At 43.2% G+C, this 71,280-nt stretch overlaps 4 protein-coding genes, 2 non-coding genes and 2 pseudogenes across 8 annotated transcripts in view; 2 read left to right on the plus strand and 6 right to left on the minus strand.

Annotated features, from left to right (window-relative positions):
• The window catches only part of LOC145467355 (mucosal pentraxin-like), a 9,097-nt gene extending 2,300 nt beyond the window's left edge, over positions 1–6,797 (minus strand). Inside the window, exons 1-4 of one of the 2 annotated variants that reach the window (XM_081450943.1) lie at positions 6,456–6,797; positions 4,380–4,497; positions 2,601–2,738; positions 2,088–2,310 (exon numbers count right to left, since the gene is read on the minus strand). In XM_081450943.1, coding sequence (XP_081307069.1) covers positions 2,088–2,310; positions 2,601–2,738; positions 4,380–4,497; positions 6,456–6,797 — 821 coding nt within the window. Of the gene's footprint in view, positions 1–2,087; positions 2,311–2,600; positions 2,739–4,379; positions 4,498–5,233; positions 5,298–6,455 lie in introns of those variants that run through there. The other variant, XM_081451004.1, reaches the window with a different exon arrangement.
• Positions 6,798–8,791: 1,994 nt separating this feature from the next.
• LOC145500791 (uncharacterized) lies at positions 8,792–14,410 on the plus strand. Its single transcript, XM_081480643.1, has one exon. It carries the CDS (start codon positions 8,792–8,794, stop codon positions 14,408–14,410), a length of 5,619 nt encoding a protein of 1,872 aa, XP_081336769.1.
• An 11,985-nt stretch (positions 14,411–26,395) lies between these two features.
• On the minus strand, positions 26,396–27,093 carry LOC145487070 (uncharacterized). Its single transcript, XM_081465786.1, has one exon. The coding sequence runs from the start codon at positions 27,004–27,006 to the stop codon at positions 26,509–26,511; it is 498 nt and encodes a 165-aa protein (XP_081321912.1). The 5' UTR covers positions 27,007–27,093; the 3' UTR covers positions 26,396–26,508.
• A 9,759-nt stretch (positions 27,094–36,852) lies between these two features.
• LOC145487061 (uncharacterized) lies at positions 36,853–37,772 on the minus strand (annotated as a pseudogene).
• A 2,059-nt stretch (positions 37,773–39,831) lies between these two features.
• Positions 39,832–39,903, plus strand: Trnah-gug (transfer RNA histidin (anticodon GUG)). Its single transcript has one exon. It is a non-coding gene; the product is annotated as a tRNA-His (tRNA).
• Positions 39,904–42,410: 2,507 nt separating this feature from the next.
• Positions 42,411–56,028, minus strand: LOC145467123 (neuronal pentraxin-2-like). Its single transcript, XM_081450696.1, has 5 exons — positions 54,151–56,028; positions 50,951–51,068; positions 49,230–49,367; positions 48,721–48,943; positions 42,411–45,113 (listed from the first exon to the last, which is right to left on the minus strand). The coding sequence occupies exons 1-5, from the start codon at positions 54,490–54,492 to the stop codon at positions 44,729–44,731; spliced, it is 1,206 nt and encodes a 401-aa protein (XP_081306822.1). The 5' UTR covers positions 54,493–56,028; the 3' UTR covers positions 42,411–44,728.
• On the minus strand, positions 44,026–44,098 carry Trnav-gac (transfer RNA valine (anticodon GAC)). The gene has a single exon. It is a non-coding gene; the product is annotated as a tRNA-Val (tRNA).
• A 7,642-nt stretch (positions 56,029–63,670) lies between the features above and the next one.
• LOC145469903 (uncharacterized) overlaps positions 63,671–71,280 on the minus strand; it is an 11,877-nt pseudogene continuing 4,267 nt past the window's right edge. The window contains exons 4-5 of the transcript XR_014042401.1: positions 69,506–69,611; positions 63,671–68,281 (exon numbers count right to left, since the gene is read on the minus strand). The product of XR_014042401.1 is annotated as an uncharacterized LOC145469903 (transcript). The remainder of the gene's footprint in view (positions 68,282–69,505; positions 69,612–71,280) is intronic.

A 71,280-nucleotide genomic window follows, 5' to 3' on the forward strand; every position in this document is an offset into this window, starting at 1 on the left:
TAAGAAACAACAGAGAAAAGGGAAAAGGAACGAGGACACAAGAGAACACAAACTAATAAGGAGGCCGCCAGTCCAGGTGTAAGGTTTTGGAAAAATAAAGAGTAAAATCAGGGAGCTGCTAAAAAAAAAAAAAAAAAAAAAAGAAGTGGATTGAAGTCACAGTTCATTTGAATAGATTCCATTTCGAATTGCATTTCTTAACAGTGTTTGTCTTATAGGCATAACATTTTTCGATTTCCTGACACTTAAGGAAAGTTTGTGAAAATATTTGTAAATTTGGCAGAGTATTCTTTATTTTCGATGAATAAATGTGATACCTGCCAATTAGAAGTGCATGGTGTAGAAGTATATCCTCTGTACTATCAACTAGTCCCAGGCAGATTGGTAGGGTCAAAGAAAAGTTCTGTGGCTTTATCTGATGCTGTATCAACCAGTGTTGGATGTTTTGCCAAAAGGTTTGAACGAATTCACAGTCCCAGAAGAGATGAATCAGGCTTTCTTTTTTTTGTTCACAGAAAGTACATATGTCTGTTAAAGAGATGCCTATTTTATAGAGATAATCATTGGTTGCAATTCTTCTGTGAAGAAGCTTAAATTGGAAAGTCTGAAGTTTGGTTTCTTTCGTGCAATAGAAAGGCAAAATATATGACTTATCCCATTCTATGAAGTTTTCGTAATTTTCGCAGTCAGCTATCCATTTACTTTGGCTTTTATCAGGTGATGTAGTGATTCCTTTGACAATTAACTTATACGCCTCATTACAAAAGCTTGAGGACGATAGTAACTTTTGACTACGAGTAAGTTGGTCTTCAGAGTTCATCGTAGCCTGGTCCTGAAAAGACTTTTTTAATTTTGCCAGGGCGGAGACTATACCATGGTACCTTAAAAAAGTGGTATTAACTTTGTAGCGAGTTTTAGAATCCTTATACTTTAAAAAGTCAAACTTTTGATCTAGCAAGTCTTTAGCCTGATTAACTCCCGCGCGAGACCAATCAGAATAAAAGATTGGCCGGTTTTCAATTCTTATAAGGGAGTTGTACCAAATTGGCGCATTGCCGAAGTGTGTTGGGTTTTCTTCATGGATTAAATTTGACCAGATTTCGATTACTTGGTAAAAGAGTCCTAAATGTTTAAACCAGCCACATCAACTTGCTTCAAATTACCAGTCAGAAGTAGTTTACCGTAATGTTGTTTAATAAAAAAAGTCAAAAAATAGTTTCCATTTTGCTTGAAAAAAATTAAAATTTTAGTATGTACTCGTTACGAAACTCTTATTCGAGCAAAAACGTAAACAAATCTGATAAGACAATACATTTTCTTTGGTAAATAAACCCTCTAGCTTTGGGATAACAACAACTCGTTTGATGAATCTTGACGTCCAGCAATAATGAAGACGATCGATTGCATCACAAAAATTTATTTCCTTACATCTTGTGCTCTACATTTCCTAGATAAAAAAACTATAGAAAGGAATACTGATTTCTCGCACACATAATTAGTTGATATTGTCAATAAGTGCATTTTCCAGCGCAAACAACCTATACAATCCCTAGACTGCGAGCAGGCTACGTGATTGACTGGGCCTTTAGCGACGCTTTGGTATATAAGACGCACTGTATGCTTGTTCTACTGTGGAAAAGTGCGAAGCTTTGAAAGGCTCCTCACTTGAGACAAGGATAAATGTTTTTGAACAATGGCTTTATCCGATCAAATTCAACTATATGCCTTTATAAAGGCTTACGAGATTATAAATCTTCGCGGAGAAAAAAAAAGAAAGAAAGAAAATCACGTCCTACTTTCAACAAGTCCGTCATCTTGGATCGGGGCGCCATCATGGAGTTAAAAATCTTAAACAAAACAGTTCCGAAACTGATTAAAAAGTTTAAAGAATTTGGCTTGAAGGCTCAATAAAATCCAAAATTTCCCTTGAACACTGATTTGACAAACAACACTGAACCAAACTTTTTCCAGGTAGATCTTAGGAAACATCACAAAATTTAAATGTTGTTTGAAATCAGAGCGGGCACCTGTTGCCCCAATTCCTCCCCCCCCCCCCCCCCGCCCCCTCTATCACATAAAGTAATTACCCATTTCCAACATGGAGGTCGATATTCGGGTAAGTAAGGCAAACGTATATTGCATTGTCAACTCCAGGGGTTGCATAGCTGTACAAGCACTGCGCATCATATGGGGCCGTGTAGCTCGGTTTAACGAAAAAGCATAATGTGAATGCGGTGAGTTTGGATCCAACTGCATTTCTTTCGATGGCGTAATTCTCAACGGATTTCCTTGGAAATATCATTTGGTATGCTGTGGATAAACGATCCATATGAAAATGATTAGTTTTTAAACACAGTTTCACTGGACTGGATCAGTTAGGTTAAACCTAAATGAAACAGATCAGAAACAGTGTACGTGTGCACTGAAACCTCTTGATAACCTGAAAATCTCTTCCATGTCTTCCATTAAATAGATTTTAAAATAGCCAAGCTTCTACATTTCTTTTCAAAACGTTGGACAGTTATTTCTTCTCTCGCCACATTCAATGGAGAACGCATTCAATTCTCAGATACTCGATATAGAATTTCGTTAGCACAGACCTTTTACACACGGCATCCCAACTTCTAATTCACACAGTCTCCCGTTAAAACCTGGTGCGCAGCTGCAGTTGTATCCATTTACTCGGTCAGTGCACGTCGCGTTGTTCTTACACGGCTGACTTGCACAGTCATCAATATCTGTTTAAGATACGATGAACATGTTGAGACTCTAGTTTGCTGGTGTTGTGTTTTTTCTTTTGTTATTTACTTATTTATTTATTTATTCATTTATTCATTTATTTATTTGTTTATTTATTTATTTTTTTACAGTTTGCCCCTCCCAGGCTCTGTCTAATGTTGATGAACTCTACAAAACTGGCAAATTTGAGTGTAAGTTCTTACCCTCTTAAAGGGATTAAAAGTGATTCTATGAACAGTTCAAATTAGTTAAAAATGAATATCAATATGTGTCACCTATTTCACAGTGTGTCCCGCTAAATCGCGGCGCACAGATGCAGTTGTATCCATTCTCTCCCTCAATGCAGCTTCCATAGTTTTTACAAGGATTACCAGCGCATTTAGGCGCTTCTATTCAAAGCAAAGGATCCATGGTCGATTTAAGGTTTAGGAATAGACAAGCCGTTAAATATATTTTTTGGCCGTTAAATGTTGATCATACCATGTAGGAGGAAGGAAGGTGCCGTGCACGGACTTACAAAATACTTCCAAGCAACAAATCCGAAGACTTTTCCTAAAAATTAATTTGAAACAATCGGCTGTGAACCTTTTTGTTCGCATGGTAAAATTTTCCTTAATGGCTAGCATGTTCTAAGGCCCATGTTTGTCCAATTGTGAATTATCGACTTTACTCCGTTTAAATTTCTTGTAGTAGGTGCCGTATTTTAAAGGAACCCTCTCCTGTCTCTCTTACTCCAACGCCTGAATAGTGTTTCGGAAGGTTTTGATTTGATCATGTTTTAGACACAATTATCATGTCATCCTCAAACTTGCTGCTTCCCTCCCAGGCGTGGCTTTTTTTGGAGCCCTTTCTGAATCTAATCTAAATGTCCTTAGGTGTCCTGCGGGGTACCATGAGGGATACGATTCGAATCTAAGGGCCAATAAAAAATGTACCTAAATTTGTCCGTTTGATAAACCGACACCATCTTCTCTTGTCTATCCACAGTTGTGCTCTTTAGATTTTTTTTATTGTCTCTGTGTTGTTTTCTTACCACCTAGCGACCTATTATCCTGTCAAAATTCCTTTGGTTTTAAAGTAAACCTTGACAAATTGGATTCCTGCTACAAGATCGTCCGATTTTGTTAGCCGCTCGTATGTTTACAGACCGAATTGGAATCCACTCATTCCTACACTGGACGAAAAAAGAGTATTTTCCATTGTAGCAAATATACAGCAAACCTACAGCAAACCCACAATTATTCCGATTTGTTCAAATTTGCCGCCAGACAAATATCAAATTTGGCACAGTTTTGCCATTCATAGCAAAGCTTGCCACATTTGATTTAAATATTTTACTCGCCTGCGAAAAGATAGAGTACTCTTTATGTCTTACTTAGTATTTACAGCTGTGCCACAGACGAAATTAAAACTGACGTTTCGTAGGTACTTTGCACAAAGTGCTACAAATTCATCAGATTTGCTTGAGTTTTCAAGTTTAGCAAATCCATATTTTTGTCCAGTGCTAGTACCATTATAAATTTTAGCTTGCAAATGGACAGCCATTTAATATCTACATCTACATTTAATTAGGTCGGTAAAATCGCAAGACATTACACACAGTTTATCACGCTTTCGTACACAATCATACCATTACTTACCCATTTTGACTTCACACTTTTCTCCAGCCCATGGCTTTTTGCACAAACACGAATAGGTTTGTTTTTCCTCGTTGGACACACAAGAACCACCCTTTGCACAGCCGGTCATTAAACAGCCCTAATAGAAAAAACACAAATATGGAAATTTCTTGATGTTTAATTAAACAAGGAAGCTTAAATTCATTCCTTAGTCGGTCACGTAAGGCGCTGGAGTCTCCATGAGTCTCCCCTTCCACCACCCCTGATTTTTCTTGATATTGAGCTATGTTATTCAAGCAAACAAAACATGGTATCCTTTGAGCGCGTAGTCTAAGGTCGTCACGTTCTTCGGGGCGTGTTGTGGGGACAAGAAGCGGGGACATATTTTAGCGACAATATGTCTCCTATGCATTTTTTCAATCATTGGCAAAAAATGTGTAAACACTTTGATAAAATGTTCAGCCTTTCTCGTCGTGCTGGATGGCTGAGAACTGAAATGCAAAACTAAAAATTACCACACTATCGTGAAGTGTCAACCACCGGTCATGTTATTAGCAATTTTTATCCGGCTTGCATTTTGTATTCTTTTGTATAATTCTGAAACCCCATGAAAAAGTGCCTCCCACTGTCTTAGATGTTACTATGGTGGCACATCCAATCGGGCTTTTTAAAGATACGTTTGATAACCAAAGATCTGGAGTAAATGTTAGTTATGTTGATGTTACTTATTGATGGAACAGTTCTTGTTAGATTCCCGCGTAAAGGCGATTTGACATATGTCGGGCCATCTGGTTGAGAATTAATGGTTGTTTCTCAAAATTTGCATTTTCGAATGAATGAGAATACAATTAAGGATTTGCACTACTAGCACGTACCTTAGAAGAATCACAAGTAGCTTTCATAGGATAGACATTTTATTATGTGACTGATCACTTCTTGCTCCCACAAGGGAATGACACTAAGAAATACGTGCATTAGCAAAATGGCCTATTTGGCGCTGCAGTACTAATAAAAAATTAATGAGGTAATTTTCTCAGTCACATATAATAAGGCAGATGAGACCGAAACACTTTAGCTTCTTCTTTGATGGTTATTTTGCTTGCTGTGTATTAAGGAAAAACGGAGAACAAATAGTCGAAATGTAGCGGCTTAAAAGTAACAACTGGTCAAGCTGTGTTGAAGATTTGTTGAGAATTACATGACGCGGCACCGTGACAAGGTAACTGATTTGCATATTGTATTCGAGTTCTCACACGCAAACGCCACTCTTAAGCTTGCGTTTTGTTCCGTGCAAAAAAAAAAAAACAAAAACATCGTTTCGATTGGAATTTTCTGTCTCTATTTTAAAAGAAAAAAGGAAATTTATAACAGGAGATAACCAGGAAAGAAGTAATGATGAGTTTTTCGATTTATCTACCAAAGCTGGTCTAATTTTGGATGCCGATCTACCGTTTGTGCTTTGTAATTTGTGCTTTGACATACGTTGGCGCATTTGGTTAAAATGCCATCTATAGTAATTTTTAATTCCACTCAGTGATATTTTCTTATCAAGATATACTTATACTAAAAGAGTTATGACCCTATCAAGTCAGAAATAAAATTGCATTGTAAGAAGATTTTTAAACGGTCAAAAGGTAAAAGAATCGTGCCAGTGTTTATTTCAAGATGATGTCAAGTAAATTATCAAGTCATAGATAACAAACTGCGTAAAAAAATGAAATCAGCCAAGTGTGTGTCTTCCTGTAAACAGTTAAAAATTCTCTGTTTGGCCTTAATTCTATAGGCCATCTTGACTGACCGACCGGTATTTGTAACTTTCCTAGATTTCACAAACTTTGAAATCACTGGAACTTTTAAGCAATATTCCGGAAATACAAGAGTCCTCAGTATTTTTCCTACTGTGGGATTCTCCATATGTACAAAAAGACGGAATATAAAGTCATTAAGCGTGAGCTTTCAACTAGCATGGTTTGTTTACCTATTTTTGACGCTTTTCAACTACTACACTATCACTTCCGTTGCATACTGATTTGCAAATAAAACTGATAAACTGACAGTTTTTGTAAAGAAAAACTTTTTAAGTATTGCGTATCTTACCTTCAGAAGCATTGAGAATGTAACCCCCTGCTGATCATTTAACTTGGTGTTTTCGTTGATCAGCGTGTTGTCGTGCTTGTTGAGTTCACACGTTCTTTTGCCGTCGTTCTTGGAAGACACCTTGAAGTTTGTGGAACTGCACCATGCGTTTCTCAAACACGACTGGCTGCAAGACATCAAACTTGGAGACTCAAACCATTGAACAACGTGTCCTGTAAGCTGCTTATCTTCCCACGTTATGAAGTACCCTGAATGAGATGTGGAATCTTCATCGGCAGCGAAAATCCTGCTGTATATGGTCCCTTGAAAGAGGAAAAATAACAGAGCGCGTTTGGCTTCCATTACTAACAAGATCTAAACGATTAGCGGATGCTAATCAAATTATAATAGAATTTGTTGGTGGCGATACGGTGCTACGATTGGCCATTTCAGTTTGATTAATATTCGGATCCCTTAAATACGCAAGTAATTAATGAGCCAACGGGTGGTCTATTTATTATTCAGCCATGTTGTGTAACAGCCTACCAATATTAAAATATATATACATTTATCTTTACTTGAATGTCCTGTCTATTAGTGGTTATGCAAAGAACATTTGTTATCTTTTTTTTTTCTTTTTGTTCGTCTTAGTTATACATACCAACAAATTATTGCCAAGCATATGCCGACAGGCTTTCCCACTAGTTCGACATTCAGTCGCCAGTAACTAAATTGTTTGAATATTCCAACATTTAATTTAGTGTTTAGGCTTTTTATCTGTTACCAAGGGATCAGTAAAGTCAGTAATCAAGCGTATCCTGGTGTACACGACGCGTCCGCTGATTGAGTTCAACAAGTACAAAGTATTGAAAATTCGGGCTACAGGTCTTTCAGACTCTGTAAAATTCGGTTCAGTAAGTCCATGATGTCTTCTGTCGGTAACGGTAGTTTAACAGTAGATTGTTGTATAGCGGTCTCGGTACACTGTAGTGCCAATTGAAGGGGAATACTGGTGAACAGTGATTTCACATCAAAAGACACAAGTTTGTAGTCGTCAGGTATCTGTACTGTCTTAATAGCGTCAATAAAGTTCTCCGTAGATTGTAGTTTACGTCTTGATTTGTCAGTAAGGGGTTGCAGTATTTTCGTCAAGTACTTAGACAGTTGATACGTAGGGGACCCACAGAATGACACTATAGGTCGCATCGGTATACCAGGTTTGTGCAGTTTCGGTAATCCGTAAAGTTTCGGTGGTTGAGGTACTGAGCACCTCAGTCGATAGTAGCGTTGAGTGTCGAAGCGTCAGTCTTTTTAAGCGTAAGTATTTTGCTGTTAAGTTTACCTTGAAGTGCTGGCGTCGGGTCGCGTTTAAGTTCTTCGTAAGTTTGTTTGTCGTTAACAAGTGCCTCCATTTTGTCAAAGTAGTCAGCCTTGTCCATAACAACAGTGACACGTCCTTTGTCGGCTGGTAGTATAACAATGTTGCTGTCGTCTTTCAGTCGTTTGAGTGCTTGGTTTTCGTGTTTTGTCAAGTTATTGTCAGGTATAGAGGCTGATTGTACCGTGGAAGCAATTCTGCTCCCGATGTTATCCTTGGCAGATTCTGATAAGTCTCGCTGACGAGGCAGAACCGCCTCAACACTAGATACAATGGACTCGGTGTAAGATCCAAGTGTAACATTTTTTCTATTATTCGTTCTTGCGTAATTTGTTTTTCCTTTGCGTACGCAAATTAGTTTATACTTCTTTTCGTCCTTTTGTTTAGTCTTTTTTTTGCGTCAATTTAGGTGTTTATTCCTTTCTGTCAGTTTTCGCGCCCTCGTTAGCGTTTCTTTGCTGTTTCATCTTCATTAGCGCCTTTCTAAGTTTCTATAGTTTTATTTTCCGCATGTTCTAGCGTATTTTCCATATCATAGCTTTGCAGTACAGTTTTGGGGCAGTTCATTTTGGTCCGCGCTTAGCGCAGTTCTATTTAGCTTTCGTGCTAGTCTCTTCGCGTCATTCGCAGTCCGTTTCACAACAGTTTTCTCTGGCCGAAACAATGTAAGTGTAATTCACAGTCCTCGTTTTGCAGTTTTGTTATTTCTTTATTCGAATTTAGCTCAGTCGCAACTTGTAACTTTTGCTCCTTTACTGTTTTAGTTTCAACCCACGCTGTTTGTATCCACGCTGTTTGTATCCACGCTGTTTGTAACCACGCTGTTTGTAACCACGCTGTTTGTATCTACGCCGCTCGTATGCACACTCTTTGTACCACGCCGTTTTGATTTGTGGAGTTGTTTATTAAAGGCCAAGAGAGTTTTTTACGCTTATTGCAGTTTCATCGTTGAAAATTGTTGGTGACATGTCGTTTCGTCATGAGCTTTAGCCGCAAGCAGCTTACAGATCCCGCCGCCCGGCGAGTTGGAACACGCGTGCGACAACCAAACCGTTGGCTGGATTTTGAGGCGTCTAACCTGGAAACACTTCGTTTAAAGAAAAATTCAAGGTCTGGTCACCTATCTACCGTAACAGCCATTTCCAATGAAATTTCTGGCTTGCTTACTGATGATCATAATCTTCAGGAGGTTAAGGAGAAGCTTCCTTACTTGGACAACGCTTTTGAAAGATTCAAAGAGGCCCATCGCGACTACGTCGGAGAAATTCTGGATGAGAACGCCATTATTGAGGGTCAACGCTATCTTGAAGACAAAGAGAGAAAGGTTCGTGTGTTCCGTCAGGAGATCGTCGGCTGGATAATTAATATTGAACACAAGCTATTAGCTGAATCGTTTCAAGTAGATTCGGCGGTGAATCCCGAGGATTCAATTAGTTGTGCTGGCACACCAATTCCTTCAGGTGCTTCCAAGGTTTCAAAACATTCAAGTCGAGCAAGTTCACGTGGTAGCCGTGCTTCATCAGTTGCAGCCGCGAGAGCCAAAGAAGCCGCAAGAATTGCCGAGTTAAAAGCCGAAATTTCTATGCTCGAAAAGCGCCAAACACTCGAAGAGAAAAAGTTTCGTTTGCAGCAGGAAGAATTACGCCTTAACCTCGAAGCCGAAATGGTCAAGACAACAGCTAAGGAGAGGGTCTACGCAGCAATGACCTCCCCTTCTCTACCGGATGTGAAGCCTTTAAAATTGGAGACAGAGCTCCAGGATCAGGATCCCCCTCGTACCAGCCCCCGCGCGAAAAGGTCCTTTCCAGGCGAGGTGCACCACCCAGGCCAGGGAGTGTCCATGGATTCTGTTCCTTACGACCAGTTTGATTATCAAGCGTGTACAGTCGGCGAGGATCTGAGAAAGGAAACGATTGGTTTGCAGCGGCAACAGACTGCTCTTCAGTTTCAGCAGAATAGAATAATGGAATTGCTAGCGCATAATCAGAATAGAAACAAACTTCCGCAGCCCCGTGTTCCTGTGTTTGACGGAAACCCTATTGAATACCGCACCTTCGTTCGCGCTTTTGAAAATTTGGTTGAATCCAGAACATTTAGCAGTACTGATAGACTCTATTACCTCGAGCAGTTCACCGCAGGGGACGTTAAGGAACTTGTGAGATCCTGTCATCATTTACCAGCGGAAGAAGGTTACGATGAGGCTCGTAGGCTTTTGAGAAGGAAGTATGGTGACGATTATCGCATAGCATCCGCTTACGAGATGAAGGCCCTCGATTGGCCGAGCATAAAGGCAGAAGATGGTGTGGCTTTGAATCGTTTTTCAGTCTTTCTCGCAAGTTGCAAGAACGCATTGGCAGGTAGCCAGTACATTTCTAAGTTTGATCAACCAGGAAACATTCAAAAGTTGGTGCTCAAGATTCCTTACAGCATGAGAGAAAGATGGCGTCGCTTAGCTGATGACATCATGAACAGACAGTTAAGGCCAGTACAGTTCAGTGACTTCGTTGCCTTTGTTGATCGCGAAGTAAGAATACTAACCAACCCAGTCTTTGGCAAGATATCCGATACCGTAAGATCGGCGCCTGGTCAGCGGTCCTCTGGTGGCAAGACATCCAATCCCAAGAACCTCAGCCTCTTAGCACATGTAGGCGATAGTGAAGGTCCTACCAGTGAGACGGTTCCGCAGGGTGTGAAGGAGCCAAGTCAACGCGCCGATGGAGAGCAGGGACCTCAGACTCGCAAGGTTCAGCTATCTGGAATCGATCAGGGTCCCTCACAAGGGAAAAATCGGTGTCTCTATTGTAGCAGAAACCACGCCCTTGAGGATTGTCAGTCATTGCGGTGGAAACCCTACCAAGAGAGAATTCAATTCCTATTGTCCAAAAAGCTGTGCTTTGGATGTTTATCCACCGAACATGTCGCAAAGTTTTGCCCGCAGAGGAAAAATTGCAAGATTTCGAACTGTAAAGGACGGCATCCTACTGTTTTACATACTAGCCCTCGTGAGAGACCAGCTGTCGGCGTTGGAGTGGGTACGGAGGACGTAATCAGCACTCAAGTTTGTAGTCACATGGTAAAAACGGGCACCAGTGCTAACAGTGAGACTTCGGGAGAGGGTCGTAGGACAGGCATGGCCGTAATACCAGTTAGAGTGAGAGCGAAAGATAGTGATAAGAGCGTCATCACCTACGCCTTCTTGGATAACGGTAGCAACTCCAGTTTCTGTACTGAATCGCTCATGAAGCAGCTCGGGATTAATGGTCAGCAAGTTAAGATATCCTTGTCTACTCTTGAGAAGAAAAATAGCATCACCAACAGCTTCCTGGTTCGCGACCTTCTTGTATCCGATTTGGATGAGAACGAGTGGATTAGCCTCCCGACCCTTTACACCAGGCCGGAGATTCCTGTGTCCAGCAGTGACATTCCAACTCAGGACGACGTTGATCAGTGGCCCCACTTGCAAGGAGTTTTTCTACCTCGTCTCGACGCTGAGGTTGGCCTTTTGATTGCTAGTGACGTTCCCAAGGCTCTCGATCCACTTGATATCAAACACAGTCAAGACGGTGGTCCTTATGCTTCAAGAACGCGAATTGGCTGGGCGGTAAATGGTCCCTTACGCCGTCGTCACCATAGTTCACGGTCATCCACTTTTGTTGCTAAAGTCGATCACCGGCTCCAACAGATGATAGAAGACTTCTACAATCGCGATTTTACTGATCCCACCGTTGATAGTAAGACAGAGATGTCTCAAGACGAACGTAGATTTATGCAAATCGCCGAACAGACGGTGGAATTGAGAAATGGGCACTATCAAATCTCTTTACCGTTTAAGGATCGCCAAACGCTTGTACCCAGCAACAAGGCTCAGGCCTGGCAGCGCGCCATTTGGTTGAAGAAAAAGCTGGAACGAGACCCGAAGTTGTACCAAGATTATAAGGCCTTTATGGAAGACATTCTCTCCAAAGGATATGCACGCAAAGTGTCCCCTGATCAGAAGAGCCCCGCGAAGGGCACCGCCTGGTACATACCGCACCATGGTGTTTACCACCCTCGCAAGCCAGGAAAGATCCGCGTCGTGTTTGACTGTTCGGCCAAATTTATGGGAAAGTCTCTCAATGACATGCTGTACAAGGGCCCGGACCTAACCAGTTCGCTTGTAGGAGTCCTGTTGAGGTTTCGTGAAGAGAGAGTGGCCGTTATGGCGGACATAGAGTCCATGTTCCACCAAGTGAGAGTTCCCGATCCTGACAGTTCCTTTCTGCGTTTTCTTTGGTGGGAGGATGGCAACATGGCGCACGAATTACAAGAATATCAGATGGTAGTTCACTTGTTTGGAGCCATTTCATCACCGGCTTGCGCAAATCTCGCACTCCGCAAGACAGCAGAAGATAATCGTCACAGCTTCCCTCCTGACGTCATCAACACAGTTAAAAGAAACTTTTATGTTGATGATTGTTTGAAGTCCCTCCCTGGCGAGCAGAAAGCCATTGAGCATGTTGGCAGTTTATGCACTTTACTATCACGTGGTGGTTTCAAGCTAACCAAATGGGTCAGCAATAGCCGTGATGTTCTGCAAGCCATCCCTGAGAAGGAGCGCGCAAAGGACATCAAGGACATGGACATAAGGAAGGACGAGTTGCCTGTTCAGCGAGCCCTAGGAGTTCAATGGTGTGTAGAATCCGACTCGTTCCGCTTCAGAGTCGACATTAGCTCCCGTCCACCAACGCGTAGGGGTATCTTGTCTCTAGCGAGTGCTATTTTCGATCCGTTGGGATTCCTGGCACCGTTCGTTCTGACCGCAAAAGAAATCCTTCAAGATCTTTGTCGCATTAAGCTAGGATGGGATGACGAGATCCCGACTGAGTACGCTGCACGTTGGGAAAATTGGCTAGCAGATGTTCCAAAGCTCTCGGAGTTTGCTGTGAGTCGCTGTTTAAAGCCAGAGGATTTTGGTCCTGTTAAATCCAGTCAGCTGCATCACTTCTCTGATGCCTCAGAAGCTGCTTATGGTTCAGTGACTTACCTTCGACTGGTCAGCCATGAGGACCGAGTTCATTGTTCCTTCCTGTTTGGAAAATCACGCGTTGCTCCTTTGAAAGCTATCTCCGTTCCTCGTTTAGAGCTCTCGGCCGCAACCGTTTCTGTGCGACAAGACAAGATGCTCAAGGAAGAGCTGGAGATGCCTCCTAATTGCGAATCCGTGTTTTGGTCAGACAGCATGTCAGTGCTTCGTTATGTGAAGAACGAAAGTACGCGTTTCCACACGTTTGTTGCGAATCGGGTTGCCGTACTACGAGAGGGCTCAAATCCAGATCAGTGGCGCTATGTGGAAGGTGTAGCGAATCCCGGAGATTGCGCTTCAAGAGCGTTGACTGCCAATGCATTGTTGAGCTGGCAAAGATGGTTACTGGGGCCGGAGTTTCTCTGGAAGTCAGAAGAAGATTGGCCTAGGAACCCCTCATCGCTTGGATGTCTTCAAGACGGAGACCCGGAAGTGAAGATGGTTTATAAGGTTTGTCACGCCTCTGTTTCCGAGTCGGAGCATCCTTTGGTTGAGTACTTTCAACGCGCGTCTTCCTGGCACCGATTGAAGAAGTCAGTTGCATGGTTTTTACGGTACCGTGGAAACTTGGAAAGGTTAAGTAAACGCGGAAAATCGACAGAGCCGATCCATTCAACTCCCATCCTTTCTTTACCACCAATTACCGTTACAGAGTTGGAAATCGCGGAGCTAGAAATCCTCAGGAACGTCCAGCAGTTTAATTTTCCGGATGAGCTTGAGCTGTTTAGCAAGTCTGAAAACGGTAGGCAAGTCAAGAAAAGCAGCAGCCTTCGAAGTCTGGATCCAATCTTAGTGAACGGCGTCTTACGTGTCGGTGGGAGGTTAAGTTTAGCGTCCACTGCATTTGAGGCCAAACATCAGATTATTTTGCCAAAGAAGGATCACGTGACCAACCTTGTAGTAGAATATTACCACCAGATCTCCGGTCACTCTGGAAGAGAGTACGTTATCAGTCTTGCGCGCGAGAAGTTTTGGATCGTAAACGCAAGTTCTGTTGTCAGGAAAGTTCTTTCGAAATGTTTTAGTTGCCGGCGGCGTCAAGGCCCATTCTGTGAGCAGAAAATGGCTGACCTTCCCGTGGATCGTGTTACCCCAGGTCAGCCACCTTTTACATCTGTCGGCATTGATTGTTTTGGTCCTCTTCAGGTACGCCGTGGGCGAAGTCTTGTGAAGAGATATGGGGTCATTTTCACGTGTCTTTCTATCCGCGCAGTGCACATTGAAGTGGCGCACAGTTTGGAAACTGATTCTTTCCTGATGGCGCTCAGAAGGTTTATAGCAAGAAGGGGCCAGGTAAAGGAGATCAGATCCGATAATGGTACCAATTTCACCGGCGGAGAGAGGGAGCTCAGGGAAGCCATCAACGCATGGAATCACAACAAGATTCACGAAGCTCTACTTCAGAAGGGTATCAAGTGGAACTTCAACCCCCCTATGGCTCTCATTATGGAGGTGTTTGGGAGCGCTGCATTCGAACAACGCGCAAGGTCCTTCGAGCTTTGCTTCAAACTCAAACTGTTGACGACGAAGGTTTAGTCACCCTCCTATGCGAAGTGGAAAGCATTATTAGTGGACGTCCAATCACCACAGTTTCAGGTGACCCTAATGATCCGGAGCCCCTTACACCAAACCATTTGCTTCTTTTACGCTCGGAGCCTCAGATGTCCCCTGGGTTATTCCAAAAGGAAGACTCCTTCTCTCGACGCAGATGGAAACAAGTGCAATATCTCGCAGATATCTTTTGGAAGAGATGGTCTAAGGAGTACTTGCCTCTGCTCCAAAGAAGGCAGAAATGGACGACGATTCGCAAGAACCTGGCCGTTGGGGACATTGTTCTAGTGAGCGCGGAAAATTCCCCTCGCAATTCATAGCCCCTTGGTAGAGTGGTAGAAGTCTTCGCCGACAAGAAAGGTTTGGTGCGCCGTACCAGGGTGAAAGTAAAAGGAGCAGTTTTGGAGAGGCCAATTGACAAGCTTTGCTTGCTGATAGAAGCTTGAACTTTCCCTTTGGAGTTATTTTCTGTGCAATTTTCTGAGTTCAGGAGAAGAGAACATTAAGAACTCTTAGAAAGACACTTAGATCTTTAATTGTGTAATTTAAGTGCCTCGCGTGTGCTCCTCACTTATGGGGCCGGTATGTAAGATCCAAGTGTAACATTTTTTCTATTATTCGTTCTTGCGTAATTTGTTTTTCCTTTGCGTACGCAAATTAGTTTATACTTCTTTTCGTCCTTTTGTTTAGTCTTTTTTTTGCGTCAATTTAGGTGTTTATTCCTTTCTGTCAGTTTTCGCGCCCTCGTTAGCGTTTCTTTGCTGTTTCATCTTCATTAGCGCCTTTCTAAGTTTCTATAGTTTTATTTTCCGCATGTTCTAGCGTATTTTCCATATCATAGCTTTGCAGTACAGTTTTGGGGCAGTTCATTTTGGTCCGCGCTTAGCGCAGTTCTATTTAGCTTTCGTGCTAGTCTCTTCGCGTCATTCGCAGTCCGTTTCACAACAGTTTTCTCTGGCCGAAACAATGTAAGTGTAATTCACAGTCCTCGTTTTGCAGTTTTGTTATTTCTTTATTCGAATTTAGCTCAGTCGCAACTTGTAACTTTTGCTCCTTTACTGTTTTAGTTTCAACCCACGCTGTTTGTATCCACGCTGTTTGTATCCACGCTGTTTGTAACCACGCTGTTTGTAACCACGCTGTTTGTATCTACGCCGCTCGTATGCACACTCTTTGTACCACGCCGTTTTGATTTGTGGAGTTGTTTATTAAAGGCCAAGAGAGTTTTTTACGCTTATTGCAGTTTCACTCGGTCGGTATCCGTTTAGGCGTCACTGAGTGTTTTAGTCCGTAGGACAGTACGTGAGTCTCGGTTTTGTCTAAGGGACGGGAAGAAATATTCCTGATCCAGTTATCGTCGGTTTTCGGTCGTTTTCTGTCTTTATTGCATTTACGTCTTGTCAGGTTTCGTTCTTGTTCAGTACGAACGCGGTCTGTGGACACCTTTACCGCCGTTCACAAAGACGAAATTGACGATTTTCACGACCACCTAAACGAACAGAACGCCGACATCCAGTTTACTAAAGAGATCGAAGAAAATGGAAAACTTCCTTTTCTAGACTGTTTGGTAAGCCGCGACAACAACGAACTGCGAACGACAGTGTACAGAAAACCGACGCATACCGACAGATTACTTGACGAATCATCCTACAACCCGACTTCACACAAAGCCACGACTATAAAGACTTTGACGAGACGAGCGCAACTAGTTTGTGACACGCCGGACTTACTTGACGAAAACAGATACCTTGAACGTGTTTTTCACAAAAACAACTACAACGCTGACTTTATTAGACGAAACATTTACCGACCTACTGAAGCTGACGCAACGAACAGGAACCCAACGCCTGTTACTACAGTGACTATACCTTACATTAAGGGTACTTCTGAGACCATCTGACGGATCCTGCAGCCCTACAACATCCTTGTAGCCCACAAACCTACAACTACGTTACGACGCTTACTGACCAACGTGAAAGACAGGGATGAACCTAACAACAGACAGGGAGCAGTTTACAAGAGTAGTAAAGGACGCTTATAGGGGCAGTAACCAATCAGGAGGCAGGGATCATACCACGTGACCAACTTTTTCCCATACATTCTCTTAAATTTGAAAATCCAAGATGGCGGACGCGTTTTAAAATGCGTCTGCAGTGACGTCACAGGTCAGCGGCCTTTTTCATCACAGGTCACGTGCGTGCCCAAATAAGGCGATAGCCAATCCATGAGATCGAGGTTGTGACGCGCATGTCCAAATAAGGCGATAGACAGGAAGTGAGTTTCAAAAATGATTTTTTTATTGATTTTACAGGAAGTAAAAAATTACAATGGTGTGTATCCGTATGGAAACGACATGAAAGTGTTCGTGTCTACGACGCGTTTGTCGAAGACGAGTCCGTAGCGTTTAGTCCGTGTGATGACTTTGAGATGTTTGGTGGCTGGGTTTCTATAGAAGAAGTTAGGGTTGACGACATGGATGTTGCGTCGTCCACCATCCTCGAGAGGTTGTTCGAGTTCGTCGAGGAGATTTTGTTCCATGACGTCGTAATTGAGTTGTTGGGCTCCTCGTACATTGAGGGAGAAGCCTCGGACTTTGCAACAGACTTTATCTTGATGGGTTTTGTACCCGTAATTCTTGGGTCCAGCGGAGGTGAAAGTGGTAATGAAGTCGTCGTCGTCGAGTTCGTTGGTCATCTCACCCAAGTAATCACCTAGAGGAATATCCACTTGACCCGGTTTGTAGGAGTAGATGACGGAGTCAGTGTCAAAGTAAAGGACTTGTTGCTTTAACAGTTCCAGGTAGCTGTATAATTTGAGCCGAGCCCAGCAGGTGGTGAAAGCGGCGACGAAGATGTTGGTTCGTCCGTTATCGGGTTGGTTGTCTTTGAGCTCGGCGTAGACGACTTCTAGGGCTTCGTCGTTGACAATTCTGACTTGTCGTATGTCGTTGAAGTGATCGGAAACGAGGGCGAAGAGTTCCCTTGCGTTGTAGACGACTTGGGTAGTGGGTTTGTGTAGGTTTTCTCCGAATTTGCCCCAGAAGGAGTTGAGCATGAGTTTGGCGGTGGCTTTGCGTCCTGGATTTTTCAGGATCATGGACGGATCGAGAGTGATGCCTTCTTTCTGGCGGTATTGTCGCACGTACCGTACCTTGTCTTCGGGGGTGTGACACCAGTTGGGGTAGCCGGCGGATTCCTGTTTGATTTTTAGCCAGGTGTTCACGTAATCGGCGAAGAGTCCTGTACGACGTTGTCTTTCCGGGAAATGGTGGACTTCGTGGATCTTGATGAGCGTGTAGCCCATGGCAACGGCTTTCTCGATTTCGGGTGTGCACCAGGTCCCTCGTAGCGTACGTTGCTCGGTCGTGTGAGGGCATCGATGTGATTTCTCTAAGAGGGGTTTGGACATTTCGTGTTCCACGCACGATCGGCAGAGTGGGAAGGTGAGTTTACCTCCGTGCCGAAAAGGTAGAACGGGATGGTAAAGTTCGTGTGGCGGTAGTATGTCCACTTTGGCCATACCGAAGTAGTGATGGATGTCTTGATCTTGGGGGTTGACGATGACTTGCGGGTGTCCTATGGGGTATTTGCTTCCCTTGTTGACCCAGGGGTAGAGCGACGTCACGTCGATGTACTTGATTTGTTCTCCTTGAGTCACGTTGGCCACGTGATGTAGTCTGACCGCGTTCGTGCGCCCTCCGAAAAAAGCTTCTCGGGGTTGGAGCGGTTCGACGATTTCGAACGTGGCTAGGAACTGGCTGAGATCAGGGTTGGTTTTGACTTCTAGGTCCCAGGCGCATTCCCACTTGACGCAGAGCTGGTAGCCTTTGTCACTGAGAAGGTCGTGTTTGAGGAGTGTGGACTGGTAGACTTCCTGTAGGGTGCGATCGGTGTGACAGATGGGATATCGGTCTCGATTGGTCGGGAAACAGCGTGGACATCCGTGCCATAGACATCCGTGGAATTCGTAGACGGTTCGAGTGGTCGGATCGTATCCGTCCACGAGATGACCGTCCAGTCGGACTTCACCTCCGTTTCGCACGGTGCGTATGCGATCGCCTTGGTCCGTGTGTTGCAACGAGTGTTCTTGCCAGGCTAGCCATTTCAGGGCTTTGACGGACTGATTGGATCGGGCGCCGTGCCATCCTCGCGGGGGTCTGGAGGCGATGGTGTTGAGCGGGACGAGTTTCTTGCGCCAGAATCGGTTGCAGGCGGAGGCGATGGTGACGCATTTCTCCATGGGGTCAAAGTCGGCTTTTTGTTTGAATTCTTGCCGGAACTTTTGACAGCCTGCCTTGAGGAGTTTGACGTCCGACTCGCAGTAGGCTTCCATTTCTTCCCTTAAGACGAAATGGTAGTTGTCGTTGACTTTCTCTCGGTACCACTGGTCGAATTCGGCTTTCTTTTTGGCGGACATGCCGTCGGGATCGTACATGTCTCGCGGTGGCATGGGACCTTCGTACGCTTGGTTTTCTAGGGTGTTGAATTTGTGCGGGAAGAATCCTTTGCACAGTTCGTGGATTCCGAAGGTGGCTGGAAAGTTGGCCAGCGGGAACGGGAGAAAGCAGAGGGAATCTTTGAAAGTCAGTCTGTCTGATCTTAGGGACAGTATCTTGGTGCCATCGGTGATTTGGTCTGTGACTTCTCGATGCGTGGCGTAACAGTGTTGCAGGATGAACATCCCGTCGTAACCTTTGAAATTGTGAAAGAGGACGATGACGTCCCGTTCGTCATTGTCCTGGTCGACGGCGAGGGATTCGAGGTGGTCGAACATGTCGGCGGTGCAGTCGTCACCGTAGAAGGAGCAGAATTCCTCCTCTTCATCGTCTTCCAAGCAGAGTAGAATGGGTGTCTGATTCCCTTCGGCGTCGGTGATGGCTTCGTAGTCGCAGTACACTTGAAGGGGCGGGTCTCTGTCTACCCAGACTCGCGTGTCTGGATCGTCGGGTCCGGGTTCTTCGAAGGGTCGCCCATTGACTTTGTCGCGGGGAACGCGTTTCTTTTTGGGGTCGTCTTCGTCTTGGGGGATGCGTTGGATGTAACAACGGTGCGTCTCCAGATGGACTTGTTTTTCGCAGATGCTGCATTCGCCCCATCCGCACTTGTGACCGGGGGGACGACCTCCTCGCCCGTTCTTGCGTTTACGCTCGTAGACGTGGCAACAGTCCGGACACTTTTTGTAAGTGTCGCAGATGGAGGGGATGCTGAGACTCCGCCGTTGCAAGTGGTCGTTGTAGCATCGGTCTCCGAAGAATTTTCTGTGACACAATCGGCATTCGGAGGTGGGTTCGGGAAACTTGCCACGTGCTAGGGGTCGTTTTTTCTCGATGAAATCGGGGCAGTCTTTTCGTTTGCAGGCGGGACACCATTTACCGAGGCAGGGATGACGTCGAAAGTCGTCGTGATCGTAGCCTCGATTGCATTCGTCGCAGAAGTAGGATTTGTTGAGGAATCCCTTAAACGAGTTGCATCCGTCGTAGTGACTGTCTTCTTTGATGAGACGAATGATCTTGTCCGAGGGTTCGGGTCCCGCGTAGATGACCATGTGGGGTGGGTCGATGGACATGACTTTGAGCTGGTAGCCAGGTAACGCTTTTTGAAACTGTTGCAGTTCGGGAATGCCACAAGGTCCTTCGGGAACGTTGGCTCGACGGTGGAGTTCTTTTGCCAATCGCTCTTGGACGGGGCACCCCTGTTTGAGATTGTGGTAATCTTGGTCACGCGAATTCTCGTTCGCGTCTACCAGGGCTTTCATGGTGACGATGGCGCGAGCGCAGCATAGATTGTCTTTGTTTTGGGTGGTCACGCGCGACCGTTTGACGATTCTCCGCACGGCGGCGCAACTCGGTTTGTATCGTTTTCCGTTCCCGCTGCCACGACCTGGGGTACGTATGAAAGTGGTTTCCATGGTAAACGTGTCGTCGGGGGTGAATTCTTCGTTGGAGTTGAGTTTGGCCGCGAGAGACTGGAGATAAGTGTCTAGTCTTTCACTCCCTTCTTCGAATTCTCGCACGGTGAAGGTGGTGGATTGAAAGGCGTGCGTGAAGGCACGGGACTGCATGGTGAAATGGACCGTGGAGTCTGGTGTCAGGGTAGGATCCTGAGCGATTTGTTGCTCGATGGATCGTTGAAGGGCCCGAGTCAATTCTTGACCTAGATTCTCCCCGCGAGTCACGTCTCTGTGTTGTCTGAGCGTGGCTTCGAATCGCTGTTTGTTGAGGACGTTTCTCCAGTTACGTCGAGCGCCTATGGGTCTTAATTCGAATTCTAGAGGTGGTCTTGCACCAGCTCCTGTTTGGATCATCACTTGGTCGAGAGCCGGATCAAAGATCCATTCATCGTCGTCGTCGAAGGGGAAGGCTTCGTCGTGGGTCCGTCTGTTCTGTAAAGACAACAAACATAACGTTTTTTTCTTTTTAGTTAGTCAGTTTTTATTCTCACGAATCCAGGTACACGGTTGCTTGTCAATAGCACTTTTCGATGTTCTATCTCATGTATTATGTCTATGAAATTACATCCTAAATAGAGTCTCTGTTTCCTGTTATACAGGGTGACATAATGTCCAAAGTAATGCGTGCGATAACATTCACTTTCAATACATTTCCAGCTGTGTGTTTCCACGTGTCCGTAACCCCATCGTCTTTTCACTATACCGTATCTTCTTATTTCTTTGAGAAGTGTTTTCAATGGTTCATTGTTCCTTCTATCGCGTATGCACTGCCAGGTTGCCAAGTTGATCACATGACACTGTATCTCTGTTGGTAACCTATCCCAGTGACTCTGAGGGAGGGGAGGATAATAAGTTCTTGAAATCTGGTATTCTGTAATAGGCATGATTAAACCCGTACCCTAAATATATTTCGCGCTTAAAGTTTTGTTCGTCTGTCAAATGAATTGTAATCACGGAAAATGATAGGTAGGGTGTCGATCATGATTTGCTTGAACGGGACGGGTTTCGGTCTTTCAATTGCCCTTTTCCACTCAAAGGCAAGTTGTGACTTAGCGAGTGAGATAATGTACACTTGGATCTCAGGCGGCAACCAATCCCAGTAACTCTATGAAAAGAAGGTGATGAACAAGGCGTGACAAAGACGTCGTGAGACTTTGTAACCGCAAAACACAACGAAACAAAATCTCAAGTCCAAACGGAGGTAGAATTCTAGAATAAAGGAGGCGACGACGAGTCTCAGTTCCATGGGTCAGTTGTCTAGGGAAGCCACGAACGCACTTAGCATACACGGGGTGTGACAGATCGTGCAGTACAACTTTTCATGTGTCACCTTCTTGTTCACCATCTGATCGTCGAGTGCCCTGACGAAGCAATCGTAATGCTCGTAGTAACGACAGTTGTACTCACTGCTTCATGTTGATCCATCTGTTGGTTCATCTCCTCGTCGGTCAGCTCTTGTGCCATGATTTTTTTCCAGCGCTCGATACAAGTCAAAAACTCAGAGTGACTTGAACGGTTCGAACCGATCTTTTTTATACCTACGGTGAAACGGGGTCCAGTCTCCGACTGAGAGAGGGATAGGGGGTAACCCCCACTCGACCCGCCCCCAGTCTCCGACCGAGTGGGGGTATACCCCCTATCCCCTGGGTCTGGTTAACACGTGACTTGGTCTCGATCTGTGATTGGTTGGACAGATCTTCATAAGGCGAATCCGCGCCGTCCCCGATCTTCACATGACTAGTTTCACGTGGAATGCTTCAATGTGGCTTACATGACGACATTGCGAAATCACCCAATTTTAAGTCAAAATGGCGGCGTTTTGTTGAGCGAGCGAGCGATGTGCATCATTTCAACGTCCTGAAGATGTTTTCGGAAGCGGACAACATTCCTAAAGGTATTTGAAGTAAATACGAATGTAATTTTACGGTTAGCAAGAAATTAGAAGCGAAAATTTTAGGTAAGTGAGCTTGCATGACCTTCGCCATGTGCTACTCAAATCCACGCATGTTGTTCAAATGCGACTAAATTCCCTTCGGACCGCCGTTTTTCCGTTTGCAATCTCAAATAATTCTTGAATTATGTGTCTTGAATCGTTTTTGGGATCGTAGAGCTCAGGAACTTTGGAAAAAAGCTTCGTTTTGTTGAGTAAACACACTTTTCGAAAAGACGCGTAACTCGATTCGAGTTAATATTCAACTGGCTGTTGCCATGGTGACGGAAATGCGAGATTTTTTTTTTTTTTTTTTTTTTTTTGTTGTGAAGTTTAATTTATTTAAATTGTTTAAAAATTACTACTAGCTTCCATGAAGGAAAACTTTTTTTTCTAGAGAGTATTTTTTATGCTCTTTTAAATGAGATATAGTAGATATAGTAGATATAGTAGATATAGAGATATAGAGATATAGAGATATATAGATATATAGATATATAGATATATAGAGATATAGAGATATAGAGATATATAGAGATATAGTAGATAGATAGAGCACGATTATTCTCCACGCCCATTTTAGAACTTGTATGAGCGTCCATTACGGAAGACCATGCCTGCCCGCTCCGCTGAAGCATTGAAACGACAGAGAGTGAGAAGAAGAGAGTTCGTGCGAGAGTGGAAGAAAAGAAATCCGGAGAAAGTTCGCGAGCAGAAAAGACGGTATCGTGCACGAAAACGGTACAAGATGCGTGACATGGTGCGCGACGCGTTGAATCGTTATAGGGAACGCAAACGTCGCTCCCGTTTACCTGCAACACGACAGTGGGAAGAGCATGATTACGATCCGGATGAAATTCTTCGGGGTTTGTTGGGAGTTCGGGTTGAGCTGACGGATTTCAGGAAAACAATACCACCGTCCAACACCACGACCACCGCCGCTAAGAGCACTACCACTGCAACACGACAGTGGGAAGAGCATGATTACGATCCGGATGAAATTCTTCGGGGTTTGTTTGGAGTTCGGGTTGTGCTAACGGATTTCAGGGGAACACTACCGCCATCCAAGACCACGACCACCGCCGCTAAGAGCACTACCACCACCATTACCACTGCAACACTACCGCCACTATCGACATTACCACAAAGAGCATTACCACTAAGAGCACTACCGAACACCACGACCACCGCCGCTAAGAGCACTACCACCACCATTACCACTGCAACACTACCGCCACTATCGACATTACCACAAAGAGCATTACCACTAAGAGCACTACCGAACACCACGACCACCGCCGCTAAGAGCACTGCCACCAATACCACTGCAGCACTACTGGCATTACCCCCACCGTAACGCCGTGGGAGGCGGTTGTCTTATTCCTCCTCTGACTCTGACTCTGAGCCTGATGAAGGGTTGGTAGCAGAGTTAGAACGCATGTTAGCGGAACCCGAGGATCCTGTAAAACGGAGACTTGAAAAGATCAGGAAAAATAGGAAGGAAGCAGAAGAAAACAGAGTAAGACGAATGCAAGAAAGACGGGAAACAGAAAAAATGATAACTGAAATAGCTGCTGAGCTTGATAAGATGTCGTTTATGTTACACGACATGGGTAGATGGTTTCAACAATTTGAACGCGAGGATAAGGTAGAGCAGGCTACTCAGTTTGAATATTCGCGCAATGTATACATTACCGCCGAACTTATGGATCAGTTGGAACACTATTTATAGGACAAAAGAGACTCTTTTTTTGAAAAACAACAAAGCGTGTGTAACTTTAATTACAACAACAATAAAAAGTTTTACAATTTCCAACGTTTCTTGGTCTGCATGATTTTCTTAACAATGCGTTCTGTCATGGTTTTACGTCCGGGTAATTTGTCAATGGCCTGGATCATCTTGGTGTCGGCGTTCCATTTGTCCTGTAAGTTCTTGGCCCTGGAATAGTCAATGTCGTGTTGTTTGGCCAGTCTGTCCAGACGGTTGATCCCGGGGTCTCCACGCGCCAGACGTTTCTTCAGTTTGGTACCAGGTCCCATGTACTGATAACCGGGCCAATGGAACTCGATCCCGGTCTTGCCCAACCATTTCTGGATGTCGAACCCATACCCTCGTTGACGTCGACGTCGGGTACTTCTCCTCGGGGGTGGAGGTGCCTTTTTCCTCTTCTTAATCCGAGTCATAGTCTAGTCCCCTTCTCCAGGGGTCTTCGAAATCTTCCCACCCTGCTTGTAACTTTTCTGCGGCTGTCGGTTTGGCCTTCTTGTACTTCTTTGACTTGCCTTTGGGACTGTAACCACCGTCGTCGTAGTCGATACCGAGTGATTTCAGTACACGTCTGGCTCTATCGGAGATGGGTGCTTTTTTCTTGGACGATAGGGGAGTTTTACCTAGCGTGACCTGTTCGAATGGACTGAAGGGTTTGGGGGTTTTCTTCTCCTTTTTAAAACCTGACGTGGAGGGTATGGGGGTTTTCAGCTCCTTTTTCAGTCCTGTCGTAGAAAGGGGTTGTGGCGGGATGATCACGGGGGCTGCGGCTGGTTGGTTGACTCCCTTGAGGATCTGTTTCAACAGAGTTTCGACGGGTGCGTCGACCATGCCTTCGGGTTCTGTCGTTCCCTGGTACGAGATGGGACCGCTTTTACCCGTCCGTATACGTTTCACCAGTTTCCCTTCCTCGGAGGCGATGGGTTTGGTCATCTTGACGGCCATGCTGTCGGGGATGCGTTTGTCGTTCAGGATGAGATGTTCTTCGGCGGCCAGACGTCCGGCTTTGTTCAACAAGGCATTCTGGCTGATCTTACCCTTGTAATAATCTTGCAGACGATTGAATTCTTGAACGGGCACCATCATGACTTCGTTCATACCTTCTGACTCAAGGTCGTGTCAGGAAACTCGGACAATTCTCTCAAGGCCGTCTCGTAACAGTCTTGCCAGTACCGTATGGATTCGTCTTTCTTTTCCAACTCGAGTTCGAGACTTCGAACGGTTCGCTTGCCTTTACCGCACTCCCTGCACAACTCGATGCACCCACCGGGCGGCGTGGTATCTCGTTTCGTTTGACAGGTTTGGCAGAAGTCACCGAACTTTAAAGCCATGTATTCTTGATACAGGTCGTGGTACCTCTTGTTCAAGAACTCGTACGAGTCTTTCCATCGGGCTTCGCGACGATTGGCGTCTTGCAACAACTGCACGAGTTTAGGAATGGTATTGTTGGACTCGTCTTCTCTCGGTGGGAAATTGGGTATGACGTCGATCCCCTCCAGCGGGTAACCGTCCTCACTGCGTCCTTTCACCGTACACAACATGCTTTGAAACAACCGTGCAAACCGCTCCAGAACCCCGCTCCGTTTTGGGTGAGGAGATGTTCTCTTCGACGCTTGAGAGAGTTTTTGCGTCTACCCACTTCGCGCAGAACCCTTTTATGTCTTTTCAGTTTCCCATAAGTCGTTGCGTTGATGGGGATCCTCTTTTTCAGCAAATGGAGAACCATCTCGCTGATGGCGTTGATCTGATCTTTGTCGGCGAATTGCAACATCCGTTGACGTTTGTTCCGATTGGCTTCTTTCAGGACGCGCGTCAGGAAAGGACGTTGTCGTCGTAACCGCTTCATCGTGGACTTATGCACACGAGTGGATTGGCGTACTCCTTTTATCGCCTTTTACTTGCCGCTCTCTTGTAGATAGGACCCCACATGCCAAACGTTGGAACGATATCTCTTGAAAATTGTCGTTTGGCTCTTCGGTATTTTTTGTAACCTTGGGCTAGTTGTTTAAACCTTCCTTTCAGAATCGCGGCTTCCGCCGGAGATAGACCTCCACCTCTTTGTTTCCTATTCCTCCTACGAACCCTCATGGTGACGAGTGAGGTGGAGTACGTCGAGCCTCGTCCTTTTATTTTCACATGATGGAGCATCGGAACTCTTCGCCCTTGTGTGGAATTTTTTCACCTCGTCTTATTCGTTCCTGCATCCTTCTGGTATGCGCCCGTTCTTGTTTGGCTCTCAGGCTTTCTATGCCTTTGGTGATACTCCAAGCCGCCTTGGGTAAACCCGCCACCACACTGACAACCCCTTCTCCCCTTTGGTACCGTCTTCTTTTAGTGGTTTTCGCGGTTTCACGCCTTCTCGAAGACGCTTTCTTTCTCCTTGACCTCTTGGGCATGTTGGTTCTGAATGAAGAGGATGCCTGCGCTGTCATTTTTTTATAGCGGCACGTGACGAAATCGTAGGGCGTAGTCTCGAACGTATCGGTCGTACGTGGGAGATGTGAAATCCGTCACCACGTCGTCCAACGTTTGCATCTTGGTCAAAAACCCATCCAATTCCTCCACGCCACCCAGAGCGTAGTTCCTGAGTTCTGTCAGCGTCTTTTCGTACGTCGTGTAAGCGAATTGGGCCATGTCCATCTTGAACGAATACTTCTTGAAATCGTTCCATCCTTTCAGTAAGGTGGCGAAAGCCGTCAATCCTACCACCGTGTACCCGTCTTTCCACACGGATCCCACGACGATACTCACGGCCACCGTCAGTAAGGCCAGTCCGTTGAGAATGGCGTTACACAATTTGTAGTAACCGAACATCTGCCTTCGACACCACCAATACTTGTGGTAGAAAGCGTACAAGACGTCCAAACGTTTCAGGGAATCCAAATCCACCACGGTGTTGAAAGGTTCATCCAATAAACAGACAGAAGTACTCATGACTCTTCTCTAACCAGTGCCAAACGTAGTCTGACTTTCTGTCGGGACGTTTGATCCTTTTAGCTTGTTGCTCGTATTCCCAGATCTCGTCCTTGAAGGCGGTTTCTATGGATTGGTTCAGGATGTCCTGGACCTGTCGGTAACTATCGCACTCGTCCGCGATACGTTTCATGTCTTCGTGATCCATGCTGGTCGCATCCCAGTAAGAGCGAGAGCATCGGCATAGATGCAAAAAGTAGGGGAACCACTCGACTTCACTCCTCAACATCTTGATTCGAATGGTTTTTCATCGACGAGGGGGTCGTCTTTTCTTAAGTCTCACAAGTCTTCGGATCCCTCGACCCACGCCCACTCCCACACCGCCAATGGCAGCGGCGGTTCCAGCTCGGATTCCTGTTTTCACGGCGCGGCCACCCAACGCTTTGGCCAATCCCAAGGCGGCCCCTTTGCCAATGGGTAACATCGCAGACAAGGCATTCGCGAGAGCACCGCCCCATTGCTTTCTCCTTTTCGGTCGACGACGGCGTCTTCTCATGGTTGTTCTCAGTTACGTACACTGGTCGAATTGCGTGTGACGGTAGGGCGTTGTCCGTTTTTATAGGTAGTCGTAATCGTATTGGTGGTCGTGATGCCCGCAATGCGACGACCCGCGGCCGTCTCTTGTTCTTGGCGCAAAATCTCTTCCAATTGTTGCTGCATCTGGGCTTGGTCGAGAACACGGTCTCCTCGCCTCCTTCTTCTTCCTCCTCGACCCGATCGAATCGACGAAGGCGGTGTGGAGTCACTACCACTTCCACCTCCACCTCCGCCTCCGCCTCCACCTCCGCCTCCGCCTCCGCCTCTGCCTCTGCCTCTTCCACCACCGCTACCACTGGCGCTACTTCGTCTGCGGCTGCCGGAATCACTGGAGGACGTGGGTGTGTTTTGACGCGGGACGCGTCTCGGTCGTTTCCCTCCTCGAACGGCTCGTGCCAAAGGTGTGGACATTGTTATCCCGGGTGCCCCGACACCTGCCGTGACATTGGCGCGCGACACCGATCCAGCACTGCCGACACCCACCGTGACGTTGGTCTGCGGTGCACCCGAGCCAGCGGTGCCCACTCCGACGGGCGAGACATTGGGCAGGGGCGGTGTCGCCAGTGACGATCGCGGTGAAGGAGGAGTGTTCAGACTCGTACCCACACCCGCGGCAGGCGGAATCGGAGTACTCGTCCGAGCCGGTGTCCCCCAAGGCGAATAATCTTCCAGAGCCGAGAAGTTGAAATCGTCACTACCATAAGAGCTCATTTTTATCCATGCACCTTTCTCTTTCTATCTTCTTCTCGGCGAGTTCTCGTTGTTTATGAACCAAATAATCGAAACCTTCACCATTATATGCGTTTATGATGGACCGTACTTGACGGTAACTCTCGCATTCCGTGACCTGTCTCATCGGTTCGTAGTCCAGCTCGTGGGGATTCATGATGTATTTGAGCCTGTTTTTACACAGGTGAATGAATAGCGGAAACCACTCGACCTCGCTCCTCAACATGATGGGGTTGCAAACTGATGGCATCGGACGAATCCTTCGTCTTTTAACACATGGCTGAGGACACGTTGATCGTCCTGACTGGCTGGATGAAGATCCAATAGCATGTAACCGTAAGGTCGATCGGTGACCTTGCGAAACGTGTCCAACACCTCTTGCCATTGCGTGGGAAACGATTGCAGAAGTAAATTCCGTATCCCCAACTGATCCCGAGGGTTCTTGAAGGCCGCGATGTAATGTGCGTTGCGGGAAATGGTCTTGGCGAATTTTCCGTTGGGGAATAGATCCTGACACAGGTAGATCACCGTGATGTTCCGATGATGCGAATCTTTGGTGAAGAGATCCAACACGCGCTTGTCGTTACCCCCCTCGTCCATCAGATCGTCCAGGACCAACACGCCCCCTCCAGGAAACCATCGGGGTAACTGTTCGCTGTCGGGGATGCCTTCGTAAAACTTGACTCCACCCTTCTTGAGCTTTTGGAAACCGTCTTGCCACGATCCGTAGCAGTAATGAATACTCTTCGGTGTCTGTTGGAACAAGTCGCCGTTCTCCAAGAGCAGTTTGGTCGTGAACACCGTCTTGCCGCACCCCGACGGACCCGCTATCAACAAACTCGACGGCGTGTGAAATTGAAACGCTTTGCGTCGTTCCATGATCATGAAATGGTCCAGGGTCTCGAGACGTTCCGTTTTTATCTGAACAACTTGGCCAATGGGGTCTTGACGGCAGGGATGCGTTTCAACAGACCCAATAGGGTGACCTTACGATTGAAACAGATGGGTTTTTTCTTGGCCCGACTCCTGATCTTGGCCATGGCCCTCTTGGCAGCGGCTCTCTTGGGACGTCCTTTTTTCTTGGCAGGCGCCGATCTCTTTTTTCGAGGTTTTTTCTTGGCGAATTTTCTCAAATCTCCGAACTTGTCTTCGTACCAATGCCTCTTTTTCATTCTTCTTTTCCTATCTTCCTTCTCGGAAAGCTTCGGCATGGCAGGGGCGGCTCTCTTGCGTTTCCTACGCGTGGTCACCGTCGCCGGTAATGCACCGGTGTCCAGGACGGACGGCGGTTGAAAAGACACTTGTCTTCTGGCGGGTTGAAGTATTTTCAGATTGAGTTGTCGTTTTGGCGGTTGGTTTTTCTTGAAATGAGCCTCACTGGGTTGAGGCGTCTTTCCACCCGCTTTTCCATAGCGTTTTTCTAACCTGGCTATCACGTCGTCCAAATGTCTATGCCCTTGAAACTGAAGAGCCATGACTACCACACAACCTCTTTTTCAAAAATGAACCTCTTTTATTTCGAACAGCTTACTTTATAACAAATGACGCACTCCTCGGGAGGAACCGCTCGTGTCCTGGTGACACGGGGTTTTACAAATCTTGCGCCAGGCCAACTCGTCCACGATCAGACGTTCTACCATGTGTCCTACTTTACGATCGTTCTCCACAAACTCGTTTTTCTTAAAACGATTCAAGAACTCGTTCATGTCCCGACCTTCGGCTCGGTCGATCAGGAACATCAGGGCGTAACCGCCGCAACTCTGGCTGAACAGGGACTGCAGACTCTTGCCGTTGTGAATCTGGTACTTGAAATGACGATCCAACCATTCTTGGATCGGTTCGGCGGTTCCGTACGCGTCCAACGGTAGACCGTAACTGTCCAGGATCTCGCACTTGTTCTTGTCGGCCCACAAAGCGATCCAATGCACGCCCGGTTTGTCGTGAGGGTCCGTGTTCACGATGTAAGCGGTCGGTCCTTCTTGAGGGACTGTCCTGGGAAGCCGATCGCAAGGGACCGTGCCGTAAAAGACACAGCGTAGGGACGGATTCGTCCGGGCCAAATGATCCAATTGTATATTATTCAAGGCTACTTTCTCCATTTTTTTCTTCTCATTGGTACACGTCGCAGATGACGACTCGGTTCTCGTTGATCTCCAGCAAGTTCTCGAATTCGCCGTACAACAAGATGGTCAGGTTTTCTCCCGGATTGGCTCCGAAATCGATCACCAGACGCAGTTCACCTTCTTGCTTGGGGTTCAACACTGGACTGTCCAAACATCCATTGGCCGTGTTGTCAAATACGAACATGTTGCATCTCTTGCCGTCCCCCCAGTCCACTTTTCGGACCATGTTTCCTTTTCCCCTGCACAACGCTCCTGAGGCTTGGAGGAATCTGTAGTAACCTCTCTGATCTTTACTGTCCCCATCGTGATCGAGCTCCAAGGTCTCGTAGGGGTACTCTTCACCTCTCACCAATTGTTTGATGGAAGCCAGATTGAATTTTCCAAAATTGAACGGACTCTCGGTGATGGTTCCGTTGAAGGCCGCTTGTTTCAACAACAACACCACTAGTCTATTAGGTAGCTTACTGTGGAAAGGATTGCTGCACTCAAAATGACGATTGTCGTTGGGATGCGAGTAAGTGCGAATTTCACCTCTCACCGTGAGGTAAGTGGCCACTCTTCCTCCTTTCAGGCTGGTCATGATCTCTCGGTACACCGAGGGAGTCACTCTCACTTGAGACAGGAACAATCTCACTTTCACGTCGGCTTCAGTCAGTCTCAGAGTACTAGCACCGTCCCATCGGACGGTCCACAGGGCTGGGGTATTGAAGTACATGTCGATCTGGATCTGCACGCCAGGTAACAGTAATTTGCTGAGATGAAACACTTCCAGGAAAGGTTTGAACCTCAAAGTCACGGCTTCTCCATCTAGAAACTGGGATCGTCCCAGGACTAGGTTCTTGAGATCTTGGGTTAAATCAGTATATTCAGCGTGAGGAGTACCAAAATCCAACGCATTGGCTGTCAATTCATCGCCATCTCCGTCGTCGGGTACACCGAGACAGTTGTACCATCCACTGGGTGTCAGGATCGATTCACCGTCGTCTCGGTCGTAGTTCAACAGGGTCTCGATGTAAGCTTTGAGGTGGTAAGTATCCGTCTGGGGGCTGATGAGAGTCCCATTCAATCTCACATTGATCTGTTTGAAGAGGGTGTGGGCCAGATTGTTGGCGAGTCCCAGGACATCCGCTGTCAACAGATTCGTGTTGTTACTTTTCTTGACGGTCAATTCCACTTCGAAGAAACTCTCGTTCAAGTCGATAAAGTCTTCTTGAGGATCGACTTGGAAGGTCACGGGGTTGATCCCCGTATTGAACGGGTTAATTCTCACCAACCGTCGAGACGACATGCTGACATCCGTGGGAGGGGTACTGAACATGTTCAGACGAGGGTTACGAACCCCCGCCGACTGGGCATGAGCCACGAGGTCCGTCATCGTCTACGTCGTCGTCTTCGTCTCCGTCTCAGGGCCGACTGCACCCAACGATAGTTCGGGCGTTTTGATCGGGACGGGAAGATCGATCCGCCTTTATACGTTCGTCGTATCGGAATAAGTCTCACGCGCCTCGAGTAAATGGGATTCATACTCCAAAGAGGTCTTTTCTCACTTTTTTCGACAACGCCCGTTTGATCTCTTGCGTCGCCGTACGTTTCACGGCTCGTTTCGCTCCTCTCTTGACCCCGGCGAGTCCACCTCTCCAATTGGGCTTTCCTCCCTTGCCGCCCGAATTTAAACCTTTCAGACCCTCCGTGGCCGTCTCGGTGATAAAGTCTCGGAGAATGCCGGGACCTCGTTTCTTGACACCTCTCCAAGCCATGCCGAATCCGTCTCCGGATTGCCTCATTTTATCGGGATGAAATCGTACGAGCGTTCCGCCGATCATTATTCTTTCTTAAAGTGTAACGTCACGATCGTATTGCCGTCTCCAAAGGTCGTCAGTTCTCCAGTTGTCTCAGCCACTTGCACTTCTATTATGTCGATGAGGTCTTTGCGCACGGGAATATATTGAATGTGGTAAGGCTCGAAATACTGGACACCCGCACCTCTTCGGATCAAGTTGACCTCTCTCAGTAAATCCGTGACCTGATTTCCCACCACGCCACTTCTAGCCACGTCCGAGTAGACGAACAAAGAGCGCGACCTGTTTCCCACCACCACCTCGAACGCCTTGTTCAGGTTCAGAAAACGCCAATTGCAATAGATGCTGAGTTTCAAATAACTTTGTCCCGTTGAATAGGTTGTGACCGTCCAAAAAACAGGTAATCCATCCGAGTCGTGTAAGTCCCCGACGACACCAATGTTGGGAATTTCATCTTTGAAGAATTCGCTCTGCAAGTTAGGTCCCAGATTATAACCGTTGCCGTTCTTTTCGAGCCATCCCATTTTATAAGCCAGGTCGACATTGATGTGTAATGCAGGCATGTCTTTCATCGGACGTAAGACGTTTTCGTTGTCCGCGACCAGGTCTTCGCCTTCCCACTTGAACCTGACGTAGGTTCTTTTCCCATCATTCGTGACATATTTGGATCCTAATTTGGGTCCGTTGTATTTGAAGACGCGTTGTCGATCGAAATAGGAGATCATGGATTTCATGAGTCCAACACCGTCCACGTTGTGAATCACCTTCTTGAGGTCCTCCGTGTCGAAGTAAGCTTCTCCATACATGTAGTAGCTACTCGAATCTATGCGTCTCCATGCGGAAAAGGCCAAGGTGACTTTTTTATCAGGATCGTTCGGCGTCAAGGAAGGCAGCCTCACGTGGGCATCCGGCATGGCGATGCTACTCAATCCCACTTTCCAACCTCCGTCTCCATTCAGGCGTAAGGGGTGCGGTAACCTGATCTTGAAATGGTTCGGTTTGTTGTCCGGGAACTCGCTCTTACTGCTGTGACTGGGCAAACTGATGTAAAAATCACTCATCCTTTCTTGAAATGCAACGTGATCGTGGTCACACCCGACGCAAAGTCCACCAGTCGTCCGTCGTTCTCAGATACCTGCGTCTCGACAATGTCCAAAAAGGTCGTGCGCACTGGTAGATATAGGATGTGTCTCGGTTGAAGGTCGATCACGTCCGGATCGTAACGCACTTGTTTCAACATGTCCGTGACTTGATTTCCCGTCACCATACTCTGTCCCACATTCGAATACACGAACAAGGAACGACGCTCGTGACCGAACGCCTCTTCGTAACTGCGATCCAAATCCGTGAACACCCAATTGATGAAACAACTCAAATGTAAGGTGTCGGGGTCGATCTTGTAAAATGTCTCGTCCCCGTCATTCTGAGCTATGATCAAGTCCGTGGCCGTGGGTACGACTTCCTTGGGAAATTCTTTCCTCAGGTGAGGTCCCAAGACGTAACCCGGTCGACCGTTTGGCAAGGTTCCCATCTTGACCCATTTCATCTTCTTGGCCAATTCGATGCCGATGTTCATTTGCGGGTAGACGCGTTTACCGTTGATCAGGAGGCTGAGGCACGTTCTCGAATTGTCCAGGACGCATTCTCCATGCTCGGGCCGATGCATGACCGTGTACAGCAATTCGGTGGGATCGTCGGGTTTACTCTTTTTCTTGTACATCGTCACGTCGGCATCCGTTCTAGATCTCAACCTATGCAGGTATCGATCTCGTATCGCGTTCATTAACTCGGTACCGGTCCTCGGCGTGAACTCCAAATCGCCCTCTCGCGTCGCTGAAGAGACCCGACTGTATAGGTTTATGGAGGCGTTCACCATGTCGATCCACCAGATTTCAAACAGAAGAGAATCTTTCAAGTCCATCTTACGCGTTGCGGACGGAAACGAGAGGTCGCTGATACCCACTTTCCATCCCGACTCTCTCAACTGCAACGGGTTCGACAGACGGTTCTTGAAACTGTGGGCCTTGTTGTCCGGGAACTCGCTCGTGCTGGCATTGCTCATCAGTTGCACGTAAAAGTCGTCGACAGACTCATTCATACTTGAAGTGCAATGTCACCGACGTCACGCCCGAGGTAAAGTCCACCAGTCTTCCGTCGTTCTCGGCCAATTGCACCTCCACTATATCCAAGACGTTGCTGCGCACGGGTTTATATTGAATCTGAGTCGGTTCGTACGTCGTCTTGAGCGAGTCGTGGGGGACTTCTCTCAAGAGATCCGTGACTCGATTCCCCGTGATGGTGCTACGACCCACATTCGAATACAGGTACATGGGACTGCGAGGCGGAGGGAGGTCCGGATGAACGACGACTCCACGATCGTAGGTCTTGGCGTATTCCTCGTCCAAGTAACTGAAGCGCCAGTTGCAATAGGGACTGAGCTGTAACGTCCCGTGGCTGTCCAAATTCCAAAATTCACGAGATCGATTGCTGTCATGGTTGGTCCAGTCTTTCTTGAAATCAGACGGGACTTTGTCGTTGGGAAAGACCTTGATCATATTCACGTTCAAGTGAACGGAGTAATACGATTCCTCGCGAATCAAACCCAACTTCTTGACCAGTTTAGTACCAAAATACACTCTGGGACGTTTTCTGTCTCCGGACTCGTCGAGGAACGTGTCGGTGTTATCGATAATCAAATCGTTCCCCTCCCATCGGAACACGGGGTAGTATTTTTTTCCGTTCGGTGCTCGTAGACTTTCGTTGGCGTGATCCATGTAATGATACAGGCGTTCGTGAAAACGATGGATGAGGTATTGCATGAGAGATTTACCACTCGTCACCTTGTGTCGGTCACGGTTCAGTTCCTTCCCGCTGACGTAAAATGTGACGGGGTATCGATAAGGACGCCACGTAATCCCATCGTCTTGCAACCTGAACGTTTCAATAGTCCAATCGATACCGAACAAATAATCGCCGTCGTCAAAGTCGTGCGCTTGAGTGACGGGTACTTGATGCGGTCGTGACGGAGGAATCGGGTAAGACACGCTCGCCAATCCCACTTTCCATTCCTTGTCGGATTCAAACAGGAGCGGATACGGCAGACGATTCTTGAAACTGTGGGCCTTGTTGTCCGTGAACTCGTTCGTGCTGGCATTGCTCATCAACTGCACGTAAAAGTCTTTCATTTTTTCGTCTTGGGCTTTTGGGTCACGTACAGTCCCTTTTTATCCACCCAACTGTCGTACTTGACTGGCCAACCTTTCCATCGCACCAAGACTTTATCCCCTTTTCGTTTGACGATCTTGTCGATGCGAAACAGATCGTCGTCTTTCACGTTCACCTTTTGCAAATCTTGCGCGTAAAACGTACCCTCGACCGCCGTGCCGTCCCATTCTTCCACCTTGTACGTGGTGACCTTCCCAGGACGCACTCGGCGTATCACAAACACCTCTTCGGTCCATCCGGGTAAATACCCTTTCTTGAACTGTCGGAACTTCTTGTTCAGTCTCACACGATCCCCGACTTTGAGTTGCGGTTTCTTCAATTTCCCTTTTTTCTTTTTTCCGTAAAGAGTCTCCCACACGTCCTCGCTATTGGCTAAAGTCACTTGATCGGGAGCCATCTTGATACTGCGATGATACGATCGATTGTACCCTCGGACCAGATCTTGTAACACGGGCACATACGTCATCGTATTCTTCACGGTGAAGTACCGGTACAAACGTTCTTTCAGGGTCCGATTGAACCGTTCCACTACACTGGATTTCGTATCCCCGCGCGTCGAAAAATGATGAATGCCTTTCTGCTTCATCAAATCCTGAAACGTCTTGTTGTAGAATTCCTTCCCGTCGTCCGTCTGGAGATTGATGGGTTTTCTACCTCCTTTCAAGATCTTAGCCATGGCCTCCGTCACCGCTTTACCCGTCTTGCTCTTCAAGGGCTGGACCCAGGCGTGCTTGGAAAACACGTCCACTACTGTCAAGAGGTAACGATACCCTCGATTGTACCTCGAAATATTGATCACCTCGATCAGGTCGGCCGTCCACTGCTCGTCGATGCCGAACACCACCACAGGGACCGTGGGAAAACGACGACGTCTGGGTTTGTGCAACGTGTACCCCAAATCCCGTTGCAGGACCTCGCGAGCACGTCGTACCGAGATCTTATTGGCCTGGGCGAATCGCGTCAGACCGCCCAGACTACCGGGTCTGGAAGGATCCCGATACCGTCCCAGTAACGTTCCGGTCGAAAGCGGCTTTTGCTTCTTCTTTTGACCTTTCTTCATAGTCGATAAAGTTTGTACACGCACTGTCTCCACAACTCGAAACGTTGCTCCCGTACCTCGAGATACTTCTTAAATGAATCGGGTTGCCGTTTCAACCACAAGATATAAACGACAAAACGCATCACGTTGGGTTCGACGTCGGTATAGTCAAACACCTCCAAGGGCGAATCGCTGAAATTGTAGGGGATGGGTTCACCCTTACCGTATCGCTCGTAGACACTAGTGCACTTGGAACACAAGGTCGTCCAACACCATCGATCGGCTATGGTCGTACACATTCTCGAGATCAACCAACTCAAAGCATGAGACATAATGATTTGAACCCAATTCTTTATTCACACTTTCTTATATGTACAAAAAACGTCGTGCCTGATTGGTTCTTACGTAAAAATCGACTCTGATTGGATAACACGAAAAAGAAGGCGAAAAAGACTTAGTCCGAATCTGAAAAGTAATGAGCATAGTCCGTGTTCTTACAATCTTGACCGTACTCATTATCACAGTCTTCCTCATAGGTATCCATGGCATAATATTTACAATTTCTCCAATCACATTTACCGGGTCTCCACTTCAGGGCTTCCTCCTCGTCCCCCTTCACATAGAATGCTTGACGCATACTCTCTCTACACTCACCACACAGGTCATCCTCCTCCGCTTCAAGGGCACGGAAGAAAAACCGATCCTTCCACAGATCACGCTGACGCATGATATCGTAGATCAACTCTTCCAACTTCAGACACGTTTCCTTGTGAGCGCACCTGTTGAACGTCAGTATCTCCTCCACCTTGGGACTCTGGTCTGACTCCCTCCCCGTCGTGACAGGTCGCGAGCGAACCGCAAGGGTTCAAACAGATCACGGATGACATCGCTCATCATGTACGTGAGGTTATTCGTGGCGATCAAACAGGCACGCTCGGCGTCCAGGGTGGGATCCCGACAATGAATGAATTTGAATTGACCGCTACCACTTCTGTACATCACGCGACACCACTCACCACAGAACAAAAACACGTGTTCGTTCTTCTTCATCATCTCCAAAATCGTACCACCCCAGTCAGGACGACGTCTCATCAAGAGCTCAAAAGACCACAGACTATCGGGTATTTGACCTAACGGTTCGAAGAGATTGTCAAAAATGTACATGTCCACTCTAACATCCGGAATGGCATCGAGATCTCTTAAAGTGTGTACCTTCTGATCCACGATCTGCTCCACGAGGTCCCGAATCTGGTTCGAGTTGCTATAGTAAGTCATCTTGAAACCCACCCTCAGACAAACTCGTTAAACTTCTTTCCTTTTCGATCCGCTCGCTTCGTGATCTCCAAGCCCGACAAATGAGGATAGCAACTACGGTCGCACCAGTCAATCAAGTGCCTCTGGAGCCTATAGTACAAAGGAGAGACAAGACGTAACTCCAATTCAATTATCCTCCCGTGTAACGGTCTTTCGCCTTCTTTTTCGATTGTATCCAAAACGTCAGAAGCTCGATTCAACTGCTGTCTCAGATCTTCAAGGATCTCTTCAAAGTCCTTGTCAGTCAAAATCCTACAGGTCATCACCGCGTCAAGAGCAAGTCGAGAATGATTCGCTGCGTCCAACGGGCTCCTTTTATACCCGCGCCGTGGATCCACTTTCACTCCGTACTTTCCCGGATCACGTGCCCACTTCAGATCCCGCCAATCGGAACGAAGACCGTCACATGATCCCATCACACCACACGTCACTGATTGGTCGTCAAAAACGTCCATAAAGTCGAACCACGCATTCCATCACGAGTCACTTTTCAGCAGAAGTCGTCATGGATTCACACGTCGAACCCGTCAGGAAAAAGAAAAAATCGTCCAAAAAGAAACTGGAACTGCTCTTACCCAAGAGAGTGGAAGGAGAAGTAGGAGGTAAACAACTACAATCCACTTTAGATAGATGGTTATTCAAAAAACCTCGTGCCAGACTCCGTTTCAACGAACGCGTCCTCTTCAAAGAAATCACCCCGGACTCGGTCAGTTGGACCACCGTCCCTCTCAAAGGCTTCTCGCGACCCTGGAGCGCCTTTTCGATCCAACGTCAAGAATGTAGAAGCCAAATGAAAAGTAACCATCGCAAGCGAAGGCAAAGACCGACCCCCAAGAACGTGCGAAAAACCACCCACATCCTAGAAACCATGCGACGTGAAAACACCTTGTTGGGATACTAACTCAATCTCTATCTTCACAGACTCAAAGCTACCTGCCATTCAAGGCGGATGCATGACCGTGATCAGAGACTCACCTCCTCGAACCGTGCAAGTCCTGGAAGCCATGGGACTCGACAAATTCAAGAAAGACGACCTCGTAGAAGTATCACCTGAAGTGGATGACCGAGGAGAATTCACCGAAGTCCAAGTGTTGGAGGAATTCGACCCCGATCAGTTCCTGAACCAACTGAAACCACAAGATCCCACTTGCCCGCGTTGTATGGTACCCATGGAATATGGAAGAGTGAAAACCCCAGACGGTGGTACCTGGTGGGAGTATTACCGATGCCCCTCTTCCAGATTCTACACCAAGTGTTATGTGACCTGTGGCGTCAAAGAGGTGGGCACTTACCTGAGACGCGTCGAAGAACAGACCCACCCCTGCTACAGGAACATCGACCCGGCTCGTTTCCGATGTCTATGCAGCAAATCCCTGGTCTTAGCCACCTCCCACTCCCAGTCCAACCCAGACAGGCTCTATCTCAAGTGTCCCAAGCGTACCTGCAAGTTCTTTCAATGGATCGACGAATACCCACGAGGAGTCGCCGAAGCCATACTGATCAATGGACAGGCCCCAAACTAAGAAAAAGACAGACACAGTTTTTTGTAAAAACACACTCTGATTTTTATTTCACACTATTTACACGTTGGGTAATTTGTCCTCCGCGTCGATCATGGCTCGCATCGTTACTTGATCACAATGGTTGAAAGTACTATAATAATCGTTTATTGATTGATATCCCGAAGAAAAAGAGGGCGCCGGTCAATAGGACCGTGCACACGTCCCACCCTGTAATAAGTGGAATGACCAATAAAAAGTTGTTTTTGTTCTATTTTCAGACTCCATGTCTCGATTTCCTAACCCTCAATGTCTATGGTGCAAGGAAGGATACGCTTTCAAACACAGTATCAGAGACTACTTCCTGACACCCTGTTGCGACCAATTCTTTCACGGAACCTGTAAAGCCCTCCACACTGAGCGGTTGAAACCCTCCGAAAGACTCTGCCCTCATTGCAAAGCCGTGAATTTCGGACTGCCTCCCGATGACAATCCCAAAACCAAGTCCTAAAGAGGTAAGCGCTTCGATGGTCTAATGGTTAAGACGTTGAGTTGTGGCCTCAAAGACCCAGGTTCGATTCCTGGTCGGGGCATTAAATTTTTTCTTTTTTCTTTTTAGAGACCCCTGGCCTGTAAAATCCGTTTGGACGAACCCCACCCCGACGAAAAAATCACGCAACAAACCATGTACATTCTCTCGTTAAAGGATCTTTATTAGTGTTACAGGCATGAATAAAAATGTTTTTTTCACTCCTCTGATTCTGGTGGTGGTGTTTTTACAATTTGTTTGATAAATGCTCGGTACGCCAACTCGTCTCGGTCCTCCCAACTGCTCTTCCACGCTTCCCATCCGTCCTCAAATCCATCCGACAACTTCTCCAAACACACAGGGTCTTTAAACGAGATGGACTGGTCATCAAACATCTTCTCAGACAGCATTCTTCTGAACCTCATCACCTCATCCGCCAGCTTCACCACCTCTTTCCTCAGAACGACATCCATAGCGTGAGAAACGGCGCATTTCATTATCTTTCCAAGAATACCGTCATGAACAGCATCCATCACCCTCGCGGCAAGTTCTTCTATCTTCTCCTCTTCAGAAACCTCCACCTTCGTCTCGCTCTCCTCTGAAGACATCTTCTAGTCGCCTAGCTCAAAACAACAATACTCACTCGACACTCACGCAAACCCTTTTATTCCCATCCGAACCTCGATTTCATGCACGTGACAGCCTCGATCTCATGGATTGGCTATCGCCTTATTTGGACATGCGCGTCACAACCTCGATCTCATGGATTGGCTATCGCCTTATTTGGGCACGCACGTGACCTGTGATGAAAAAGGCCGCTGACCTGTGACGTCACTGCAGACGCATTTTAAAACGCGTCCGCCATCTTGGATTTTCAAATTTAAGAGAATGTATGGGAAAAAGTTGGTCACGTGGTATGATCCCTGCCTCCTGATTGGTTACTGCCCCTATAAGCGTCCTTTACTACTTACAAGATCAAATGCTCCAACTGCCAGGCTTCCTACAATGGTGAGACTGGCAGAAACCTTAACACGAGACTGACTGAGCACAAACGAGCGACGAGAAATGGTGATGCCAACAATCACATTGCTGCACATCGTCAACTGACAAACCACAACATTGACTGGGACTCTGCTCAGTGCCTAACCTACAGTACAAACTATTTTCAACGACTGGCTCTGGAAAGCTGGTACACTAACCTAGAACAAACGCCCCTTAACATATGTCAACAACTACCGGCGCCTTACAAACGACTTATCCATGACGGAAACAAAACCGACAAACGGACTTCCAACAGACCGACTTAATTTGACTAACAATAGACGGACCAAAAACCGACCAATTTGACTAACAATAGACGGATCGAAACCCACCAATGACTGATGACCAACTTTACACGAGTCTTTCAGCCAATACCATCATGGCTAAACTGACCAATCATGTTCAACGGACCAGACTTATAACATCATCGACTGACAAAAACTATTCACTTGACTCTGAAGATGAATTCCGCTCAGGTTGTCGAAACGTCAGTCACCAACAACAGTTCTTTTCAGAACTACCCTCACCCGGACGATCACACCATACGAACTAATTTAGATCAAGTTCGGAAATAGATGTACGATATACATTACTTTCGAAAATTGTTACTTGTGTTCACGAGAAACGTTTCTAAGGTTTCCAGAAGAGGTAAATTGATCTTCAATTTCCAACGTTTCTGGAAAAACAGCGATCGTTATTTACGCACCGCAGCAGGCATTGACCTCCCGTTTGAACAGCGACTCCTTCAATTTTTGGAACGTCAAGAACATGATTAAAATGCGCTCTGAATTAGGCAAATCTCAGTTGTTTGTTCGGGTCGCGATGAAGACCAGCCAAATAAGTAGCGTCACAAAGGCCATCATCTAAAATCTGACGAGTAAAGTAGATAAACATACTTGCTGATAACGGCATGAATCCATTCATGACTAGCAAAATGGATCTTGACTTTGTCCTAACTTTCCAGACATACTAGTAACAGCCTAACATCATTTATTATTTATTAACTGAGACTACGAATTAATGGATTGTTTACTTAGAAAGGATCTTTGTTCGAAGTTGCCGAAACTTAACCTCAATACTTTTCTGTTTGGCCGATGGCTGGAGGGCGAATTTATGAAAATTCTTCAATATATTTATTTGCCACATATCTAACGGTGTCCTGAATTCAGTTACAGCATATGGTAGCAGGAAATCTCTGCAAACTCAATCATCTCCCTAGGATTAACAATTAATTCGAAATTAGCATAACTGATGTATGGTTGCCTTACTATTAAAGTCTCCGATCAACCATAATATATGTCATTAGTGCTCTGAGATTCGGTATAATTGTCAGTTGATCTACGATTCTGAGCTGGCATGCAACCCATTGAAGAATTGACTAGTGCCCGTTGCCGTTGAAAAGGAAAATTAAGTGCCTTCTGTACACAACAGTTAAATCACAAGGATAGGAAAGGAACAAAAGATTTCAACCATCTCCTAAAAAGTAATTAGCAGAGAGGTAAGACAGTTTAGTTTTTGGGACGAGTCAGCGAGAAAGATGTGCACTCTTTTTACAAACCCCTAGCGCCTTGAAATAAGGCTTGAACTTAGTTTGAAACTGGAAAATTATAACCACAAAAAAACTTAACTGATGTGTCTAAACTTAGCTAAGTTTCTAACATGCCAGAATTGGAGACACCCATAAACTACTATAATTACAAAGTTAATCCTACTCACACACGTATTGTTAATGGTATGAATGCGAGTGCACTGATTATGGATTTACACAGTGAGTGATATATTTCAAGTGATATGTAGATCTGGCAAGGCACCGTACACGAAAATGCTGCTGGTATACATAGGATTTGTGAAAGATCTGATCAGCCAACAACAGAAATACAGTCAAGCAAGGCTGCAAATAATACGTAGAAAACTTTTAAACGCGACAACGACACGATATGATAGGGTCCATACTGAAAGCCAAGATGCAATCGTGAGCGGCTACTTCCAACAGGTTGGGTTTTGTCAGCACCGTGTAGCAGCAAAGAAAATTCTCTCAAAATTGCAAGAGCATCTAGGCGAGGACAATTTGAAAGAATTTTCAATTTGCACGAGTACTGTTAGTCCGTTACTCGAGTTGCAATTACTCTTTTATTGTATATAACTGGGAAAATTACGAACGCGCCTGCTATAATTTACGCCTGAGTGTAAACTAATAGCTAACGATAAATTTGCCTGCTCTCAGCCAATCACAAATTCGTACTTTTCTCAGTTATATAATATTTACAGTGGAATTTCGAACCCCCAAAGGAAACGAAAATTGGTTCGAAAAATCGGATAGTTCGAGAAATCGAGGGTAAAATTAAAGTGTTTGAATGAGGAGAAGGAGACGACTTTTCGTTCGAGTTATCAGGAGGTTCGAAAAAATGAGGGTTTGAGAAATCGGGATTCCACTGTAAACACCTATATAGAGCTGCAAAGTGTTACACAATAGTCAGCTACCAGTACCAGTCAACTATATTACCTTGTTGAGTTTAAATTAATTACAGCCCTTGGTCAGGGTGGGTCAGCTGCTTTGCATGTCGCACCTTTGATCACCCTGGTAAGATCTTACAAGTATCGGTTACAACTGTCGTTAACGTTACAATACAATACAAACTTTATTTAACGTGGAATATACGCCTAGCTATGTAGTTTAAGGTTGTTCGGTCTCTATCAGTGACGTCCAGGCCCAACGTTAGTTAATTAATTACTTAGGCGGAACTTAGACCGACGGTTTGCACCTGAACGAATGTTTTCGTAGCTTGCTGGCGTTAAATCTCATCGAGCCTCAAGTTACTTTAGTCTTGACAAGATGCCTCGCGGCTAAATAATTCAGTCTAATCAGGTCATCGGCAGCAGTCTTTGTTGACTTTTAATATAAAGATAGCGACATCGTAAAGTCGCTTTTAGTACAGGGTAGTTAGATTAAGAGTTTTCGTCATTTATAGAGTCGTCTGCTCGAAGTCCCGTTACGATTTCCGCTGTACAAGTGAAAGCCATGAAAGATCATATATCAGTTGAACTGCCGAGAACGTTATGCAGACATGATTGATCATCAAAGTTTTATAAACAAATTTAGCAGCTTTGAAATTAAAGCCTGAAAAAAGCCTGAAAAAAACCGTTCAGGCTTGAACGGGATTCGAACCCATGACCTCTGCGATGTCAGTACAGTGCTCTACCAACTGAGCTATCAAGACAACTGGGAGCTGGTTACGTCGACTTTAATTTCTTAGCTGCTGAAATTGTGTACATAACTGCGGTGTTAAATCGTGTCTTGAAGTCTTGAATATAAAGATGGCGAGATCATTAAGTCGCCTATAGTACAGGGTAGTCAGATTTAGGCGTTTTCGTTAATTATACTCTCGTCGGCTCGAAGTCCCGTTTCGTTAACATGTTCCACAGATTTCCGCTTTGTCCATCGCTTGTTTACAAATATACCACGTTAGTCTACGATGTGTCATTTCGACTTATAAGGCTCTAAATAGTACTGTGGTCTTGTAAACCTGTGATTTAGCTTCAGTTGAAATAAGTTTCTTGTGCTTCATTTATACACCAATCAAACTACTACCGGCAAATAGCAGAAATGCGGGTGTGTACTTTTGGGGTGATCTGGATCAGCATCAGTGATCCAAGATCACTCCGGATCATGGTATATCAAAGGAACCGATGAATTCATGACCAGAGTGGATTCATTGGTTCCTCCAGAGTGGATTCGTCGGTTCCTTTGATACACCATGATCTGAGTGATCTTGGTTCACTGACCCTGATCCAGATCATCCAAAAGGAACGCACCCTTAGAATTAGATATCTAGATCCATGTGTTTAGATCAAGGCCGCTCTACTTGCGCAGCACCGTTAACACCATCTTTAAACTGCGCCCAGAAATGCACCAATCCTGTGGTGAGGGTGCAGTTTGTGTGCTGAGCAGCAATATCACTCGCTGAAAGGACGCTATCCCACAGATTGAGTTCTGTGACCTCACCAGGTCCAAACGCATCCTTCTTCCTGAAACCTCCGCCCATTTTATCTTGATCTTGTCCGATGACAGCAGTTCCCCCAGATAGAATCACGTAGTCTGTCGACATACCTGTTCCATTTTCTACGAGCTGACCATTCTTATACAACTGCCACACACCGTTCGTGTTTTCCCAAGTAAAACAAATGTGATTCCATCGGCTTTTGTCAAGCGTGACATAAGTGCGAACACGGACTCTTCAAAAATAAAATAAGAATAATTATCAAATTTTAAATTTTAACATTTACTCGTTACAATACTCTTGTTCGAGCAAAACGCTAAAGAATTCTGATAAATTAAAACGATACAGTTCTTTTGGTAAATAAACCCTCTAGCTTTGGGATAACAACAACTCCTTTGATGAATCTTAATGTGCAACGATAATGAAGATGATCGATTACACCAAAAAAACTGATTTCCTTATACTTTGTGCAATAGATTCCTTGAAATAACTAAAAATAATAATAATATCGATTTATCGCACTTTCCAACGCAAACAAACTAGACAATCCCTAGACTGCGATCAGGCTATCTGATTGCCTGGGCTTTTAGCGACGCTTCTCAGGTATATTAAAGAGTGGGTTAGTTGTTTAGTGTAAAACTTACAGGGGAGGTCTATCTGGAGAACCATGCATGCAAAAGAATACTGACTTAGCTATGGTAAACGACCGTCCAAAGCAAGTTTAGTTAATAGTGTTGTTGCCATGGCAACCAATCACGTGACCAAATAACAGCCCACTTCCGGTTTAGATTTTAAGGCCTCTGCAGACAGGGAAGAACGGTACTTAAACAACATTTTATTGCGTAGTCTTACTACTTACACAAGAACCTTACCCAATGTAATTGGAATGCATGTCCAAGTCACGTAACCAAAGACCTTTCGTTAATGTAACTTTATACACACTAATTACAGAGACCTTCAGCAAGGTTTGACAACCGTTCCAATTACATTGGGTACGTTTTTTAGGTAAGTAGTAAGACTACAGATCGAAAAAAATGTTGATAAAGGAACGTTTTTCGCTGTCTGCAGAAGCTTTCAAAATTAAACCGGAAGTGGCCTGTTATTTGGTTACGTGACACATTACAAGTAAAAAATCAACGTTAAGTTATCTTTTAAATGGGGATGTAACCTGTAGCCAAGGTTTTTTCCACATTGTATGAACCGTTTCCAAAATTGACCACCCCCTCACTTCTTGCCTACGGAATAGATGACCCAGCCCTAAATATACCTGAGTTTGGTATAATATATAGATTTAGGCGAGTCTAAAAGCGTAGCTCCTGGGGCCCGTTTCTCGAAAGCCCCGGAAACTTTTCGGGCCCGTAAAGCCATTTTTAGTTCATCTGTATCTAAAAACGGAGAAGTGTATACGCCTGAAACTTCTTGTATGAAGGGAACGCCTCTGTTCATATTAAGAATATGTGAATAAAACAGCTCTGAAATCGTAAGGTTCGAGATTTTGCTATGGCTTTCCGGGCCCGAAAAGTTTCCGGGGCTTTCGAGAAACGAGCCTCTGGGACGGGTTGTTCAAAGCCCGACTAAGCTAACCCAGGAAAAGGTAGAATTTTGAGGTTTTCTGTATATTGTTTGGCCCTCTGTTTTGAGTTTTAATAATCATTATATACACAAAACAAAGCAACAAAAAACATTTGTATAGGAGAAAAAGTTATAATTCGATTAACTTCTAATCCTGGGTTTTAACCGGCTTCCGAACAATCCTGCCCTGTTTTCAACAAGTTAACCTGACATGAGCCCGCGTTCCAATCGAAAACCAGCAATTGGTCAGCGGTCCACTTAAAAAGCACGTGACCTCGATGACCTGTAAACTTAAGCTTGCGATATGGTCACGTGATACTGGTCAGCAGATACCTTGTTTTGACAGGTGTCAATTGGTCATAACGTGGATGTTCAATATTAAAGAAGTACACGGTAAACCAAGGCTGCATGTCTGTCAACTTATTATTTGGATCGAGTATGGCCGCCATGTTGTCGTTGCCGTCGTCGTGCGTACGCGCCCTCGAGCAATGCCGCTAGCCATGATAACCATGAGAAAATCAACTCATGGGTTTCCTTTTCTTTCCTATATGAGTATAGGGCTCCGCTTGGCGGCCCTTTGGGCCGCCGGAGCTCAGCTATAAGACGCGCTGTAAGCTTGTTCTACTGTGGAAAAGTGCGAAGATTTAAAAGGCTCCTCACTTTAGACATAGAATATATAGATTTAGGCCAGCCTAAAAGCGTAGCTCCTTGGCCGGGTTGTTCAAAGCCCGATTAAGCTAACCCAGAAAAAGGTAGAATTGTGATTTTGTTTTGTAACTTTGCGGTGAGGCTTCCTGTATTTTGTTTGGCCTTCTGTTTTGAGTTTTAATCACCATACACACAAAACAAAACACCAAGAAACGTTTGTATAGAAGTAAAAGTTATAATTCGGTTAACTTTTAATCCTGCGTTAGCGTTAACCGGCTTCCGAACAATCCTGTCCTGGTTCCAACAAGTTAACCTTATATGAGCCCGCGATCCAATCGCTGACCAGCACTTGGTCAGCGGTCAAAAATACACGTGACCTCGAGGAGCTGTAAATTTGAGCCCGCGATATGGTCACGTGATACTGGTCAGCGTATACCTTGTTTTGACAGGTGTCAATTGATCATAACATGGATGTCTACTATCAAGGAAGCACACGGTAAACCAAGGCTGCATCTCTCTGTCAACGTATTATTTGGAGTATGGCCGCCATGTTGGGCAACTCCGCCGTCGTCGTGCGTACGCGCCCACGAGCAATACCGCTAGCCATGATAACCATGAGAAAATCAACTCATGGGTTTCCTTTTCTTTCCTATATGAGTATGGGGCTCCGCCTGGCGGCCCTTTTGGGCCGCCGCAGCTCCGCTATAAACGGTTTTGAACAATGGTTTACGTTACTTCCACGGGTCATAATATTAAATGGGACAATTTTGATATCTTAGCAACTGGTAGGTCAGATATACATTGTAAAATTAAGGAAACATTGTTAATTTGTGATTTAAAGCCAGCCTTGAATGAAAACGTTGGCAGTGAAAAACTTTTTCTTTATTAACATTTTGTATTGTTATTATTACGATGGTAATTTTTTTTTCGCTCCCGCAGACTCATCTGTTTGTTATTAACTATTAGTCTTGTTACATATTATTAGATACCAGTCTTTTTCGTTTTCTCCGCGTTTAAATTTCGATTGTAATCTAGTTAACGGTCACTTCTGAAGATGTATGTTGTACATACGAAACGTCAAGGAAATTAACTTTGTTTAACATGCGTTTTGGTTCCATGTTTATCACCGCGGTTTGTGTTTTGTTTCATCCGATTAAAATCAACTATATGCCTTTATAAACGATTTCGAGATTATAAATCTTCCCGGGGAAAGAAAGAAGGAATAAAAATAGCATCCTATTTCAAACAGTCCGTCATCTTGGATTCGCGCGCCATCATGGATTTAAAAATCTTAAACAAAATAGCTCCGAAACCGATTAAAAAAATTAAAGATTTGGCTTGAAAGCTCACCAAAATCCAAAATTTTCCTTGGACACTGATTAGTTTTGAAAGACACTAAATTTTGGCGGAACCCTTTATAAATATGAGTGCCATAGAAATGTCAAGACAAGTGAGCAAACAGTTGTCACACCAAACATTTTTCCAGATAGATCTTAGGAAACATCACCAAATTAAATGTTGTCTGAAATCAGAGTGCGCACCTGTTGCCCCAATTTCTCCGATCTCCCTCTCCCCCGAAAATATATAGGGTTAACTCATTTTCTATCACATAAAGTAATTACCCATTTCCAACATGGAGGTCGATTTTCGGATCAGTAAGGCAAACGTATATTGCATTGTCAACTCCAGGGGTTGCATAGCTGTACAAGCACTGCGCACCATATGGGGCCGGGTACTTCGGCTTAACGAAAAAGCATAATGTGAATGCGGTGAGGTTGGATCCAACTGCATTTCCTTTGATGGCGTAATTCTCAACGGATTTCCTTGGAAATATCATTCGGTATGCTGTGGATAAACAATCCATATGAACGTGATTAGTTTTTAATCGCAGTTTTACTGAACTGGATCAGTTAGGTTAAACCTAAATGAAACAGATCAGAAACAGAGTACGTGTGCACTGAAACCTCTTGATAACCTGAAAATCTCTTCCATGTCTTCCATTAAATAGATTAATAGCCAAGCTTCTACATTTCTTTTCCAAACGTTGGACAGTTATTTCATCTCTCGCCACATTCAATGGAGAACGCATTCAATTTTCAGATAATCAATACAAAATTTCGTTAGCACAGACCTTTTACACACGGCATCCCAACTTCTAATTCACACTGTGTCCCATTAAAACCCGGCGCGCAGCTGCATTTGTATCCATTCACTCGGTCAGTGCAGGTCGCGTTGTTCTTACACGGCTGACTTCCACAGTCATCAATGTCTGTTCAAGATATGATGAACATGTTGAGACTCTAGTTTCTTGATGTTGTGTTTTTTCTTTGTTTTTATTTATTTATTTATTTATTTATTTATATATTTATTTATTCTTTTCACAGTTGACCCTCCCACGCTCTGTCTACAAAACTAGCAAATTTGAGTGTAAGTTCTTACCCTATTAAAGGGATTTCAAGAGATTCTCTAAACAGTTCAAATTAGTTTTCAATGAGCATCGATATGTGTCACCTATTTTACAGTGTGTCCCGCTAAATCCCGGCGCGCAAGTGCAGTTGTATCCATTCTCTCCCTCGATGCAGCTTCCATTGTTTTTACAAGGATTACCAGCGCATTTAGGCGTTTCTATTCAAAGCAAAGGATCGATGATCAATTTAAGGTTTAGGAATAGCGAAGCCGTTAAATATATTTTTTTAGTCGTTAAATGTTGATCATACCGTGTAAAAGGAAAGAAGGTGCCGTACGGGGACTTACAAAATACTTCCAAGCAACATATCTGAAGGCTTTCCCAAAAAATTAATTTGAAACAGTCGCCTGTGAACCTTTTTGTTGGTAGGGTAAAATTTTCCCTAATGGCTAGCGTATTCTAACGCCCATGTTTGTCCAGTTGAGAATTATCGACCTTACTCCGTTTAAATTTCTTGTAGTAAGTCCCATATTTGAAAGGAACCCTCTTACTCCAGCGCCTGAATATTGTTTTGGAAGGTTTTGATTGACCATGTTTTATACACAATTATCATGTAACCCTCAAACCTGCTGTTTCCCTCCCAAGCATGGATTTTCGGGAGCCCTTTCTGAATCTAATCTAAATGGCCTTAGGTGTTCTGCGGGGTACCATGAGGGATGAGATTCGAATCTGAGGGCCTATAAAAATGTACCTAAATTTGTCCGTTTGATAAACCGACACCATCTTCTCTTGTCTATCCACAGTTGTGCTCTTTAGATTTTTTTATTGTCTCTGTGTTGTTTTCTTACCAGCTAACGACCTATAATCCTGTCAAAATTCCTTTGATTTTAAGGCAAATCTTGACAAAATTGACTTCCTGCTACACGATCGTCCGATTTGTTAACCACTCGTATGATTACAGACCCAATTGGAATCCACTTAGTCGTACTCTGCACGAAAAAACTTATTTTCCATTATAGGAAATATACAGCAAACCTCGACAAACCCACAGTTATTCCGATTTGTTCAAATTTGCAGCCAGACAAATATCAAATTTGGCACAGTTTTGCCATTCATGGCAAAGCTGGTAAATGCCACATTAATTTGATTTAAATGTTTTACTCGCCTGTGAAAAAAAAGTACTCTTAATGTTTTACTTAGCATTTACAGCTGTTCCACAGACGATATTAAAACTGACGTTTTGTACCTACTTTGCGCAGAGTGCTAAAAATGCATCAGATTAGCTTAGTAAATCCATATTTGTCCACTGCTAGAACCATTATAAATTTTAGCTTGAAAATGGACGGCCATTTAATATCTACATCTACATTTAATTAACTCGGTAAAATCGCAAGACATTACACACGGCTTATCACGCTTTCGTACACAATAATACCATTACTTACCAATTTTGACTTCACACTTTTTTCCAGCCCATGGCTTTTTGCACAAACACGAATAGGTTTGTTTTTCCTCGTTGGACACACAAGAACCACCCTTTGCACAGCCGGTCATTAAACAGCCCTAATAGAAAAAAAACAAACATGGAAATTTCTTGATGTTTTAATTAAACAAGGAGGCTTAAATTCATTCCTTAGTCGGTCACGTAAGGCGCTGGTGTGTCTATGAGTCCCCCCATCCCCCACCCCTGATTTTTCTTGATACTGAGCTATGTTATTCAAGCAAACAAAACATGCTATCCTTTGATCGGCTAGTCTAAGATCGTCACGTCGGTGCATGTTGTGGGGAGAAGAAGCGGGGACATATTGCAGGGATGTTTCCTCGTGTGACATGCCCGTTTTTGCCAAAACGGTCTATTGCATGAAGATCGGCTGGTCTGCATTTGTGCGCCATGAAGCAGGGACAAAATGACCCCATTTTCATTGTCCTATCTTGCAATTTTTCTCCACTACAACCCATTTTATACCAAGAATTAGTAACTGTATTAAGTTTTTTTTTTTAAAACAACTGTTCTTAACAGCTTTTCCCTAATGTATCTACAGGCTCTTATGCTGAAAGAGGTTCTCTTTCTAGTTCGGTACTTAAGGCTAACTTAAATTTCAATTTCACTACACTTTGATTCCTAAAAGAAAAAGAGAGAAACTTCAAAGCTACTGAACTTTTAAGGCACTAATTAGAGAAACAGTTTCTACCTTTTACTGAACTGGTTTGTGCGTGACTTAAGCTCACACTTTTTTCTTCTTAGTGGCTTTGATCAAATATCACCCCCCCAAAAAAGCTATCGCGCATGTGACATAATAATAATAATAATAATAATGATGATGATGATGATGATGATAATCGTACCTATAACAAAATTCTCGATCGTAATTGGTTCTCTGCGAGCTTATTTGTCACGTAATTGGCGCGCGATCACGTGGGTGTCCAATTACAGTATCCAATTTGAACTTTTTGTAATTGGGTACCTGTAATTGGATACCCACGTTATTCGCACGTCAATTACGCGCGCTTTAATGGTTTCCTTCGCAATGTTTCGTACAGTTTGTAAAATCTATGAAAAGCGCTACAGACGTTTTCGCTCAAAAGAAGTTCTTAAAAGACATTTTTAATTCCGAAATTTGTTATCGATACGATTAATTAGTAACTGGACCTTGTGTCGTACAATTTAGGGAGTAATCGTGCTCGTAATTTCAAATCGTCATTTTTATTATTATTGTTATTATTATTATTATTATTATTATTATTATTATTTTACCTTTTTGTTATTTTAATGTAACACATATGCCAAAAACCGTTTAACCATTGGCCACTCTTTTATCAAATCATCGTTTTCGTAGCTTTTAATTAATAATAAAATCTATGATTGTCTCCTGTGCATTTTCTCAATCATCGGCAAAAAATGAATAAACACGTGCACTTGGATAAAATGTTCAGCCTTTCTGGTCGTGCCGGATGGCTAAGAACTTCATTGCAAAACTAAAAATTTCCACACTATCGTGAAGTGTCAACCGATCATCTTATATGCAATTTTTATTTTGTATTTTGTCCTGTTTTGCATAATTCTGAAATCTCATTAGTTAGTGTCTTTGTCATGGATCCTAAATAATACATTCGATCGTAAAGATACGTTTGATAACCAAAGATCAATTTTAAAGATCGTTTTTAAATTTAGGTTGAGAATCTGCATGAGCTACTAAATGTTAGTTCTGTTGATGTTGGATATTTGGTTATTGATCGCGCAGTCCTTGGTAAATTGACGCGCAAAGACGATTTGACATATGTCGGGCCATCTTGTCGAGAATTAAGGTTGTTTCCCAAAATTAAAAGTTTGTATTCTCGAATGAATGCGAATGCAATTAAGGATTTGCGCTACGACTGATATTTGAAACTTCTCTCAAAATTGCACCAGCCTTATAAATATTACAACTAGCTTTCACAGGATTAACCTTTTATTCTATGACTGAGAAAATTACAAACGTGTTAGCGTTCATTTTGCACTGCATTACAAGTTAAAAATTAATGAGGTAATTTTTTCTGTAAAATATAATAAGGCAGATAAGACCGAAACACTTTTGCTACTTCTTTGATGGTTATTTTGCTTGCTGTGTATTAAAGAAAAACGGAGGACGAATAGTCCAAATGTACAGGTTTAAAACTACGAACTGCTGAAGCTGTGCGAAGCTAATTTGCATATTGTATTCGAGTTCTCAAACGCAAACGCCACCGCTCCGTGCAAAAAGAAACATCGTTTCGGTTTGAATTTTCTTTCGCTATTTTATCAGAAAACAGAAAATTAATAACAGGATGTAAACCAGGAAAGAAGTAATGATGAGTTTTTTCCGATTCATCCACCAAAGCTGGTCTAATTTTGAATGCAGATCTACCATTTGTACTTAATTTATTGGCTAACATTTGAGGAGAACTTTGCCATCAGTAACTAGGGCCAATTCTGAAGTATGATTTAAATCGTTACATACATGATGCTCAAGAGTAATTTGTGCTTTAACATACGTTGGCGATATTGGTTAAAATGCCATTCCTAGTAATTCGTCTGGCGTGCTTTAATTCCACCTAGTGATATATATATATTTTTTTTTATCAAGATATACTTATACTAAAGGAGTTATGACCCTATCAAAATCAGCAAAAACATGGCATTGTCAGAATCTTTCTAAACGGTCAAAAGGTAAAAAAAATCGTGCCAGTGTTTACTTCAAGATGATGTTAAGCTAGAAGAAGTGGTCAAGTCCTAGATAACAAACTGCGAAAAAAAATTATAACAAGCAAGTGTATGACTTTCTGTAAACAGTTGAAAATTCTCTGTTTGGCATTAATTCCATCGGCCATCTTGACTGATTTGGAACTTTCCTAGATTCCATAAAACTCTGAACTCATTGGAACTTTTAAGCAATATTCCTGAAAGACAAAAGGGTCTTCAGGACTTTTCCTGTCGTGGGATTCTCCATATTTACAAAAAGACGGAATATAAAGTCATTAAGCGTGCACATTAAACTAGGGTGGTTTGTTTACCTATTTTTGACGCTTATCAACTACCACACTGTCATTTTTGGGGCATAATTTGCAAATAAAACTGATAAACTGACAATTTTGGTAAACAATAGCTTTTAAGTATTACGTATCTTACCTTCAGAAGCACTGAGAATGTAACCCCCTGCTGAACATTTAACTCGGTGTTTTCGTTGAACAGCGTGTTATCGTGCTTGTTGAGTTCACACGTTCCTTTGCCTTCCTTCTTGGAAGACACCTTGAAGTTTGTGGAACTGCACCATGCGTTTCTCAAACACGACTGGCTGCAAGACATCAAACTTGGAGACTCAAACCATTGAACAACGTGTCCTGTAAGCTGCTTATCTTCCCACGTTATGAAGTACCCTGAATGAGATGTGGAATCTTCATCGGCAGCGAAAATCGTGCTGAATATAGTCCCTTGAAAGAGGAAAAATAACAGAGCGCGTTTGGCTTCCATTGCTAACAAGATTTAAACGAATGGCGTATGCTGATCAAATTAAAGTAGAATTTGTTGGTGGTGATACGGTGCTACGATTGGTCATTTCAGTTTGATTAATATTTGGGTCCCTTAATTACGCAAATGTGCCAACGGGTGGGCAGCCATGTTGTGTAACAACCTATCGAATTGAATTTCCTGTCTATTAGTGGTTATGTTTTTTTTCTTTTTGTTTGTCTTAGCTTCACACACCAACAAATGATCACCAAGCATACGCCGACAGGCTTTCCCACGTGGAAAAATTGCTAAATGTGTTGATAAGTTATTTAAGATGGTGAATTTTAAGCTCGGTAACAAAATGTGAAGGTGAATTAATCAACATGACACGAGCGTGGTACAAAGAAAAATTCTGAATCCCCGACAGGAATCGAACCCATGACCTCCCGAACACCGCGCGGGCGCTCTTTCCACTGAGCTACGAGAACTCGTGGAGAGCAAGGTCATTTAACTGAGTTCATATATGACAGGTGTCCTGCATACTGCTAGGATCAACGCTATCGAATTCATCGTGAGTAGTAATAAGTTAATAAAGATGGTGAATTTTAAGCTCGGTAATGAAATGTGAAGGTGAATTAATCAACATGACACGAGCGTGGGACAAAGAAACATTCTGAGTCCCCGACAGAAATCGAACCCATGACCTCCCGAACACCGGGCGGGCGCTCTATTCACTGAGCTACGAGAACTCATGGAGGGCAAGGTCATTTAATTGAGTTCATATATGATAGGTGTCCCGCATACTGCTAGGATCAACGCTATCGAATTCATCGTGAGTAGTAATAAGTTAATAAAGATGGTGAATTTTAAGCTCGGTAATGAAATGTGAAGGTGAATTAATCAACATGACACGAGCGTGGGACAAAGAAACATTCTGAGTCCCCGACAGAAATCGAACCCATGACCTCCCGAACACCGGGCGGGCGCTCTATCCACTGAGCTACGAGAACTCATGGAGGGCAAGGTCATTCAACACCACCCGGTGTTCGGGAGGTCATGGGTTCGATTCCTGTCGGGGACTCAGAACTTTTCTTTGTCCCACGCTCGTGTCATGTTGATTCATTCACCTTCACATACTAAATGTGTTATTTGACGTCAGTTCGACTTTCAGTCGCCAGTGATTAAGTTGTTTGAATATTCCAACATTTAGTGTTATGGCTTTTATCTTCCACGGGTATGACAGTTTCGTAGAAATATCTTTGCATGGCTTGCTGATATTGCAGGAAAATGCACCGTCTTCCGATTTGTGTTTCTTGAATCACAATCAAGTAGAAGGACTAAATTCAATGTCTTAGGCAAACTGCCAAATCATTGTGTAGCACGTGATCGACGGGCGGTAATGTGAAGGCTTCTTTTTTAATTTCTAGAGCTATCTAATCGTAAGTCAACATTTTCAGTTATCTAATTTATTTATTAATCATTATGAATTCTTCGCTTCGGACCAGATTTCGTACGGCCAGTACGTATCATTTACCAATGTCCTACGTACCTCTAGATGCCGGAAAGCTAATTTTTGCTACTGGTTTGTTGCTTGACTATTTTTCAAATAGAACGGAATTAATTAAACACTGAATTGATATTGTGAAGTATACCCATGGAAAAAATGTGCCACGAAAGTCACACAAGAAAACAAGTACATAGATGGACAGTATCAGAAAGCTAGAGTGGCTCAGAGTCGCTCGATCTGCACATTATTTTTGAGTTTTTTTCTTAATTTTTTTGTTGTCAAAAAAATTCCTGTTAGACGTGGAGACGGACTGTGTGTCGAACAAATAATGTATGTATGTATGTCACACCAATCAGATTGAGGTTACCGTGATCAATACCCAATCAACGTGCCGCTTATAAAGGCGTGATGGCTCGTGTTTTAGCCGAGGATTTGTTCTCATTAGAGAGCGGCCATTTTGTTTCTTCTGATCCTGATACTGTTACTTTATTTGGGGTTTGTTAGGTCCCTAGCTAATGTGTCGAGTCATAGAAGACTTAACTTCTCACTAGATTAAAGGATTTTTTGACTCTAAAAGCCATATCAGATGGTAAAGAGCGTAAAAATATCAAACATTTTGTGTCTTCAACCTTTTAATTTGGCGCTAAAAATGGGTTGCGGTGTTCGGCAACTAGCTCTTGGATCGCTGTCGCCAGGTAGTATAATAGTTAGGCCTTTCCATAAATGTCCGGATATTTGGGGGAATATTTAGAAGTTTCCGAGATATTAAGAAATATTCATATCTTTTATTTGGCTTTTCCCGCTTTTCTCTTGAAACGATACTCAGTTCTATGCCAAAAACAATCCAGTTCAACCATTACCCACTCGAAAAATACATTCCATATCACTAAAAGCGATAAAGTAGCAATTCCAAAATGGCGGGTGCTGGTAACGTCCAAGTGACTGAATTTCGTCCTCAAATCCTACTACTACAATAAAATTGTTGAAAATTTTGGCCTAAGTGATTCAAAATCGGTGTATTTTTATGAAAAAAATAAGAAATATTTAGAAGGTTTTTCGAGATATTTAGAAAAAAAATTAGTGAATTGAGAAATTGTTTTTGAGCATTTCCGGAAATATATTTAGACGATTTTACGTAATATTTGTGGAAAAGCCTAATAATGGTTGTGTCATTTTGGATATTTTGAACAAAGTATGCTGTTCTTCGTCAAATTAAACCCAGCATTATTGAGTTGAGTATTGGTAAACCATCGATCAAAAAAATTTCGGTTGTCACGTGACTGTCCGTACGCCAAGCTCAAAAATAATAATAATCAGCACCATTACCATAGGTACATCTTTGATATTCGACACCTATGTTATGGTTAATTGACAGCTGTCAAAACAAGGTATCCACTGACCATTGTCACGTGACCATATCGCGGGCTCAGTTTTGAGCTCATTGAGGTCACGTGTTTTTTAATTAGACCGCTGACCAGGTAATGGTCTTCAATTTGATCGCAGGCTCAAGCCGGGTTATCAGCGGAGCTCCTGCGCGTCGAAGGCGAACAAGCGCAGCCCTGTACCTTAATTTTTTTTTTTACTGCAATGCACAAAGCTATTTACACGAGTTTCATTACAATACGTTACTACTTTACTATACATAATAAACAGGACTTACGGTTTAACATAACTAGTTCACACTCACTCACGTACACACACTACGAACCAGTTTACATAGCAAAGTCACACCTATTTGAGTCTGACATATTCTAAGTTATTCAACTACTTCTAGTATTTATATTGCCCACTTCTTCCTAAACATATCTAAATTATTATTTTTTGTACAGATGTATTTTTCAGTCTCATACTTTAATTTGACTTTTGATTTAAAACCTCGTATACTTGGAAGTTCTTTATTCCTTCTACACGCCCATAAATAAATTTTTCCTATAAGCAACAGATAATTAAGTAAGGGAAGTTCTGGTGTTAAAAGACCGATTAATATATCCTTCAAATTAAGATGTATCTGCTGTTTTGTCAAAGATAAGTAATATAATTCGAAATCTTTCCAGAAAGAAATTGAATAAGAGCAATCATAAAAGAAATGCTGCATTGTTTCTGGTTCACGTTTGCAGAAAGAACATAGATAATCTGCAATGTACCCGATTTTGTGTAATTTGGAATTCGTGTAGAGTATAGAGTTCAATATTTTGAACTGAAAGGCCTTGACATATGGCTCAAAAGCAACCGAATGGGGAAGAGAAAAAGCTTTTTTCAGTGCCTCATCAGTTAAATTAAATTCACACTTTAATTTTCTCGCGTTATTAGGAAAGCAAGCCTTTTTACGGACAAAAAGAGAGTAATAGTCTTTTGATTTCTTTTTAGTTACATCAGAAACGCCGCAGTCAATTTTGAAGGATGGATTTAGGGCTGTATGATCTGGATTATGATAAGCATTCCTTAAATCGAACGGTACAGAGTGACGAAGACCGGTCCATTCCAGAAAGTTCGTCTTCTGTATATGTTTTGCGATTAGTTCATAAGAATCGATATTGTTAAGATCGAAACGCAAGTCTCCCACTGTCTGAATTCCATAATTAAAGTACTTTTAATAAAAGACTGGTTTGTTGTTTATTCTTATTTCCTGGTTATTCCAAATTCGGTAAAGCCAATTAGTTTCGACCGCATTATCTTTCTGAAACTCAGACCACCATTTCAGTAACTCCATGTAGAATTGAGAACTGATAGTTAGGTCTTTGACGTTATAGTTGCAATTAAAAAGAACCAGACCACCTGTTTCTTTTAGAAGATATTCTAAATAATTTTTCCATGCGCCAGAATTATCGCCAAAGATTCTTTTCAGCCAGGCGAGACGGAGAGATTTAATCATGCTCTCAATATCAACCATTTTGATACCTCCTCCTTCATAATTATTTATCGCAGATTTTCTCGTTACTTTGTCTTTACCTTTCCATAAAAAAGTATAAATCAAATGGTTTAATATTTTAATTATATTTTCAGGGGTAGGTAACAAAGATGACATGTGCACAACCTTCTGTAGGAGCAAAGATTTAATTATGGTCACCTTTCCATAAAGAGATAATCCTCTAGAGGACCAGATATTAATTAATTTTTTTATCTTGTAAAGTTTTTCCGTAAAGTTTTTCAAATAAAGCAATTTTTTTTATCGTACGAGAAGAAGATTCCTAGGGCTTTTATGGGATCCTGTGGCCATTTAATTCCAAGTGGTTTCATTTCACTTCCTTTTAAAGATCCTATCCAGAGTCCCTCTGTCTTTGAATTATTTACCTTTAAACCTGATCCTTTTTTAAATTTGTCTAGCAATTGAAAAAGTTTATACGCCGACTCTGTATCAGAGAGAACCGCCGTTGTATCATCAGCATATTGTAATAATTTGGTCTCTTGTTTACCAATAACAATTCCTTTTATTTCCTCGTTTTCCCTAATGGCAATTGCTAAGGTTTCAACAGCTAAAAGAAAAAGATAAGGAGACAAAGGGTCACCTTGCCTAACTCCACATGTAAGGTTAAAATATTCTGAAGACAGGCCATTATTTATCACACAACTTTGAATATTTGTATAAAAAGTACTTATCCATCGCTTAAATTCGTGGCCAAAATATTAAAGGCGTCTAGACAGTTAAACAGAAAGTTCCACTCTAAAGTGTCAAATGCCTTACGAAAATCAATAAATATCATCAAACCAGGGATATTCTCTTTTTTTGTGAAATCCATGATGTCAAGAATCGATCTTACTGTCTCACCAATATAGCGATCTTTGACGTAACCAGTTTGATTGCTGTGAATGATATAGGGTAAAACATTTTTAATTCTTGAAGCAATCACTTTCGAGATTATTTTAGCATCAACATTGACCAGCGAGATGGCTCTCCAATTTTCGATTAGCGTGCGATCTTTTCCTTGTTTTTCTATTAAAGCAATGACAGCTTGCTTTTGGGAATTGGACATTTCTTCCTTTACGAAGGACTCGTTAATGCAATTAATGAACGGTTGACAAATAAGATCCCAACAGTTTTGATAGAATTCAATTGGGATTCCGTCATTTCCTGGAGACTTGTTGTTTTGAAAAGTTTCTAAAATCTTTTTGCATTCTTCTATGGTAATCTGGCCTTCACAGGATAGTTTTTGTTCTTCAGATAATTGCGGTATACTTAAATTGTTTAGAAAAGACTTGATAGAATCCTTGTATACCGCTTTAGTTTGTACAAGTTGTAATAAAAGTTTTTTTGTTCGGAAAGTATTTGGTATGGGTCTGTTGTTATAGCGCCGCTAATTACTAATTTTCTGATGTGTTTTTTAACATGATTTCTCTTTTCTAAGTTCAAAAAGTACTTAGTGCTTCTTTCTCCGTGCTCATGCCAGCGAGCTCTTGCACGTACAATAATTCCATTTGTTTTCTCTTCATAAAATAATTCCAGTTTCTCTTTAATTTCATTGAACCGAGATCTGTTGTAATCATTTGGATCTTTTTCAAAACGCCGGGTAGCTTCCTCGTGTTCCTGTTGAATCATCTTTTCTTTGTCATTTCTTTGTTTAGCTTTTTCTTTAGAGTTCCTGATAGCGTGCATTTGAATATTGTATTTACTCCAGTCCCAAACGCAACGTTTATCTGATAATTCTTTTTTCCCCTCTAATTTCCATTTAGGTATGTTAACACTCAGATAATCTAAATATTCTTCATCATCTAATAGCGAAACATCCATTTTCCACATGCCAGGTCCTTTTGCCTCTCCAATTTCGCCAAGGTTTAAACGAATTGCCGTATGATCAGTTCTTATTGCAGGGATAATATCGGTTGAATTTACAAAATCGCAAAGATGATTGGAAATGAGCCAAAAATCTAGACGACACAATATAGCAGGTGATTTTTGACTCCAAGTGTAACTTTTTGTTTGAGGATTTTTAATTCTCCAGATATCGACCAGATCTAATTCACTTTGCAAACATTCCATACTGTTCACGACCGATTTCCTTGATATCATTATTCCACCTCTTTTATCTAAAGTTGGGTTTAATGGACAATTGAAATCTCCGCCTACAATAATGTTCTCCTCGGAATCTAAATTTTCAGTTTGAAGCAAAGTATGCAATTTCTTAAAAAATTGGATCGAGTCTTTATCTTTGTTTGGTGCATAAATATTGACAAGTACATATACTTTATCATCAACTTGAACTTTAGAAATAATAAAGCGTACCAAGGGATCCGGAACTGTGCAAAGCACTGTACAAGTCACCTTATTGTTTATCAGTATTGCGGTACCACATGAATTTGGACTACCATGTGAAAAAAGCATTTTTCCGCCCCATTCATGTTGCCATTGATTTTCTGTTGCTTTATTTGAATGCGTTTCCTGTAAGAAAATCACGTCTGCATTCTTTCTGCGAGACCATGTGAAAATGCTGCGTCTTTTTTTGAAATTACTAACTCCCCTTACGTTCAAAGAAACTATTTTTAAAGCAGCTGACGAGATTTTAACATCCATAAACAATAAGCTCCAAATCTGAAAGCTAAAATTCTCAGCAAAAGAGTGAAAGTTGAAGAAATTAAGAACAACCATAATGACTTTGTTCCCGATTGTTTTAAGTTAAATACAAACGAGAACTTTCTTCGCTTACAGCTCAATGGTGCGATTGCTACAAACAAACTTCCCACTGAAATAAAACTGAGTAATTTACAACAAGAGAACACACATAAACAAATAAACAAATAATCCACCTCTAAGAATGAAAGATGGAACAAATTAAACTCCATCTAACATTCAGAGTTCCCGCCTTAACTTGTTAGCCGTTGAATGCAATTTGTAAAACTTTCTGCCCGCCAAATCGATATCAAATCACAAAAATAATAATTTATATGGAAATAACCGTAACCTCTCGAAAGGAGAAACGTAATTGAAAGTGCATAGCTTAACCAAACAGAGTATTACACTGGAACGAATTTACCATCAATATAGAGTTTATCCGGTTCTGCTTTACTAAAAGATACCTTCATACCGTTTCTTTTTGCTTCCTTTAACTTCGACATTTGTTTTCGTCGGCGCTCGATAATTTCTTGCGGATAATATTCTAGAACTTTAATCTCGGGGTCTCGAAGATGAAACGAAGCTCTCAATACCATCTCACGATCCTGGTAACGCAGAAATCTTGCTATAATCGGTTGTGTTTTTCCAGAAGCGGGTTCTCCCAAACGATGTACTCTCTGCAATTCAAATTTCTTTTCCGGTTCTTCAAATCCAAGGCCATGCTTCAGAAATTCAAATAGCAGATCGCGTGTATTTATCGCCTCGCTGACTTCTGAGTCGCCCTTTGTTTCTTTTTCAGCCAGACCAAAGAATTTCAAATTCTCTCTACGGCTGTAGGCTTCCGCATAAAGTTGCTTCGTATGTAGGTCTTCTTTAACAGCTTCAAGAAACTTCATCTTCAATTTCATGTCATTCACTTCTTTATCTAACCATTTTAAACCTTCATCCATCTGCTGCAGTTTAGTATCAGTGCCACGTGCGTCAGCTTTCAGCTTCGATATGTCGCCTTCCACAATGGCCGTCTTTGAACACAGATTACTCAGAGTTGTTTCGATGCTGTCTAACTTGTATAGCTTTAATAATATTTCGTCAAGCTTCTCTGACATCTTATCGGTCATTTCTAATTCTAGGGCGGGTGAGACTTCAATTACTTCTTGGAAGTCTTCTTGGACTTCACCTTCGTTTTCTTTATGCTCCGTATTCCGTAGTCGCTTATCCGAGGGGGAACTTGATTCAGAACCGCTAGAATCACTACGTTGTGTTGATGTACGCTTCAGAGTAATAGTTTTCTTTTTGTGGAGGGAAATTTTATCCATAGACGGGCAACCTTTAGCTTGTAATTAGCTAACAAGTACGGAGCTCTTACGGACACGTCTGCACCGCCATCTTGCCCGTACCAATCTCTGGTAGCCCATAGATCTAAAAGATTTTGGTTGTCACGTTACTGTCCATACGTACGTGCGTACGCCAATACCTTGAATTATCACTCACAGTGCAAAATTACTGAATGCTAATTGACTGAGACAGAGGGCATTTTTTTCTTAATCAGGAGGGCATTGTATTCAAGAGGGCATGATTACTTGATGCTGATTCGCTGAGCGCTCCTGCATCAAGTTGGTGTCCTGCTAGGAGCGAATTTTGAAAAGGAATTTCCCAAACGCATCGTTTCTGAGTTTGATCTAACGCGGTTATTTCATCTTAACGTGAAAGAAAATCGACAACCAGCAAAGCGCAGTGTTTTGCTGGAAAAGTAAAGGATTTTTCCATCCAAAAATGTATTTATTTGAAGCTTATAAAAACTTTGAGTCGGGACGCCTGGTGTTGCACGAAGCATAGAGTTACAGAACCTCATGGCAGCCAAACTGAAAGTTAATTTCTTCGTTTTGCTTCGGATCGCATTATTAGTATCACAGGTCACCTTATCAGCGTCAAAAAGAGCGTCAATTTTGTTGGTACGTTAAGTTTTCGCGCAAGGAAGAAGAGTTTTGGATTCAAGAAGTTATTAGAGCTCGTTTGGACACTTGTTTACGTCTTTCTTGATGTAGTTTCACACCGTTGCAAGCTTCGCAAAACAGGTGAATAAAATTAGATTCTTTAAAGTTTTATTTGTAAAGAAATTGTTTTGAGTGAATTAAAGTTACCGTGGTTTGCTTACTATTATAGTAGGCTTTTCTCGTTCTGCTGCTAGCCTGTTCTTTAGTGACAACCGGCAAACCTGTTTACGCGACAGCAAGACCTTGAAAGTTTTCCTTCGTACAGAATTTTGCCCTTTATGAGAAGCAAGCAATCGCAAGTGTACTCGGAAAATTAAATATTACTTTCACTTGTATTTTCAAAGTTTTTCAAGTTGTCAAAATTTTCCAAAACTTTAAAAATACGCGTGAAATTAATCCTTCATTGCCCTCGGGTCCATGCGAATGCCTGTACAAATAAGAGATTAGCACCATTATCATAGCTATACCTTTGATTTTGGGTATCCAAGTTACAGTTAATTGACAGCTGTTAAAACAAGCTATCCGCTGACCAGTCTCATGTGATGATACCGCGGGCTCAGGTTTAGAGCTCATCGAAGTCGGGTGTTTTTTGAAGTTGATCGCTGACCAGGGACGGGGTTTTTATTTCATTGGATCGCGGGCTCAAGCAAGGTTATTACTTTGGGGGAGAAGGAGGAGTACGTGCAAAGGCAAAATTTTGTTGGAAATTAACACCTGGTGCGTTTCTGACGTTTCTTCGTACATATTCCTTGCACAATCGTCTCGTCAGTTTGTTAAAATTTAACTGGAAAAAATAGCGAAACCACATGCTGAACAATTACATGCTCACAATTGATCTTTTTTTTTTCTGACCCAAGAAATCCTCTTTTTTCTTTATGGTTAGTTTTTGTAATCAGGAGCTCCGCTTTTAGGCTTGGCTAGGGCTATATATTACTCTGCAGGAGGAAGAGTACGTGCAAAGACAAACATTCGGCTCAAATTAACCCTAGAGCATTGTTGACTTTTATTCAGACTTATTCCTTCACCATCGTCTCGTGGAAAGTCCTTGATATATTGCCCGCGTACTTTCTATAATCTTGGTGACGCTTACAAAGTCTAGTTGGTTAAAATTTAACTGGAAAAAATAGCGAAACCACACGCTGAACAATTACATGCCCACAGTTGAGTTTCTGATCCAAGAGAACCAAACTCACTTTTTCGTTTATGGTTAATTATTGCCATCAGGAGCTCCAGTTTTAGGCCTGGCTAAATTTATATATTATAGCGTGAGCGATGCGAATATGTATTTTTTTGAATTCTACTAAGATTAATTGACTAGTTCGCTCGATTCATTTGCCTGTTGGTTGCACGCTGACGTCAGTTTGTTTCTTTGTCCTTTTTCTCGGCAATTTTGTTTTTCATGTATTCTTCCTATTTGTTTCTTCTTGAATATGGAAAAATCTAAAAATTCTTCTTGAGAAGAGGAAGATAATTCTCTGAGCTACCAAATTTCGAGCTCGTCTCCACCTAAGAGATTTGCTAATTTAAGCGAGCAGGAGTTGAATCAGCTGGTTGGACAAAGACACTTGAAGAAGACCAAAAAAACAACAAACTGGTCTGTATTAACCTTTCGAGGATAGTAATGTATAGCGGCAATTTTAGAGAGAATTTTTCAGCAATTTGGCGATAGTAAAATTCAGCACAAGCTTTCATTGTAAAACTTTTCTGGCGTCGGAAGCCATTTCATGCTTTTAGCAGGGAAACCTTGTTTATGAGAGTTCAAGTTAACAAATATCTGATTTATGTGAAGTCTTACATACGAAATCCTTCTGTTCCAAAGACGTTAAAGATAAAGCTTTACAGACGTTTTATAAAATATTGGTAGCCCGTGATGAATTATTTCAGTTCTCGGGTTTCAGTTTTACTCGATCGTGAACTGAACTCTTGAACGGCAGGTCTTTTCCACGGGTTGCGGGTGACGGGTGGAGGGTAACGGGTGGCGGGTTGCGGGTGGCGGATAACGGGTGGCGGGTGACGGGTAACGGGTGGCGGGGTTTTTTTTACTGTACGCTCTATTTCTATTTAAAAAGCTCAATTTCCTTTGTAATCATTCCATTCTACAGAAATTTGTAACAAAATCCTTTAAACACTAACAAAACCAGGTAGCAATACCTGAAAATGTCTACAATAATAGTATCATAAACAAATCTGAAACGGTTTTACTCACATAACGAGAAATTCTAAACGTACGCTAACATAAGAGGCGTAACATTCACGGCTATCTTGAAAACAATTTGGGCCATCGCCTTAGCCCAAAAAACTCTGTAGAAACTCTAATTGCTTACGTACAATGAGAAGCCTTTTCAAGCGGTTTGAAACCGCCGTAAATCGAACCGAGAAACATTCCATATTTCACGCAGCACTAAAACCCCTAGATCATTCTTTTTTCAGGCTCTAACTCTTACCCGTCAAAAAATAGCATAAAAGAGCCCTGAAGGACAGCTGTACTGAGGAATATTCAAAATGGCAGACAAATTTAGTCATAAACAGTAAAGGTGGGGTGAAAAAAATAGTCCGCGTACGGTGATTGTTTGATGCGAGCTATTATAAACGTGATATAATTTGCCGGAAATTCAAGTGTCTCTAAAGGCAAATAGCACAAGATGTTTAACTCGAAAGGAGCCAAAAGTTATGTACACTGACAACATCAAATGTGTTCTCCAAGTTCCACATCCGTATGGATGATTTAGACCGTCACCAGCAGCCAAAACGCTTTGTAGACGGTTACAGTTGATCTGATAGAGCTGGAGCGTGAAACTTCCTACAAAATTCGCGCCATAGAAGCTGTTTATTGGACTCTACCAATCTTCCCTCAGTGGCCTCTTCGATTTCGATGTTGTCGTGTGTTGCTAGAGGGGCACATGAACGCAACGGATGGTAATACACCGCCTCTGGAGTTTTTGTGATGCAGATCTTGCTTTCCCCGCTTCGCTGAAAAACACGACACTCCTTATGCCGCAAGAAAATATCATGTGGGGCAGGCGGAGGTGAATCTGATGCTTTGTCCCGTACACGTCCCTTGCACCCGTAGCATGTTGTAGCCTTCGTCTGAGCAATAAAAACAACTTCGAAGGGAGAATCAGACTCAACTGAGGCTTCAACATCAATGCCATCCCCGTATTGTGACACATCACGGGGAGGATGTTTCTTTCGCTTGCGGATGCTCTTCGTTTCATTGTCTTTCTTTCCTGCCCCATTGGGAATCGTTGCACGAATCATCCTCTCAACTGGCAATTTGTATGATTCGACATACGACCAGAGAGCATGCCAAGGTGATGTGCTACCGCCAAGGTATGAGCACAAATTCCGCATTCGTTGAAACGTGGGCAGTCGACGCAGGCTAATTTCTTTCTCGCTATCTGGACAGTGTTGGAGAGTGGGCTGGATAAGGATATGACTATCCTTCGGCTGTCGTCGTTTGGGAAGGAACCAATACCATTCAACTGGACAATTTTGTCTGCGTTGGTCCAGGAACCTTTCAGAGATTCTGGGAGACCTGAATCTTTGAAACTCCCGATTACCTCTGTTTGTGTCAGGGGTTGTTCTTTGTTGTCTTCTTCGATATCCTCTGTGATGGATGTTCTAAGTTTGGCAAGGTGTCTCCCCCGGTCACGCCAGGAAATGTACATTAAGGTCAGGTTAGGTTATGGTTATCCAAAGCACTTAAGCACTAAAGTCGGGTCAATTTTTTCAAAAAAAAAAAAACAGCAAAAACAACCACAAAACGTTAAGAACTAATAATTTTAAAATAATTAAAAGGAAGACAGAGTGTCTGGATTGAGCAAAATTGTTTCATTAGCAGGAAAATCAGGCATCCGGCGGCCTTTTGAAATTTTCGCCGAGTTTGACAGAATTTTAAATTGGGTTATTTTTTATTTTGCCTTCTAAGCAAGTTCAATATTACATTGAATTGGTCGGAGATTGTCACCCGCCACCCGTTACCCACCACCCGTTCCCGCCACCCGCCAACCGCCAACCGCCACGCCTAACTTATCATTTTATTTAAAACGAAGTGAAAAGGAAAACGTAACACACAAACCTGCTTTGATGAGGAGCTTCTCAAACAGCTCAAAGCCAGGGCTGTTTGTTCACTTTCTACCCCACTCTCACTTTTAAGAAATGTCTGGTTCCATATTGTTCTACTCTTTTGTCGAAGAGGCCGTAATGGACAGAGAGCTAAACCATGCACCAAAAGTTTGTGTTCGGAAAACCGATCCAAATCAGTTAACTAACTTTTGAGAAACGTTTTTCAGACAGCAATTTTCGTTTGTTGTCAGTTTGATACCTAGGTTCTGACTGAGCAGTTTGAAGTTGTTGGAGATCGAGAAAACTTAAACTAACGCACCGCGATCCAAGAAAAATGTTGATGGGTCGCTCTGTCTGATTTTTGAATGAACATTTTCGTGCGGTTGATCGTGCTTTGACTTCATGTTAGCGGGATGAGATTCAATAAATATTTTTATCCGATACGAAAGATGTTAAAGCCTCGATGTTATAAAAGAAATGGTAAACGTGCAGCGTGCAACTATCAAGTTATGGATGTACTTAGGAGGTTTGCTAAGCACTCAAGAAGCTAGAGTAGGTGAATCCTTAGTGAATGCATTATTCATTTTTTAGTTGAAGCCACTTGTGTGCATCAACCCAGTCATTGAGGTAACACTGAATACCATATGCATTCTCCAAGCCTTCTTTAAAGCCATCCTCGCTGAAGCTCCTCGCAACCGAAATCTGGAATAATAAGAAACAATTGCAGTTAATAAGCTTTCACTAATCAATACAATCAAAACAAATAAACATACATAAACAATAAAGGTGTGGCTGCCTGGAGTACCCATAAGTGCTAGTGGAGCTAAGCAGCCAGTTGACATCAGCGTTAAATGAAAAGAAATTATAGGTAAGCAAGATAGAACAAATACACACATAAAAGAAAGGAAATGAAGAGACAAAAATGCTATCACTATGCTATTAGAGAAGTCTGGAGTAATTAAATTTATATATATGTATAAAGTATTAATTTTAGAGAAGTACACAATTAATAGCTATAGCTTGAAAATACATTTTTTCCTTAAATAAGCTGCAGTATGCTTAGTATTCCAATACCTTCAAACATTTCCGAAAATATTGTAAAATTTGAACTTCCACTAATGTTCGGAAGTCTTTGGCGAGCTTCGGGTGATTTTTGCCAATCTTAAAAAATCATCGGCAATTTTCGGCAATCTTACGTAATCTTTGCAAGGGTTCGGGTTATTGTCGGAGGTGTTCCAAAATATTTGGATAATAATCGACGATCTTCGGAAATATTCGGAAAACGTCCAATTACCTTCGGCTATGCGGATGAACTTAGTCCACCTTCGAAATACCTCGGATTATTCAATCAGAATCGAGTAATTTTTTTCAAGTGTATTATTGTCACACGCCTTTGTCAACTATGATTACGAGATAAAAATCTCGAGCTCAAAACGAGATGAGATGTTCTTTTTTTCTCCTGTTTACTGTTTGTCATCTATCTCTTACTTGACTTATAATGACTGTTCTATCCCTTTATTTTATGTTCTGACTATGCCAGGAATTTCGTAAACTGATAACTTCTCTATTAGACTTGTACAAATCGCGTATTCATCATAATCACTTTTTTTCTGGATATCGTCAATTTTTTGTGTCTGTAATAACTGACCATGGAGACAAAACATAACAATGGCTACAGATCTTTTTAGTTACAAAAGCTTGAGGTTAAGGTTATGTTTTAAGTGGGATTTTTGAGAAAAAGGAAATCAACTGTTTTCTTCCAACACGATGCCCCCATTCGCATGATTTTCTACTAGTCTAAGGCTCTCTTAGTTTGAATCTTCACTTCGCTTTCCTTGGCTACTTGCACGATCTTCTAAGAAAATACTAAAGCAGCTGGTACTATTACCGGCTGTCTTTGAACTCTAACATTGCTCAATCGTTTACCGTCTCGAGATACCAGTCAGGGGATCGTCCATAATCGTCACGCTTAATGCTCACACTTCGTAGCGCTCCAATGTAGTCCTTGCCTTGGAAAATAAAGGTATCTTCACTGAAAAAAATAGTAAAGAACGTCGATCAAAAATGTCCCATTATACTGAAAAGGCTAGTATTTAAAGGGATGATTTTGAAAATATATCGTGCCCTGGAATTTTTTTTGCTGGAATTAGGAAATTGAGATTACAAAGACTTTCCATACACAGAATGCATAGAAAGTGTAAAGGTATAATTCTGCCAAATAACAGTCGATCAACAATACAAGGTCATTTTAAAGGTTATGGTAGTATTTCAGCCCCCCCCAAGAACCATTTTTAAGACGTTTAAATTTCTAAACTCAAAGGAGTCTATTTATAGTAGGCATAGAGTGGAACCATTGACAAAAGACTCCAGAAATATTTTTGTACTAGTGCAAAGTAGACACTGGCTAATTAAATCAGACAACAAGGCTAATAACTAATAACTGACAATGGAATATAGCCGCAGTGAACTTCTCAAATGGTCACGTAGGAAGTCTAAGCCATTAAGGTTACCGTATACCTTCAGGTCGGCAATTTTCTTCAAATTTGGATTTTTGGGTCAAAGTGGTGGTCGAAGAATAATCTCTAATTTCTGAAAAAAAAAATTGAAAAAGACTAAATATTGGCGGAGAAATGGCGGTTTTACGTTTTCGCCGGAAGTAAAAGTTTACCTCTTGATTGACAGCCCTATGGCGCATATGCAATCAACCGAGACGATTTTCGCGGGAATTACCTGTACGGGTGTCACGAATTGATTACTCAGTTCATCAGCATTGTTGCTCTGACTACCAAGCATTTTCGGTGTTAGGTGTACTTCTATTAGGTTATAAGTAAACATAGACCACGTTAAAAACATGGACGAGTTCGAAAAAGCGAAGAGAGCGAAGAACGAATGAATACATACATCAATGAGTGAAAAACCGAAAGTTCGCCACGCAAATGAAGCTATAGCTATCGTATAAGGAGGGCAAAAAATTCGAGGTAAGAGAAAAAAAAGGTTCTGTAAAAATTTGGGAACTTGCCAGAGACTCTTCTGATGAGTCCGATATCGACGAATCATTGGACTCATTGAGATCCATTGAAATATTATCCACGCACAGTTGTTCCGCCGCGCATTCTCTTATTTGTTTTCTTCGCTCAGCCACTCTGGCGATCGTCTCCTTTTTCGTCTTCCCCATTTTGCCAGAGTGACCAGCTTCCTGAAAAACCGAGCTACAGAGAAATGATCTCTCCGCCTTCGGCGCCTTGAACGCCTTGGAGCTTCGCGACCAGGAGGTTAACGGTAGTAAACTTTCCCTGAACTGATTGGCTCAGTTATCTGAGAACCCAGTTGAAGGAGTTTGTGGGTGGAGTCTGTTTGTGAAGCAGAAGATTTTTCTTAACGCTGTTTTCGCGAATAAATTTTTTCGCTTGAAGCAGGCACTTTAACGAGTTCTAACTCAAAGGGAATTTGTTCAATTGCCCTCAAATTTGGACAGTAGCTAGTTTAACATATAAACTATCGAAACTGCGAATTGTTAATTACGAAATACTTTTTCTTCGAGAGCGATTTTTGTACGATCACTCCACATTTTTTTAATCCTATTTCGAAAATTTTCTGTAACTTTTTACTGCGATTGAATATGGCAAAACGAAGACACGTTTTTTAGCGCATTGGGGCCCTGAAACCGAGGAAAAAATTAAATTGGCGAACAACAAAATTCG

This window comes from Orbicella franksi, chromosome 1 (assembly GCF_964199315.1).
Source record: "Orbicella franksi chromosome 1, jaOrbFran1.1, whole genome shotgun sequence".
Classification (NCBI taxonomy): Eukaryota; Metazoa; Cnidaria; class Anthozoa; order Scleractinia; family Merulinidae; genus Orbicella; species Orbicella franksi.

What these genes read in the sequence shown, in the direction of transcription:
- LOC145500791 (XM_081480643.1), top strand. Translation starts at nt 8,792, where the DNA reads ATGAGCTTTAGCCGCAAGCAGCTTACAGATCCCGCCGCCCGGCGAGTT.
- LOC145487070 (XM_081465786.1), bottom strand. Translation starts at nt 27,006, where the DNA reads ATGAGTACTTCTGTCTGTTTATTGGATGAACCTTTCAACACCGTGGTG.
- LOC145467123 (XM_081450696.1), bottom strand. Translation starts at nt 54,492, where the DNA reads ATGGAAGCCAAACGCGCTCTGTTATTTTTCCTCTTTCAAGGGACTATA. An exon ending in CATTCTCAGTGCTTCTGAAG is followed by an intron (nt 51,069 to 54,150) that starts GTAAGATACGTA and finishes TTTTTCTATTAG; the next exon opens with GGCTGTTTAATGACCGGCTG. An exon ending in TGGGATGCCGTGTGTAAAAG is followed by an intron (nt 48,944 to 49,229) that starts GTCTGTGCTAAC and finishes GTTTATCCACAG; the next exon opens with CATACCGAATGATATTTCCA.